The sequence below is a fragment of the Dipteris shenzhenensis genome, chromosome 16 (assembly GCF_047967505.1).
Source record: "Dipteris shenzhenensis isolate YYH24624 ecotype China chromosome 16, Dip_SZ_1.0, whole genome shotgun sequence".
NCBI lineage: Eukaryota > Viridiplantae > Streptophyta > Polypodiopsida > Gleicheniales > Dipteridaceae > Dipteris > Dipteris shenzhenensis.
Genome location: NC_141611.1, coordinates 25,512,705 through 25,584,793, shown reverse-complemented (window position 1 = coordinate 25,584,793; position 72,089 = coordinate 25,512,705).

Sequence of the window (72,089 nt, the reverse complement as noted above, 5' to 3'; positions counted from 1 at the left end):
CTTTTTAAGGTGTTTATTAACACCATTAAATATTAAGAGAGTTTACAACTGCTGAATCTTATTTTTTCATGCAACTTATCTAGGCTGCGTTAAATTTTATAATTTTAGTTTCATCTCCTTTAAAAATATATAAAAAAATGCTTATTTTTATGTTTTTATATGTGATTTGAAGATTGGATTTTTCTTAAATTTTATCTAAAAACTAGTCCAAAAGTATATGTAAAAATGAATTTGTACATTCACAAGTCCAAAATTAATGAAATAAGTGTTAAATGCAGATTTGCTAGTCTGAGCTTAAACCCAATAAAATGTGCTTTTGCTGTCAGTAGAGGTATTCTATCGGGACATATTATCTCACAAGAAGGCATGGAGATTGACGCTAACAAGGTCTCACAATCCAGAATGCTAAAGCTCCAAAAAATATCTAGCAACTACAGAGATTCATTGGCCAAATAAGATGGCACTGCAGATTTCTGACATACCTTGCTGAAATCTATTATCCTCTTGTTAAACTCACAAGGGTAACTGAACCATTCATCTGGGACACTCCTCAAGAACAAACTTTCAACATTCTCAAGAAGATATTGATGGTTGCTCCTGTATTACATCCTCTTGATTGGTCTCTTCCTTTTCAAGTCTTTGTGGATGCATCAGGTACTGCAATGGGAGTAGTCCTCATGCAACAACAATCACCTAAGTGGTTCAGACCTATATATTATGCAAGTAGAATCCTAACAAAGCATGAAAAGAACTATGCAACAACAGAAAGAGAAGCACTTGGTATGGTGTATGCTTTGAATAAATTTAGACATTATCTTTTGGCTAACAAAGGACATTTTCATGTTGACCACCAGGCTTTAATTTACTTGGACAACAAACAGCATCTAACAGAAAGATTAGCAAGATGGATGCTATTGTTGCAAGCGTTTGACTACACAATTATCCATAGACTAGGGAAAAGCATGCAATTGTAGATTATCTAAGTAGCAGGAGAGCCTCTGACAGGTATACCAGATGAACTTCCTGATGCAAATTTGTTCATGGTACGAATTAATGAGCAGCCAAACTGGTATGACAAAATCCTATTTTTTCTCACTGATGGACTAATCCCAGAAACAATGAATCAAGATCAAAGAAAGAAGTTAGTGTTGCAAAGCAAGCCTTTTCTTATCATTGTTGGAGTGAAGGGGCATTGATTAGGTCATCAGGAGATGTGTCCAGGACCATGAGCAAAAATCTATATTAACAGAAGCACATGGAGGTACATGGTGGCCCACAGTGTTAAAGGATGCCCATAAATATGCAAAATCATGCCTACCTTGCCAACGAGATGATAGACCAATGGATAGTGATAGGATGCCACACCAACCCATCCTTCCATTGGGTCTATTTCAAAAGTGGGGATTGGACTTTATTGGACCAATCAAGCCTCCAGCAAAATATTCCAGTAATCAATATATACTTGGTGCTACTGATTATTGCACAAAATGGGTAGAGGCTGTTGCACTCAAAACATGTAAAGCTAGAACAATTGCACATTTTCTATACCATAATATTGTTACCAGATTTGGTGTTCCAATTGAGATTGTATCTGATAGAGGGACCCATTTCATAAGCAAAATAATAAAAAGTATGACAAAAATGCACATGATGTTGCACAAAAAGTCTACAGCATATTACCCACAAGCCAATGGTTTGGCTGAGAGTACAAACAAGTTAATGAAAAAGGTTTCAAGAAGAACCATTGCTAATCATCTAGAGGATTGGGATCAACATTTAGACTCAGCACTTTGGGCACTAAGGATAGGTCACACGGTAGCCATAGGATTGACAACTTTCAGGCTAGTCTATGGATGTGAGGAAGTAGTACTCATGGAATTTATTGTAGGAAGTCTCAGAGTAGCAATTGACAACAAACTTTCCCTAGAATACTCCATCAATGCAAGATTGGAGCAACTTTTACAATTGGATGAGGATAGATTGACAAGCTCTCACATAGTTGACATTATTCAAAGAAGAAGAGCAACATGGATAAATAGAAACATAAAGTTTAAGCTTTTCAAAAAGGGAGATTTAGTGTTGATGTTCAACACCAAACTGGGAAAAATGCCAAGAAAATTCAAGCTCAGATATGATGGTCCATTCAGGGTACTTGAGGCATATGAACAAGGGACATTTCTTCTCTTAGATCTCCATGGTAATACATTTGACAAACTAGTAAATGTCTTCAGACTAAAACCATACATTCAAGATCCTCCAACAGAGGCAAAAATAAATACAGTTTCTCTGCATGATTCTATATATACAACAAAATATTTTCACTCTGTTTCAACATTTCAGGTTACCAAAGTACCAAGCATCTCCAAAGTACAAACTCTATGTATATCACATAGCCAAGGACCTATAGAAGAATGTCACAAGGATTTAAGAGATTACAACTATTCAGTCTACAGAAAATCAAAGCAGAACTATCTCTAGTGACGAATGAAGAAAATAATGCAATATCAGAATTATTTTACACACCGACAGATGGAAGAAATCAATAGTAGCAACTAAAGAGCACTGTCCAAGGCAACAACAACAAAGATTACTACAAAAGCAATAGCAACAATAGACATCTCTCCGCCACCCTGACAAAATAGCTCCAACATCAAGTGGTAGCCCGCCCGACAGGACACTTAAACCAACTACAAAGCATCAAAATATCTAATCAGGTAATTTTATTTTATCTTGGCAAACAAGGGGTTAATTATAATGTCATCACAGGAGAGTTGGAACATACAAAAAAGCTATATGTGATTGAAGCAGCAATCCAACAGGAGTTCGACTCCCTAGACAATGCAGACTCATATCTGACACACCTCCAACTAGGATAGGCACAGTCTGACTGGCATCCGCCGATAGCATAACCATCTTAGTTGGATATATCCAACTCGCATCCTCCCCTCTTTCGACCAAAGGTGCACACACCGCCCAGCATCCTGGGATGATCAGTATGGATCCGATCGGTGTGATAGATGGATGGCACCAATCAAAGGGATAGCAGGCTATAGCACCAGGTCAACCCTCATGTCAAACCATAAATCTGGTAGGTGCATTAGGCGGGATAGTTGGGCCTATGGCCCGACCCAATAGGTTAGAGACTCGTAGTTCTGTCGACTAGTTTTTAATGATTTTGAAGTTTGTTTTCAGGTTTTTTTGTAATAGGGGGATTCTAAACTACCTAATCTACCTACTCAATGAAAAAAGAAACAAAAAAGAAGAACATTTGAATGGCAAATGGGGTGTTTTGCAAAAAGTGATAGTTTCCCCTTCCAAAACTACTTCCAGCATCACTTTTGTGTGTTCTTGTTGGAGTTTGCTATCACACACACACAGTAATCCTCTAAAATATCTTCATATCAATTCAAAACACTAAAAAACATCAACAAAGATCTCTAAATGATCCAAAATGCTTTCCAATAGAAAATGACTACTCCTTTTTTTTTTGAATTGGAAACCCTTGGGCACTCCATGGAATCTACCCTTATGTTAGTATCAACAACCATGCACCTAGAAGATTCTGAGAACTCCATGTTGTCCTTCACCTTCACAAAGGTCTCTAACTCCTTGTCGTCCCATGTATCAATGTTAAACATCTTCGTTGTGACTTCTAGGTTAGCACATCTGACCTCTTCATCATCTAAATTTGAGTTGGACTCCTTCTTCTTGTTCTTCTAATCTGCCTTCGCTGTTCTACAATCGTTCGTAAAATGGAATAGCTCGTCACAATATAAGCACTTCTTCTTTTGCTTACTCTTCTTGGAAGTGTTTTCATCATCTCCAGAATCATCCTTCTTGGCTTGCAATTGCTAGGTTTGCCCTATCCCTTGCTGGCTTTGGCCTTTGCCAGCAATGCATGGTCATTGCTATCTTTGTTTAATAGAGCTTATTCCTATCTTCTTCTTGTAGTAGTAATGAACCTAACTCCAAAAAAGTTAGAGGTTTGGTCTTCTGTCCCACTGTCATAGTTGTAAAAAAGATCTTGAAACCCAAGGGTAGCATCCCAAGTACCATCAATGCCAACTGGCATGAGTCTACCTATAACCAATCAATGCTACTTGATCCCTCACCACCTTGACCTTCATCATGTGGTCATGCGACTTTGCCTCTGCTCTCATTGTCAGCTTCCACAATTTTTGGGCCACTAAATGAATCCAAACCTTCACATTCTAGATAGGATAGTTAGTCCCATCCAATTTCTTGGACTCTCCAAAGTTAGGGATTGTGAAAGAAGGAACTGAATTGGAGGAGAAGGAAGAGAGAGCAGTGGTTGAAGAGGATTCTACTTCTAAACTCGACATATCTACTACTGCTATACCACACAAGAAAATACAAAATCAAACACCACCATCCATAGACATCCTCTTTGTTGCAAGGGCATAATCCTCCAGTCAGCATGAAAGTTGATTCCCAAGATCCTTCGATCAGGGTCGTCCTTTAGCAATATATCTTCCTTCAAGATCCCACACTTGTGAGCCTCCTACTTGGTCTCTAATACCATGTTAGAAATTGACCAATAGAGGGTATGCACAGTAAAAGACTGACAGAATAGCCTAGGAGCTCACACAATATGTAAGTGAGTAAAATCACAAATTTCTTAACCTAATGTGCTTCACATAGATGTGTTATGCAGACTAGCAAATAGACAGTGATCCAAGTCAAGTCTCAATAATAAGAGACAACAAAGATATTTATGGACTTTGTGATCATGATTTATTTAGAATGGAAAGAAGCTTGTGAATAGTCTTGATAATGCTAGTCGGAATTCGGCCATTGAAGATGTTTGAATTACTTTGAATCATGTTGCATTGGTGTACACTATCTTTCCCATTGATAAGCATGGGCTTAAAGATGGTGACTTGGCAAGGGATGATCGGCAAAATTTTTTGCAACATAAAGGCTTGCGAGTAGAAAAGTTCAATCTTTCTAGAAAAGTTTTACAAGGGTGGTCCTCTTATTCAGTGAACAGAAAGAGGTGCTTCTGGAGCACGTGCTTACTTGCAAATTATGGCTGATTATATTGATATTTTCTAATTGCCATATCATGGGTTAAGAGATCGAATAGTGATAGCATCCAAAGTAACATCCTTTTTCAAAATTTGGAGACTATGGATTGAGAAACTTACAAGTATGTACAAATTTCCTACCATTTTGTGGTCTTTCTTGTGAAGATGCTTCATGATTTATTTCCACAATTGGAATGTCCATTACATCTCATGGGGTCAGATGCAACTAAAACATTTTTAGTAAGGTGGGGGGATGATTGGGATGGAAAGGGAATTTGATCTATCAGATTTGTTGCATTGTATAGGTAATATCCATAAGCTAGCAAGGTATGAATGTAATGAAGGTGGCCTGGTCTTCTCTTGATCACATACAGAATAGGAATGTATTTGGAAGGACTTGAACAGGCCATTAATTGTGAAGCATTCTAACATTGATTTGTTGGGTTGTAGAAAGGATACTTGCATACTAAAACAAAAAAAAACAAACAATGGGATCTTTTGAAAAGCAAGTGCTCTATCTATTCCGTGTATTATTAAATTCATTTTTTGATAGAGGTGCTCTATCTATTCCATGTATTTTGAAATTCATGATATTCATTGTTATGTTGAAAACATAATATGGAAGATGAAATAGGTAGCTTTGGATTTGCGTAGGAATGAGCTGATTTGGAATTTTTTGCATGATTATGCCAAGGTCTCATGTCTTTGATGATCTAGCAGTAGATATTGAAGATTATCCTACCCAAAATTCTAAGATCAATAGTTTTGTTAAGGCACAAGCATTGATATTCCTAGCCACAAGTGTTGCAAAGGTAGCTATGCAAGACACAAAGGACACTAGAGAAGTTGAATTATCTCAGGCTAAAAAAGTACAATGTACTTACAGTGACCATACGGATGGAAACGGATGATGGCGATGAGGATGGAGAGGGGATATCTTTTGAGGGTGATGGCCATTAAAGTGACCCTCACCTCTCAACATACTTTCACCCTGATTCCACTCCTTTTCACTTGCATATGACAAATCATTTTCTAGATTGTGACTGAAGTTCCTAGTGCCATGCGAGAAAAGATGGATCTTTCTCATCTGCACCCCTTCAACGAGTTTGAGACTTTGGATGAGAGGAATTTCCCCTCTTTGCATGCGAATGTACACTTCCTAGTCTTGCCTTGAAATAGATCCTTGGCTAGCATCCAAGGAGGTAGAGTGCTTTGACCTTCTTATGCCCATGCAACTTAGAAGCCACAGGGGGGCTTCTTTAGCCTCCCCTCGAGATTGCATTCTCCTATTGGCATTACTAATACACATGGGACCTTGGCCCCAGGATATGTATACAAAGGCTCAACCTTTGCTTCTCCCCAGCTCATAAATGACTTTGCAAGCCTTGGTGAAAGTGGAGGACTTAGCATCCAACAACAAAGCAGTTGATTTGCACAAAGCAGGTGAAAGGCAGGCAATGGCAAATGGAGCATAGCAGCCAATGACTTCCCTCACAATCATAAAGATAGAATTAGTGGAGGATCCCCTAACCATAAAGATGGAACTAGTGGAGGAGCCCTCGATCAGAGCCGGACCTACCTCAGTAAGCAGAGAAACTCCTTGATAAGAATGCACACCAGGAAGAAGACCAAATTACGAAGATCTTGAGCCACATTCAAGTGAGTAGAGGCTCCCCCCAATCAACCAGGAGAAATCTAAAGCCATGCACCCTAGGCAAACACTAAATCCAGAGCTTCTCCACAACAAAATGCTAGAGGAGCACAACCACCTAATGGAGAGGGTGAAGCTGCTAGCCTAGGTGAGTCAATTATGGCTTTTTTGGATGATACCCTCTTGCATGACTCAGTCCTATGGCTATGCTCATGCACTGGTAGGTTTCTCCCTGGTGTTAAGGATTACCAAAAAGTGAGCAACAAAAAGCGAGCAATCCCAAATAAGCGAGCATGATTAAAAAACATGCAAGTGATCAAGCCCTTTATCAACTATATGATTAATCACAATCTCATTTGCAGGCCTAAAATATTGTTGCAGGATTGCCTAAATTCAAGGTTGCAGAAATGCATAAGGTATGTGAAGCCTGTCAATTTGGAAAACAGGCAAGGAAACCATTTCCTAGACATGTTCAAGAGAGTAAGAAGCCATTGGAATTAATCCACTCTGATGTGTGGACTACTAAAGCTGCATCTATTGGAGGCTGTCATTATTTTGTCACTTTTATTGATGACTATAGCAGAAACGTTTGGGTGTATTTTATGAAAAAGAAAAGTGAAGTGTTTGGGCATTTCAAAGATTTTAAAGCTATGGTTGAAAAAGAAATAGGCCTGTAAATAAAATGCCTCAGGTCAGATGGAGGGGGAGAGTACCTCTCAAATGAGTTCGCAAGGTTCCTGCAAGAGCATGGCATAAAGCAGCAATATTCATGCAGTCATACCCCACAGCAAAATGGACTTGCAGAATGGAAAAACAGGCATATTGGAGAGGTATCTCGGGCCATGCTAAATGAAAAAGACCTACCAGATTATTATTGGGTTGAAGCAGTTGCTACAGCAGTTTACATAATGAATAGGACTCCCACTACAGCAAGACATGGCATGACGCCAGAGGAGATGTATACTGGTAGGAAACCAGATATTTCTCATTTGAAAATTTTTTGTTGCATTGCCTATGTTCATGTGCCAAATGAGTTGAGGTCCATGTTGGATCCAAAAGCTGAGAAGTGCATCTTTATCAGTTATTCTCTGCAGCAAAAAGGGTATAGATGCTATAACCCTTCTAGTCGTAAGTTTACAGTGAGTAGAGATGTTGTTTTTGATGAGATGAGTAGTTGGAATAAACCAGTAAATGTGATTGATGATGAGATGAGTAGTTGGAATAAACCAGTAAATGTGATTGATGATGTAGTTGGACTTGCAGTGTCCTCTAGCAGTGGTTCACATACTTCGCCATGGACAAGCAGATTGAGATCAGGAGAATCTTCTCAAAGCAATGCAGATAGTGTATGCAGGTATCACAAAAAGGAAAAGAGAAGGTAGATCAGCCCATGTTTGATGTGAATACAGGTCACTCTTATGTGGATGGTGAATATAGTGGCTCAAAACAAAGCATTGATGATAAGTTGGGTATTCCTTCTGTTGTTACACTTGGAGTAAGGAAGACCAGGGATGTTTTGAGAGCACCTGGAAGTGAGCCTATTTTGCACAAGTCTACCAGAGCTAGGTATCCTATGAATAGGTTGAGATATGATGGATTTATAGCCATTCACTATGCCTATATAGTCAAAGTGATACAGGAACCAGAACCCACTTCTTTTGAGCAAGCCATGGGAAAAGAAAAATGGGAGAAAGCCATGGATGAAGAAATGGATGCCTTGGAAGCAAATGCTACATGGGAATTGGTGCCTTTGCCTAAAGACAAGAATGCAATTGCCTGTAAGTGGGTTTATAAGGTCAAGCACAATGCAGATGGTTCTGTAAACAGATACAAGGCAAGATTAGTTGTCAATGGGTATGCACAGACATATGGCATTGATTATGAAGAAACATTCAGTCCAGTTGCAAGGATGGCAACCATAAGAGCAGTCATTGCTATGGCTACATCAAAGGGATGGTCTTTACATCAGATGGATGTAAAGAATGCCTTCTTGCATGGTGATTTGCAAGAAGAAGTCTTTATGGAGCAGCCATCAGGTTATGTTCATGCTGTTCATCCTAAGTTTGTTTGCAGAATGAAGAAAGCCTTGTATGGCTTGAAGTAAGCACCTAGAGCATGGTCTGACAAGATAGGACAATATCTTGTCACTATTGGCTTTCAGATTTCCAAGGTAGATTTCTCACTTTATGTGAGAAAAACAGAGAAAGGTATTACGCTGCTTGTCATTTATGTTGATGATTTGATCATCACAGGTGATAGTGACAAATATATCCTTCATGTGAAAGTCGTATTTATGATAGATGATCTACCAGTGGATATGTGTTCTCTTTTGGGAGTGTTGCAGTCACTTGGAGCAGTAAGAAACACCCTACAGTTGCCTTGTCGAGCACAGAGGCTGAGTACAGGGGTGCAACAATGGCTGCATGTGAGGTAGCTTGGTTGCATAAGCTACTTTATGATATGCATCAGTCTATAGATGGGGCAGTTGTCATTTATTGTGACAACATGAGCAATATTCACTTGGCAAATAACCCAGTCTATCATGCTAGAACAAAGCACATTGAGGTGCATTACCACTATGTGCAGAAGAAGGTTTTACTAGGTCTTATTGATCTAGTTTATGTCAGCACAGAGGATCAGGTAGCTGACATATTCATGAAGGCATTGGGCGCAGAGAAGCTGATCAAGTTCAGAGTCCTGCTTGGTGTGCAGGAATTGGGATTGAGCTCAAGGGGGAGTGTTGAGATATCGAGCTCCACTCGTGATATGCCAGGGTGACCATTGTGCATTTATGTCACCGACTTGTTAGTTGCAGATGCAGTTGGTACACCACCCATGAATAATAGATGGATTACAGCTATCCTTATGTACTCTAGTTCGTGGCTCAGCTAGTATGCCACCTTAGTTATTTGAGTTTGGTTTGAGACCCACATATAGGGTTCTTCTATTTCTTTATACTAGAGTTCTTTTGGCTTTCACAACTAAGAAGAGGAAAACTGTTTTCAGCCTCCACCTTTGTGTGTATTCCCCCATTGTGTATGTGAGAAAGCCGCAAGTGAGACTCCTTCCTTCTCTCCCACTATCTTCACAACCCCATTTTGTCCCACAAATTTTTTTTTTGCTTCTATTAGAATGTCGGTATATACCAACATGCATATCGACACTGTAGTGTCGGTATATATCGACAATAATAACAATGCCCATATTGACACTAGTAGCTATCACTTGCTAAGGCCAATACCGACACTCATATCGATGCTTTCTTTATGGCATACATGCCGATGCACATTTTGACACTTTTCACTTGCTAAGGCTGATACCGACACTCATATCAATGCCTTCTTTACAACATACATGCCGATCCACATTTCGACACTTTTCACTTGTAAAGGCCTTTTTGCTGATTACTATGCTAAAATAAATTCAAAGATCGAGCCAAAACGAGTACTCAATCTCAAAATCAAAATACATAGTAGGTGCCATGGTGTCCCTCTTGTGAGCTGCAAAAACATCTTGTATATGTGTCTATCGGGTTGTCTCTCTCTATGGCATGGGGCATGATATCTCTGTATCTAGTGGGAAGATGCCTCTAGTCGAGTGATCCCCTCTATGTGGATCTCTGATGGGATAATCCTCCATTGTACGTGCCCTAGTCCATCTTCACCTCATGTGTGGCCCCTACATCTCTGGCTACGTTTCTCCTCATCGTTGTCTCATCCCAATGACCCACATAGCCCTCATATCATCTATCTCCTCCTCAATGACCCACGCAGCCCTCATATCATCTATCTCCTCCTCCTCTCCTCTGTCATGTCCAAGGGCAAACTCAAATGTGTTAAATTTTGTGACATGGTACTGGGCTTGATCTATCTCAATCTCATGTGTCACTGTCTCCTCTGCTCTCTCATCTGGTGCAACAAGGTCTCTCTATGTTGTTGCATCTCCATCAAATAAAGACTAATGCAAACATAGTCCTCAAAGTGGATCAATTGGGAGTGAGGCCCAAAACCATGCCCCTCATGAAACATGCATTGGTATTGTCCTCAAATCTCATAGTAAATGTGGCAAGTACGTAGGAATGTTACAAGAGGGATATGGCTCTATCTTGAGGTAGTAGTCTATTAGCACCGGCCTCATGAAACGATTCTTTATACCCAGGTGATTCCACGACCCTCCCATCCACCTTTGCATCAACTTGGCCATATCTGAGAGCTGCAATCGTTTTGGTTGTTTTATTGGTTCTTTAATGCTAACTGTTTCCATGGACAATTACATTGTGCCTTGCAAGTTTTTTGTAACTCCTGTAGATACCTTAACGAAAGAGTTGATTCTTTGTAAATTTTGGATGCAAGACACAAAGCGTTATTTGGTGATGAGTCAACCCAACAAGATGTGCTAAGAACTGCTAATAGGCCCAACATTCAAGCATCAACATCAACATCCACTTCCACTTCTCAACCTCAGCAAGCACCTCACCAACAATGAAAACAAAGAAGAACAACAACCAAGAAAATGTAGGTCTGAAAGAATCTACTAGAGGCCCAAGGGTACTTTGAAGGCAAAACATATATTTTGGTTCAAACAAAACCTCAACATCAAAAGCCACCCCTGTGGGAATTCCTCAGGGGGTCACTCATCATATGTAACCCTATCACATGAGTTCAACAGAAGGATTTTTTTAATTTCCAAAATTTACAGAAATAAATATACATAAGGGACTATTTAAAATAGTTTTGAAAAAAATTTACAGATTTGTATAGAAAAGGGGTACATTTTATTAATGAAAAATTTACAGATAAGGGATTTTAGAAATAGGCCTTGAATGCACGTGATATAGAGGGTTTATACATAGTGACCCCCCCGAGGGGAATTCAAAAATTATAGTATGATTTTCCACCAAAGAACCTCCCCGATAATAGAGGAACAACCATGGCATCAATCTATGGGATCTTAGCCTTACCATAAATCGCTCGTCAGCTACAACCTCCTCAAGGTACAAACCCACCTCTAGCTAAGGTAGTTCTATGTAACACCTGCAAGTAGGCCTATGGTCAATTTTGGTTTTTAATAACCCCTAGGAACTTTTACACCCCCCCCCAAAAAAAAAAAGTACCTCACAAAATTAAATTCAACTCAAAATCAATTACAGCCTGTTTTTCTCTATGAGGCTAACACCCTCATGGAGAACTCTTTTTCCCCACCTTATGCATTCGGTGCCACCTCAAGTGTGGACTCCCTACTCCATAACTAACCGGAGAGCGGAGAAGATACCAAGATGCTAATAGACCAAAGCATGCTTGGAACCCAAAGGCCCTTAGCTCACCATGCTAAAACTCCACAAACTGCCATACCGTTTTCATTCAAAGTTCCTCCACGCAAGCCCTCAACCCGAGTACTGAACCAATCCAGTGGACTCATGGCCCTCCACCCGAGGAATGAACTCCGGTCGGTGAATTTTCCCGATGGGAAGAGATCCTCTCCTACACATTGCTCTCAAAGAATTTGGTCAAGGTGTTGTTCATGTGCAAGCATCCTCTCGCTCAACTTGGCTCAAAGAATCCTCTATGGATGCCAAAATGCATACGCTATTGTAGTGAGCACTGGGAACTTGACATGAAATTGGTATTTTGGGAATGATCGCTCCATGTTGGTTATCAAATTTTCTTTTCATGGTCGGAGCTTCAGTAATTCTAGTGTCAAATCAGTGGGCGGACCGAGGCACAGTTAAAGTATCGGGCTACGCATATGCAGACTTTAGCCGACTACAAGTGACAGCTAAGTCATGATTGGAGTGAGCCTCTCGGATTTTTTGTAATAATTGTGGGCGCTAGAATTTCAGGCTAGGGTTGTTTCTACCGAGCATGAATTTTCTTCGAAAATTTCTTTCCATCATGACAAATTGCTCTATGATTTTTGGCCTGCTCACTGGGAGGAAGACTATAGTGACAAGTCAATTTTGGGGAAGATGACAAATTGCTATTTTTTGGCTTGTTCGCATGTGAATATTTGATTGGTTTTGGATGCTACTGCGTATACAATATGATTGGTTGGATTTTGTTTGGTCCACGTGGGTAATCCTATTTGCACATGGCCTCTAGAGTCGGGACACACGTACACATGTTGCCAATGCATGTGCCAGCGGTGGTACATGCGGCACCCAGACCTTGGTTGGTGATGCGGCCCGTAGTTAGGAGTTGGAGAAGTAGGTCCCTTTCACGTGCATTAAACCCCCAACAAACCATGATGCAGTATCCACATACCCCTCCACATCAGCCGTGTGTGAATAATCACCACATGTCTCCATGTACACTCCTCGTCTGGTCTTTTCCTGTGTCTGAGAAGTTGGCGTTGTGGTTGGTATGGCGTGCCTCCATGGCTTTTGACCAATTAGAGATGAAGCTACATGCATGCAGATTCAAAGATCGACAAAACACCTTCAAACGTAATTTGTAGGCCTTTTGGTTATCGAGAGAGGACGGGAAAGAGCGAATGAGTCAAAAATGTCCTCCATGGCAGTCGTTCTGCGTAGAGCTTGAGAGTGCTTCATGTATCCGAGGCTTCATGGAGCCGATCACTGCATAAGGGGTTGTCGATCGTTGGTTGGAGGTGCCAGCCGTCTTCCATGCACTTGCGTGTGTTTTGTTCATCGTTTGGACAGTTTGGACAATGCAAGTGATGCAAATATAGGTGTTGAGAGATGTTTTGAGTTGCCAGCATCTGTCAAGGTATGTAGGTGTCTCTTTGAACTCCAGATGGTGGATGGCATTCACAAGGAACTTTGAGACGTTCTCTATATAGGAAAAGAAGAGGATTCTCTATATCATTTACTAGTTTGAAATGAACATAACTAGTAAGTGTGCAAACCAGAAAATGGAACACTTACTAGTTACCTTGTCTAGGGAATCAATCAAAAAATTCCCTATGCAAGTCAATACAAGGAATCATTAGAGAATTTCACCATATAGGAAAATTTTCCTAGATAGCGAAATTCATTAGTAATTCCCTACATAGTCTAACTAGGAAATGTTCCATTTTCCCTAGTTTGCACACTTCCTAGTTATAGTCTAGTAAATGATATAGAGAATCCTCTTTTTCTTTGTAAGGCAAACTAGGAGATGCCCCATTTTTCATAGTTTGCAAACTTCCTGGTTATGAACTAGTAAACAATATTGAGAATCTTCTATTTCCCTATATAGGGAGAATGTGAAATAAGTGATATTATCTAAGTTCTATCATTTAAGAAATGAAGCACTCATGTTTCACATTTTTATATGTAGCAATTTGAACTTTTAAAGTACCTAGAGCAATAAGCAATTGTTACTATAATTGCCTTAACTCACATTATCTACACTTAAGATTCAACAAAACCATCAAAAAGATTATGGAGTTCTCTTTAATATTTCTACAAATAATAAGAAGGTAAAAAGTCCATTCGTTATTACAATATTCAAAAGAAAAAGCAAAAAACTTCTACTATAAGAAATATAAGACAACCAAAGAGAGCTAAAAGAGATCTACATAACATCTTTGAAGACTTATTTGAATCAAGCTAAATGTCATATCAAAATCTCTATATCAAATAAGCACATCAAATTTTTCCATGAATCTAACTTTTTGACTTTCAATAAGCCAATGCACAATGTCCCTTATCATAATGTTACTGGCTGGTTTCTTGATGTCTATAGAGTACTGTTTGAAGCTACTCTCCATCTTTTTAAGCTTCACATATGTACTTTTTAAGGAAAAGTACATATCATGAATTGTGTCGACTCCCATGTATTTCAAAAGTATCGTCTCCATATTTTCTTCTAAAATGTCATCCACCTGAGGGCATAATAACAAAACAAGTGACAATATATTAACAAATTCAAACCGAATGATTTAAATAATCAAGCCTAATGTAAAAGGCTGTTACATACTCTTTTATACTCGCTTGAAATCGTAGTCACCTCCATGTCTGTACCTTGAATATCTTTTAATTTCTAATTCAAATAAAAGATTGACATTAAAATCAAGGTATAAAGACTTCAAATCATAGAAAATAAATTCTAAATATAAGAATACCTTGCATCTCTTTCCTTGGGGTTTATCACTTCTTTGCACGGTCTTCTGTTCTAAGTGATCTCTCATTTTTTCACTCACCTATGAATGATAAACAACAAGTAGTGTTAATGCCATCGGAAAGAATTATGTAAAGAATACAAGCATACAAAGTACTTTCTTTACTTTTAAAGGGTATTGCATAAACGGAAACTTTTACCTTTCTCTTTCGTTCACTTTTTCTAGACATTTCATTCGTAGAATCAATCACATTTGATATTGGATCCTAAAAATATGACAAAATTAAATTAAAACTTGTCTAAAAAGAAGATGCTGATAGATGTGACATTATAAATACACAATTGAATCAAAGAAAATAGCTTCAATCATAAGCATATCTAAAAGATAAAGGCAATTCATACCTTATCTTCATTTGTAGTGATGTCACCATGAAGCATCTTAGAAAATGTCATCTCATTCATATCAGCATTCGCTTCACCATAAGAATCCTGATATAAAATATTCAAGATAGATGAATTGTGAATAACTGAATGGTTAATAATACTTTTTCAAAATAGAAGACAACTCATGGTTGAAACTTACACACCTAATCAGAGTGATAATACTCAAACCCTTCGAATCTCTTCGCCATGAACTTATCTATCTACACAAAAGAACATATGATTTTATTAAAGAAAACATTTTATATTCTTTATAAAATAAAAAACATATCTTTTATTGGAAATGCTTCAACAACCTCAGATGTTGGACATCCTTGTCCATAAAATTCTCCTCCAATAGAAACTGAATTTCCAATAGACTACCAATGAATTAAATAATCCAAGTAAGATGTCACATAAATTACACGAATAAGTATAATTTTTTACTAAAAGTAGAGAACCATTCAAGGTATTGATATAAACATACCTTCTCTAAAATTGGATTACGCGGAGACTCGTTAATACAAGGAGTAGTTGCTTGAGGCTCCATATTTCTCTAAAAAGTTTCAAATAGACATACAAAATTTTATTAAACTCTTATATATCATTTTGAAATCTAAAGGAATGAGAACTTAGTTCAATTGGTATACGATATTCTTAATTTTTCTTGAAAAAACATATCTTTCAAATGCATCAACAACCTAACATGTTGAATATCCTTGTTCATGAAATTCCCCTCAAATAGAAATAGAATCTCCAATAGATTGCTAAAGAGTTAAATAATCCAAGTAAGAAGTGACACAAATTATGCAAATAAATACAAATTTTTACTTCATGCTAGAGAACCATTAAATGGATTAAACATACCTTCTTTGAAATTGAATTATGTGGAGACTTGTCAATACAAGGACTAGTTGCTTCAAGTTCCAGATTTCTCTGAACTTTGCTCATTTTGTCCTTTGAAACACAATAGAATACATTGACTAGATCATATCTATATAACAAATATATAGTTTTATAAAATATCACATAATTAAAAGGCCAACTCATATTATTTACAAGGGTCCTCTTCTTCGAGTATTTCCTGTTAGACTACTTTGAGGAGATCCACCACCTATATATATCTTCCTCTCTCCAGCTACATTCAACTCCACTAAACTTTAGAGGCACTATCTCATGATGACTCTCATGGATGATGCCTTTAATATGCTGTTGTTCTTCCTTTTTATGCTGTAGATCTATAACAGTCTCTATTCCCTTGAACCACCTTCGTACACGATGGTAGTTTTCTAACAATAGAGAATGCTGGTCTCTAAAGCACTTTTCTAGGAGCTCTTTCCCATATAGCTTGTTCTTATCCCTACTATTTATTTTGGGTGGTTTAAACAACTCATCATATGTAGGTGTAAAACTTGCCCCTGAGATCAGAGGAGCAGAAACTTGAGATTTATTTTGCAAAGAGAGACGCTCCTTGTTCTCTTTGAAGGACACATCCTTTGATGCATCTCCAATAGGCATTTTCCCTATATAAAAAACATACCTGCCATAAATTCAGCCCCCTCTCTCATATCCAAATGCAAAAAATACATGCCATAAATTCAGCCCCCCCTCTTACATCCAAATGGAAAAACATAAATGCCAAAAATTCAGCCACCTTCTTTCTCTAAGTGCATAACATACGTGCCATAAAGTCAGCCACATGCATTCTCCAAATGGAAAACACACATGCCATAAATTAAACCCCCTTCTCCCATAAATTCAGCACCCTCCCTTAATGCATAAACATACATGCCATAAATTCAGCCTCTTGCTCCCATAAATTCAGCCCCCTCCCTTACATCCAAAGGCAAAAACATACATGATATAAATTCAGCCACCTAGATTCTCCAAGTGCATAACATACATGCTTACAAATCAGCCCCTTCTTTCTCTAAATGCAATGAATACATGCCATAAATTCATAAACTAGTTCTCTTCACCCAAAAATTCATCCTTCTCCCTTCAATCCAAACCTTCAATCCAAATGCGTAAATTCAGCCTTCTCCCTTAAATCGAAAAATGCATCAATTCAGCCCCCTCCCTTACATCCAAAAGCATAAACATACATGCCATAAATTCAGCCCCCTTCTCCCATATATTCAACCCCGTCCCTTACATCCAAAGGCAAAAACATACATGCTATAAATTCACCTTTTTTCTCCAAATGCATAACATACATGCTTACAAAATCAGCCCGTTCTTTCTCTAAATGCAGTGAATACATGCCATGCATTCATCAACCCAAGTACCATCAAACAAAACCCTTCAAAGATCTTACTCAATGGTATATTGGTTCACATTGGCATATAGACATATAGAAGCATTGACATAGGCATACATAAACATAGATGCATAGACATATATAAACTTAAATCATAGGCATTAAGATAAAGAAGGCATCCATAAACATTTAAAGAGTAGATCCATAAAGCATAAAGCATAAAACATGCATATAGAATTAGGCATATAGGCATTCACATAGGCATATAGACATATAGAAGCATAGACATAGGCATACATAAACATAGATGCATAAACATAGACATTCACATAAAGCATTCATTAAATAGGCATAGAAGCATAGACTAAAGAAGCATAGGCAAATAGGCATTCACATAAAGCATAAACTTAATAGGCATTCACATAAAGCATGTAGAGACATAAGCAAGCGTAGACTAGCACATATAGAAACATAGGCAAGCATAGGCAAGTATAGAAGTATAGGCATAGGCACGCATAGAAGCATAAGGCGTAAACATCAAGCATAAAATAAGGCACGCAATGGCATTCATTAAATAGAATAAAGAAGCATAGGCAAATAGGCATTCACATAAAGCATAAACTTAATAGGCATAGGCAAATAGGCATTCACATAAAGCATATATATATATAGAAGCATAGGCAAATAGGCATAAAGCATAAAGTAGGCATTCACATAAGCATATAGACATATAGAAGCATACACATAGGCATACATAAACTTAAAGAATAGGCATAAAGCAAATATGCATAGGCAAATAGGCATAGGCATCCACACAGGCGTATAGAAGGATAGACATTCATTAAATAAGCATAAAGCATATACTAGCATTCACATAAAGCATGTAGAGACATAAGCAAGCGTAGACTAGCGCATATAGAAACATAGGCAAGCATAGGCAAGTGTAGAAGTGTAGGCGTAGGCACGCATAGAAGCATAAGGCATAAACATCAAGCATAAAGTAATGCACGCAATGGCATTCATTAAATAGAAACATAAAGATATAGAAGCCTATAGAAATATAGAAACATAAAGCAAAGATATAGAAGCATATATAATTATATAAATATAGAAGAATAAAAATGTACAAGCATATTATACAAATATAGAAGCATAAACATAGGCAAAACATGCGTAGGCATATACAAATTTATGGCAACATCTTTGACAGGATTTGTGGCATGAAGAGATAGGATTACTTTAGGATAGAAAATGGGGATTAATGCTGGAACATTCCTTGGTAAATGGATCGAATTAGGACCTAGAAATTACTGCCCAAGGTGAGATGACCGCGTCGCAATCGATCTGTTGGGAGTTGACCTGAGAATGTACCGTAATGCCTCCTCACGGAGTCATGGCCCGCACGCTGCTTCGATATATATTTTACTGCGCTAGTACACATGTACAGATGGCCCTTTTATTGCATGTAGTTGCAGGGCGAACGGAACTAGCCTAGGCGTGGTGTAGTATAGCTGTTGGCCGACCAGACAAAAAGACACCAGATAGAAATTCAGAGCTATTGGGCCATGATGCAGATTATATACGAGCTGATATGGTGCAGCGCCTGCAGCAGGAGCGATCACGGGCTACTGATACACACTAGCTAGGGAAGGACCGGATCACAAACAGGTACAAAGCAAGGTGCAGGCTGCAAGATGTACAAGGCACAAGTATTGCAAGCCTGCACGGTTTCTAGTAGTGAGAATCGTGATACAAGGTCTCCACTGCGTACGACTTTGGCGTGCTCTGTTTCATTGAGGAGACATTTGAAGGAAGGAGGAAATATTTTGGGGGGATTTTTTCCCCCAAAATGCAACTTTGGCGCCTTCCCCTTTAACCCAAGCACCATTTATCTAAACCCTTTAACCCAAGTACCATTAAACAAACCCTTTAACCCTTCCCCTTTACCCCTTTAAGCCTTCCCCTTTAACCCAAGTACCATTAAACAAACCCTTTAACCCTTCGCCTTTACCCCTTTAACCCAAGTACCATCAAACAAAACCCTTCTAAGATCTTACTCAATGGTATATCGGTTCAATGGTTTGAGCCTTCAAAATTCCCATGGAATAGTTTTGCCATGGAACCTTAACCCCTCATCCCTTCCCTTAGCCTAGTCCTCAATAATAAGTCCTAAATCTAACCAAGGCTTGAGAAGGCTCATAATTAATCAAACTTCTACATCGTAGGCCTAAAAAAAGCTTTGACACATTTTGGGACATTTTAAATGGGAATTAAAATGCAAAATTTTAACTATGCATAAGCATGTCATGCTTTGTCAATCCAATGGAGCCATCCTCCATCCTCTGTCTTCTCTCCATCCTCTATTCCTCCCCTTGCTCTACTCCCCATGAAAATTTGGTTGCCCTTGAGAGATCATTGTTGCCTTGGGACCTCCTTCCTTGTCTTTTCAAGTATGGGACATATTCATCTTCATCCATCAGCTTAACACATATGTAAGACCTCTAATAATGAAATCTCATTAGCGATTTTGCAATGGTTTGATTCCCTTATGTCAATTGGCAATTTATGTTCCATGATAGGACTTGAGGTTGTTAAAACTATTAGTTCAAGGTTGCATTACTCAATTGTTGTAGAAGCATTTGTTGATATCATGGCCATGCATTGAGCATACTTGAAAAGTCCTAAAGCTAAGCTTAGGGAATACAAATGAAAAGTAATACTTAGGGACCCTAAGCTTGAGTGGTGTCCCTATCCTTTCAACCACTTTGAATCCCAATTCTATTAGAACTACGCCCTATCATAAATGATGCATATCAAAACACCATTTCATCAAAAGGAATTTGTCCTTTTGGGTCATGTGAAGAAGTGCAACCAAAAATCACCATTGAGCAACTCCTTCTTGCTCCTACTATTCGTTTCTTCTAAGCAATTAGTTTCATTATTTTATAGAAACATAGGCATTCACATAATGCATAAAGCATAATATACTAGCATACAGCTTAAAGCATTTATATAAAACATAAATCATATACTAGCATAGATAGGCATACATAGACATAGGCATAATCGAGAAGCAAAAGATTATAATTTAATCTTTATAGATGAGAGCTGCTTTAAGATATACATCCTTTAGTGTGCTCTTGAGTGTTACAAGAATGAGCATTTACATAAAGCATAAGTCACATGCTAGCATAGATAGGCATAAATAGACATAGGCATAGGCATACATAGATGGAAAAGAGCAAATGGAGTGGGTTGTTGGTAGTGTGCATAAGCTATATATGTATGTCCTAGATTTAGAGTTATAACAAAGAGCAAATGTAGAATCAATGAGTCATGACATGGTTGATAGTAGATACAAGACATGTTTTAGTATTTAACTCACAAATTATAATTTAAGCTTTACCGATGAGAGATGAAAAAGATATATATGTGAAGACTCGGATCATTTGATGAGTTCATGTGTGTGCCTTGTGTGCAATGCAAAGGGTGGGATCATTTAATAAGTTCATGTATAGTGGCTTATGTGCAAACCCAAGAGTCAGATCATTTGATGAGTTCATGTTAGTGTGATGGTATGCCTTCCACACACCAAATAGTGGGATCATTTACTAAGTTCATGTACCCCATCTTCCTTGCATGAATCCACCATAGTGGGATCATTCGATAAGTTCATGCAAGACTTACCTTTAGGTCATCGAACCATACACCCAGATGTAACTTGAATAGACCACCAAAATTAGAATACCTAAACATAACTTGCATAGACCATCATTTGAGTAAGTTCATGCAGCACTTACCATAGGGTCAATGATCCATACACCCAATTCATGTGCATAGACCCACCAAAATGTGGGATTTTTTGATAAGTTCATGTATCCATCTTCCTTGCATGCATCCACCATAGTGGGATCATTTGAGTAAGTTCGTGTAGGACTTATCTTAGGGTCAATGATCCATACACCCAGATTTCCCATGCATAGACCGAACAAAATGTGGGATCATTTGATAAATCTATGTATCCATCTGCCTTGCATGCATCCACCATAGTGGGATCATTTTATAAGTTCATGCAAGACTTATCTTAGGGCTAACAATCCATACACCTAGATTTCCCATGCATAGACCCACCAGAATGTGGAATCATCCCATAAGTTCATGAATCCCAACTTTCTTGCATGCATCCATCATACTGGGATCATTTGATGAGTTTATGCATCCCCAAAACATTGTAAAGTATCTCGAAGTGGCATTACAAGTTTCGAATGTAGTACCATAACATATCGAGCAAAAGCATCTCATTGTGCACTTGCCCAAGCTACTACTACAGCCCTGTGAGAATGACCAATAGGTTCAACTAATCGATGTGATACATCCTCATCATGTGGTCTGTCAAAGCAATCTTCATGTTATGGCACATTCCCATCTACGAGTAGCATATTGTGCAAAATGCAACATGCCACTATACTCCTTGCGACCAACTTGGGCTTTGAATTTAGGAACTTCTTATTGAGATACTGCCAATCAACCAAATGCATGCTCCACAACAACGTACGTGGAGGATAGATAGAAGTTAAACTTGCATTGGAGGTCCATGCTAGGGGTCTCTTACAGACTGATGAACCATGGTGTAAGTGCATATACACCATCTCCAAGGATGTACTCTCGAATGCGAAAAGCACCATCAACAAAAACAGAACTTTGTAGGGATATGTCAACTACTCAAGACCTATGAAAAGTTTATTACCAATAATATAATTGGTGGATGATGGGAGGTATCATTGTTGATGATTGTTACATAATTTTTGTTCACTTAATAGGATTCACATGAAAATTTGGGATATTCTTCCTTCCTAGCCACACATTCGGTGTCTGATTTGGAACTTTGCAAGGAGATGGAACTTACAAAATGGAGAAACCTTCATTTCAAATTCTCATGAAATTTTTTGGAAGAAAAATAAGCGCATGTACTTCTCATTGTTACTTTTATATGGACTACATATAGAAGAAATATAATGTTCTAATATTAAAGAAAATATAATTAGCCTACAACATATATCTTATTAAAATTACAATGATACACACTTGTTAAGTATATGCTCATTTTTTATATAAAAATATTTTTTTATATGGAATATTTAACATTCTTGCTTAGTACATAAAAAACTCCTCCTATGTAGGTAATTGCAATCACCATATACAAAAGATACATTCTTTCTAATTTCTAATATAGGAAACACTTAATTTTTCATATTAAAATACATATTTCCTAGAAGAGACCATATTTCCTATATAGAAAATAGAAAATTCATTTGAGTCTCCATATAGGATGTCAAATTTCCTAGATAGCATTGAGTGATCGATATAGGAAATATAATTTGCTATGAAAAAAAGACGTCATTTCCTAGATAGAAAACATAGAATCCACTTGATTCTCCACATTACAAGTCAAATTTCCTAGATAGCATTGGTTGTCTATATAGGAAAAAGAATTTCCTAGATTAAGAGGAGAAAATCCATCTTTCTACCTAGGAAATATGCTCAAATTTCCTAGTTAACACCAAATTCCTATATAGACATTAGTCAAAAGTTCCTTGTGATTCAAATTCCTCTGTTGGATTTCGCAAGGGGTAATTCACGATGCTCCCCACGAGAAAACGTATAAGAGTCACTCACTGCTTCACGAATTCATAGTCTTTGCTCCCTGTGCACTCCGCCTGAGAACACCTTTATCATCTTCTTCAATCTATTCCCTAACCTTGCAATGGCCTTCGATTCACCTGCAGAATCTGTGGAGAGTAACGGCCTGAAATTCGAACAGGGTATTCCTTCTGCTTCATCTTCAGCTACCTTCCTTCCTTCACATATATCTCTGTGTGTCTAGTTTGATAAACGTTTCCGTTTGTTGGTTCAAGAGTTCGAAAAGTTTCTGGAGTGTAGTAACGTAGCACTTGGTGAAGAAAAATCCGAACAGACCATCGGTACTATTCGCTATAATTGTATTATTGCACAGAGCTCAGTTTACGAAATTTTATGCAATGTTGTTGCTGGCACTTAATTCACAAATGCGTTTGTGATTGTGCAGATGCTGAAAATTTTGTTGAAGTAAAGGAGGAAGTAAATGATTCCAACTTTCGTATGACAGAATTGCCAGACGAAGGAAGCTTAGTGGCTTTGAAGGAGGAAGTTGATGAAAGTTTGTTGGAAGCGAAGGAGGAAGTTGAGAGCTCCGACTTCGGGATCCTTGACTGTGAAGACTCTAATAAGAACAAAGTAAACGATATGATGCAGCAGACGTATGACAGTGGTGCACAATTTTTTAGCTCCTCACCATCTGCCTCAGTTAATCCTTTTTTTTCCAATTGAAAACGTGACTTACCTTGATTTGATGCAACACCGTTTTGCGATGCTGTTCGAACGGCCCAGCAGATTGACGTCTGGTTGGAAAAACGTCCCATGAAGGAGAAGGGTGCCTCGTTCTGTGGCAAGCAAACTCTTGAAGGTCTGTATTTCTGCTACGCACTGTTTATTTGAGTCACTTTTATCTCCTGGAGGCTGGTCGTGTTTTGGTTGTTTGTGGTCACTTTGCTGCGGTAGCTTCCCCTACCCATTTTCATCCCCTGCACTCTATGAATGTGATCGTAGGTCGCGAAAGTGCAGTTGGTTCTTCTAGACATGTCAAAGTAGACCACGAAAAACTTGTGGAAAGAAGAAAGATAGGAAGACACTGAAGAGGTCATTTCAGAGTGCTGTGAAGTTTGCCTACGAAGAAGGTATATCCTTTTTCTTGCACTTTATCTTAGTTTATGTGCTTTGAAAATTTCTCTCCTTCTAGTTCTGTCAAATTTTTTTTTTTTTCTAAAACTGCATTTAGGCAGTCACTCTTGGTCTTGGACTTGCAGGCTCTCTTAAAAAATCCTCGCCTATTTGGTTATTGTAGCAAGTACAATGGATGTTGTCATGTACTGAAAATATTGTAGTTGGTTGTTGATGTGCATGATCTTGATGAGAATTTAGTACAGTTTCTTGCTTTTGTCATATCTTATAGCCATGATTCCAATTAATGAGAAATAATAGAAGGATTTGGAGCAATTCAAATATTTTTCATTGCACTTGCTTCTTTAATACATTACTTAGACAATTTTTTTATCATTAATGGTTATCTCACATAAATTTATCTTCTAAGACCACAATCGAGCGCTTTAATTTTTTAGTTACTTATTGCATCATATATTTTCTAAACATTTATTTTTGTAATAGAATTTTGCGACAACTTCTTACTTTAATTTTTTATGCTCAATTTCAGCTCGAAAAGGTCATGCATGAAAATAGATGCAAGCAATGATGTAACTTTAAACCCCCCAATCAGAGATAGGCTATCCAATAGTCATCCTTGACATAGTACCCAACATAGTGTTGGTCCCATTGTTCCTTTGGGCAACATCTTTGTTTTGCTGAAGGAAACTCCCTCCCCGTACTATGTATAGACCTAGTATCTGAGTTCATACAACATCGTTTTGCCTTTGAGTGCAAGCTGCTGGCCAATGCAATCCAAATTACCTAATATGCATCCGTGCCGACCTCACTGATCGCCGCAATTGCGATACCATAACTCTCGTTGTTCCTCATGCATTTGTCGAACAATATAGGGAGCGCTTAGAGCTTGATTGTTTCTATCACATTGAGGGAGCGACCCTGCTACCAAAGGCAACTGAGGAGGGTGGGACAGCAAGCTAGTCTTTGCATATTAACTTCCACCACTGCACTGATCCGTGGGGAGCCATTTGAGGATACTCTTTCCTTTCTTCCAGAGACCACCATTGCATTATATTTCCCTTGGGCTTCAATAGCTACTATAAAGTCTGGTTCAGGCAACACATCTAGTGTTGTTGGCACGATTGCCTTTGTTGTAATCAAGGTGGATACAAAGGGCAGCTTGAATGATCAAATTATTATTGCATATGGACCTCGCAACAAGGATAGAGTCGTTGTAAGTTGATTGAATTACCTGGAGTTTTTCGATGTGTTACTTACTCCTTCTTTCTTAGTATCTTCTTCCTAAACATCTAAATGCCATCTCTAAATTTGGATTGAGCAGAAGAGTGTCCAAGCACTAATCCAAGAATTCCATGACAATGGAATAGCTATGCACACTCTCAGAAACATATCGTACTTGCATGCCTATGATTCTTTGTGTGTCTTTGACTTCACAATCTTGGGAGATTTCCTCGAGAACAATCAAAGGAAGGAGCTACAACATGTTTTCATCAACCAAGTCTCTAGTCTAGGATATGATCAAAGGGTAAGTTGTATTTCTTTCTCATGCATACTGTAATAATATTATCCCTCACACCATAATTCACAATCGCCATTTTGCAGTTCCACGGTATTTTATATTTCATTGGTGTGAATGGACAACTACTAGATTACATCTGATCTGTTTACTCCGGAAATCGTGTTAATAGGGACGACCTTTCTGCTTCACATGTGATGCTCCCCACACAGTTGTATGCACAACATCTTTGAAGGGTAGAATTATTACAGATGATGGCTCAGATATTGCAAAACAAATTAGGGGGTCACATGTGGACGATGTGTTATGCTTGGAGCTTCCATTCATAGCACTATACGATGACAACATTCCATGTGTCTATTCGATGCTTCTAGAGCTAAAGCCAACTGGTTATTTTACCATAAATAGCTCTGGGCACATCATAGCCTTTGATGCAGAGTGACAGTACTTAAAACAACTTTCTAGTTTTGGTTTGTTGCTTGTAAATGTGTGAGAGAGGCGTTTATGCGCTCATTTTGGATTGCCCTACTTGTAAGGTTTTTGTTCTATCTTTAGTTGCCTTGGTATTGCAATAAAGAAGTTTTGAGTGCCACAGCTTGATCTCCCAAAGAAATTGCATTTGCAAGATTCTTTCATTTGCTCAAGTATTTGTCGTGTTATTTTCATATATTTTGAAATTGCAAGCATAAAATAAACTTTACTATCACAATGCAATTTGTGAAGGAACTACATAAATTTGATCTTGATAAAACAAAAGAGTTTAATGATCACAATCAATTTAACACAAACATCATCAAGTGTGTGCAACAATTTGTTCCAAACAATACATATGCACAATTGCTCAAATTGTTATGCACATCTATCGAAACAACAATGACCTTAAAAAAAATCCTTGGTTCCTTCTCAACAAAGTTATACATGAAGCACAACCCACCTCAATTACACGGCATGATATTGCATTATTCGTTCGTATAGCATCATCTTCTCGATTCTTACTTCATGATTCGCTTCTTCATTTTTCACAACAACTTCAACTTCACTTTGAAGTACTACTAGCTCATGATCAGAAAGTAGTCAACCTTTTTGAGGTCGAAATGTCGCCAACAATGCAATCTCATGTAATCTTAGTTGATGAGACAATCCATCCTACAATCATCTATCCTCTTTTTACAAGAACCAAGAAGAGGAAGTATATCTTATGGATGACTCACGACCAATGAGAACTAAAGCTACTAGTGCATACTTTCACACAAAATTCCGCAAGAGACATAGCGATCAAGTTCTTATCGATGTCTCAGTCACCAAGCCATACACTTATGGCAGTAATGAATAAAGTTAATAGGCTTAAAGGCAATGTCACAATTACATACTCAAATGATGTGGAAATGGGATATAACCCCACTAAAAAGAAAAGACATGTTGCAGTACCAGCTCAAAAGAAGGGGGAAATGGAGCAGTTGCTTATGCAGGGTAGACAAAGTCCAAAGAAAAGGAGGAAAATATATTCTCCCAATGAAGTATACAAAATTAAAGTTGTAGATAGGCTTTAGTACAAATGTGTGTGTTGTGGAACACTAAGTTTCAAAAGGAAATTAATAGCATTAACAAATCAATAAAATGCAATTCCTACAATCACAACAAATCATATCATCTGAATTCCAAAAAAGCAAAGATTACTTATGTCAATTTTGTTCGAGGCTAATTAGGAGACAAAGGGTTCCAACATTTAATAATAAAAGCATTCATGACAATGTCTACAAAAACACATTATGTGTCATTGCCTTATAGTAGCAATCAGAATTCCATTCTCTCAAATATGGGAGCTATCATATGAAGGGCAATATGGATTGCGAGGTAGCATTGTAAACGTGTTCGGAAATGTGGACAGGGCACAAATAGTATTGCCTCGTATCATTGACGATAGTGCCTTAAAGCAAAAGTTAGAGTACAGCCACAGCTATCTGTGTAGTCTTGTATGTCCATCGTTAACAATGCATGCATTGAAGGAATTGTTGCATTGCCCACTGTACAAGGAAAACAACATAAAGCTAAACTCAATTTGGTTGCACCACACCATTGACCTACAAGAAAATTTTTGAAGCGACATCGATCATGACATTAACAACATTACCAAATGAAGCAGACGCTGATTTAGAAACAGACATGTTGGTACATGGAATTTACACCAGCCAACAGGTAATTGATTTTGAAGACATAGTGATTAATGTTGCACCTTCGGAGGGGTTCTCACCACTGGGGTTCTTTAAAGACAAGCACTCTGAGGAGCTTGGCTTTCCCAATTTGTTTTACGGACACCCAAGAACATACAAAATACTAGCAACCACATCATATCAAAGTATTGCACAATGGGAATTAAAAAATAAAGATTGAATATTCGCACTATCAATTGAGAACTTGTTCTTCAAAAGAATGAAAGTAATGAAAAAGCAAGTACTATCATCCACATGGGTGAGAATGCGTAAATTAGGAAAGTTAAAAGGAAAAAGTATATGTGTTAAAGATGCAATCTCCGACATAAATATTGAGAAAATGTTACAATCAAACATTGGGTACAAAAATTTTGTGTGCTTACAAAATTCTATGAGCTACAAAAACAAGTTAAAGAAGAACCTCTTTCCAATGATATGGAAATTAGGTGCACCAACCTTCTTTATCACAGTATCAGCAACAGCTAAAAGGCTTTGGGACCCTAAAGCAACTCCTCCAAAGGGATAACAATATCATTAGCGAAGTAACGGACTACTTCGAATTCATAGACCAATATATAATAATAGAAATTGCACTACTGCATCTACCCGAAAGAGAAATCCAAATAGACAAGCATAGAAAAGGTTGTCAAAGAAGAAACAACCATTGTCGATTTGGCTTTCCTAAACCCCCCATGAGGAAAAGCTAAATCTTAATGCCACCCAACAACAAAAATGATGATGATCAACATAAAGCAAACTTTAAAAAATTAAGAAAGACACTACAAGATCCTAATACAATGAATTTAAACTTTGAAACATTTCTACAAGAGCTTGAACTCACTGAAAGCGAGTACATAAACACACTACGATACAAGACTACCCAACCAACAGTGTACTTGCACCGACATTCAAAAGATATATACACAAACAACTTCAACCCAACCATATCGACACTATGGCAAGCAAATACCGACTTACAATTCATACTCAACCCACACAGAGCTGCAGCTTATTGCATGGCAAAAGTTGACAAAGCGACATCAACTACAATGAATAACGCTTTAACGCAAGTGACGACATGTCTAATTTAAGGGGATTGGACAAACACAAACACAAACAATAAAACAAACACAAACACAAAATCAAATAAGAGCAAAAAGAGAGAAAGAAGAGGAGGGAAATAAGAGAAGAAATAAAGAGAGGAAAAGGGAGGAAGGAAAGAGAGAGAAAAGAGAGAAAGAGAGGAAAAGACAAAAGAGAAAAGAAAATAACAGAGGAGAGACAAAAGAGGAAAAGAGAGAATGAGGAAGAGGAAAGAGAGACTCGTGAGAAAGAGAGGAGAGAAAGAAAATAAGTGGGGAGAAAATAGAGGGGAGAAAGAGGAGAGAAAGAAGAGTAGGAGAGAAAGATAGAAAGAAGAGGAGGGAAATAAGAGAGGAAAGAAAGAGAGGAAAAGAGAGGAGAGAAAGAGAGGAAAAAAGAGGAAAGAAAGAAGAGTAGGAGAGAAAGAAGAGTACGAGAGAAAGAGAGAAAGAAAGAGGATCGAAATAAGAGAAGAAAGAAAGAGAGGAAAAAAGAGAAGACAAGGAAAGAAAAAAAGAGAGTTCAAAGATAGACCCTCGGCCTAGTGTGGTCCCAATGAGATGTTCTCTTGCTTTCTTCCATTCTTTCCGTGCATCCTCTGAGAGAAAAGAGAGGAGAGAAAGAGAGAAGAGAGGAGAGAAAGAGGGGAAAAGAGAGGAGAGAAAGAAAATAAGAGGGGAGAAAAGAGAGAAGGGAAAGAGGAGAGAGAGAGAGAGAGAGAGAGAGAGAGAGAGAGAGAGAGAGAGAGAGAGAGAGAGAGAGAGGAAAAGAGAGGAGACAAAGAAAATAAGAGATGAGTGAAAAGAGAGGAGAGCAAGAGGGAAAAGAGAGAGCGAGGAAGGAGGAGAGAAAGAGAGAAAAAAAGAGAGAAAGAGAGGAAAAGAGAGAAGAGAAAAGAAAATAAGTGAGGAGAGAAAAAAGAGGAATAGAGAGGAGGGAAAGAGGAGAGAAAGAAGAGTAGGACAAAAAGAGATAAAGAAGAGGAGGGAAATAAGAGAGGAAAAAAAGAGAGGGGAGGGGGAGAGAGAGAGAGAGAGAGAGAGAGAGAGAAGAGGAGGGAAATAAGAGAAGAAAGAAAGAGAGGAAAATAGAGAAAGAGAGGAAAAGAGAGAAAATAAAAGAAAATAAGAGAGGAGCGAGAGAATAAGAGAGGAGAGAAAAGAGAGGAGGGAAAGAGGAGAGAAAGAGAGAAAGAAGCGAGGAAAAGAGAGAAGACAAAGAGAGAAAAAAATGGAGAAAGAGAGGAGAGAAAGAAAGAGGAGGGAAATAAGAGGAAAGAAAGAGAGGAAAAGAGAGGAGAGAAAGAGAGAGAAAAAGAGAGAAGAGAGAAAAAGAGAGAAGAGAGAAAAGAGAGGAGGGAAAGAGAGGAGAGAGGAGAGAAAGAGAGAAGAGAGAAAAAAGAGGAGAGAAAGAGAGGAGAGGAGAGAAGAGAGGAAAAGAGAGGAAAGAAAAAAGTAGAAGAAGAAAGGAGAGGAGTGAAGAGTTCCTACGCACATCACTGCAACTAACACTTAAGGCGCTTCCTGCAACATACAAGCCAATGTATGCATGAAAAGAAAAAAAAGAGAGAGGGGGAGAGAGAGCACGTTCTTACTAGAAAGTACGTGTCTTAGGCATGACACTGGATGATCGTGCTCAAAGTTTTGTGTTTCGTGTTTTTTGCCCTATAAAAGAGAGGAAACATACCATTTTAAGAAAACTAGTTAGTGAAAGGAGGAGTTTGGAGAAGCAACATACCAAAGGAACGGAGAGAGGAGACAAAGAGAAGCCTACAAACATGGACAAAGCACAAAAGCAAGAGGTAGAGCTTTCATACTCCTCTCTTTCATGATTTTTTTTCATGTATTGTTCTTTCCTTAAAAACAAAAATGCAAATGACATAGCGGGAGGGAAAGCGTGGGTTTTGTCCCCAATGCCATCGGTATGAGAGTGGATATAGGCATCGTTATATACCAACACTCATACCCATGAAACAGGGGTTTGAGTTCTGGCGGTTTAGGGTTTTTGGGGGGGTTTAGGAGGCTTGGGAGATTTTGGGAAGTTTGAGGTGTAATTTGAGGGGATTTAGGGGGGATCTAAGGGGTGTTCAGACCTTAGGGTGCTCGAGGTTTAAGGGGATTTAGGGTTTGGGAGGTTTAGGGAATTTGGACGGGTTTAAGGAGGTTAGGAAGGTTTAAGGGGGTTTGAGGAAATTTAGGTGGGGTTTAACGGGGGTTGGGGGTGTTGGGGTTTAAGGGGGTTTGAGTGGATTTAAGGGGGGTTTAGGGGGATTTAGGGGGTGTTTAGGATTTAAGGGGGTTTAGGGTTCAGAGTTGGGGGGTTGGGGGATTTATGAAATTTGGACGGTTTTAAGGGTTTTGGGGGGGGGTTTAGGGGGTGTTTGGGGTTTAAAGGAGCTTAGGATTTAGAATTTGGGGGGGTTTAGGGAATGTGGATGGGTTTAAGCAGCTTTGTGTATTAGAGAAGGGGTTTGGGGGTTTTTGGGGAATTGGGGTGTTTGACTTGACTGGGAGGGATGGATTTGGATGTGTTCAGGTGGAGAGGATGAGTATTGACAGCTCATCAAATGGGATGCCACCTCCTAGGAGTGTGGAGTGGCTTCATGAGACATTGCCTTGTCCTTGCACACATTGTAGGTGAGGGGTTTATCATTAGCACTGTGTTGTCATGCGCCACTTGTAGATATATGGAGAGATGCCACTAGAAGAGAATATTGGTCGGCATGCTAGTGCATCATCGGTAACCCAATGATATTTGAGTGATTCATGGATATTTATATTGCTTGCATATTGCATGCACTAACCTTGGGTCATTATACAGGATGAGGAGAGCAACAAGGGAGCACATGCACCACCACCACAGTTCGAGCCAGATGATCCTCAAAATGAAGCTCTAGAGGAGGACGAGGGTATGGTAGGCATGATGGATTCTAATTTTGGAGGCACCACAGGAGATGGGGTTGAGATATCTGAGCATGAGACGTGATGCAAGATTTGGCATCAACACACTTGTATGATTGTGTGAGGATGACAAAACTATGAGCTTGCCTCTTGATGTTGAATTTGTAGGCAAATTATGGTTGCTTGTGCTAGGGAAGTACAAGGCCAAAAATTTGAAAATGTGCATGGCACCCTTGATCGAGGAGCTGCAGACCCTATGGAGGGGCATACATGTCTTTGATATTTCTAGATCCCCAGGGCAGCAGGCCGTAGACATTTTCATCAAGGGAATTTTGATGTGGACCATGCATGACTATTGAGGATATGGGGAGTGCATAGGTACGTGCTTGTGCATGCCTATTGATACCTTAATGCTTTATTGTGGTGTGATCTATGCATGTCTAATGACCTATTTGTGCATGTATATATGTAGGAATTAAAACACAAGGTACTGTGCTTGTCCTATTTGTGGCCCTAGTCTGAATGCATGACAAGTGCATGACACTTCGAACATATGAGGAAGATGGTTTATGAAGGTCGTGCTCAATACCTTTCGCTTGATCATCCTACACATGACTCGTCATCTTGATCCACCACCGTATGAAGGCAAGTGATTGGTTTTTGGATTGAAGGACTAATAGTGAGAAGCCTTCTCCTATTATGAAATAGCTGCTATCAATCTTTCATCATCATGAGCTTCCAAATTGGGGTAAGTTATAGATCAATCATCTCATGGATCCCATGTATATCTTCAAGAATGTGGGGGCTTCTATTTGGACACACTTGATTGGTGACAAAGACACAAGGGGAGTTCGAGAAGACTTGCATGAGATGGGTGTGATGCCTCACTTGTGGTCCCAAGAGCTTGTGTGTAGAACCCAAGAGCATGGTTCTACAACTCAAGAGGGTGGCTCAGGAACCCAAGAGCATCCTCTTAGAATTGTTCTCTCGAAGGCAGCATGGATCCTTTCCAAGTAAAGGAGGCACAGGTGAAGTCAAACATTGCATCTTTTCGAACACCCATAGGACACATGCGTTGCCTTAGAGGAGCATTTAAAAAGGACAATACGCTTAGTGGCCTCAAGTCCCATGATTGGCACAAGGTCTTACATGTATTCTACATGTTAGTTTGAATGCTTAGCAGAACTAAGATTGTGATGCTTTCATGTAACTTATATGATTGTGATACGTTGTTGTAACTCCTTTGTTTCTTGGGTAGTTTATCCTCCCAATTACAGTGAGAGGATGCTTATCAAAAGATGTTAGAAAAGCTATCTACAAGATCAGTGGCATTGTCATGTATGCTTTCTATCATATCAACTTCATTATATTTCATACAATTTTAAATGATCAGTAGAAAATATTGAATCTTACGGGTGCATGTGGAATAGGTAGATTTCACAAAAAGAGATCTCTGTATCAAGCATTAAGAGGGCTAAGGTGGACTCCATTGAAGCGGTGTGCTTGCTTGAGAAGCACTTTTCCTCAACCCCTACTCCCCTCTATGCCCAAAGATTCCATCGATATCAGAGTAGACTTGACCCCAATAAGCATATTTATCTCTTGTGGGTGGAACTTAGAGACATAAAGATCTAAATTTCTTCCTTGGAGAAGCAAGTCCTATAAATGAACAACAAGGGAAAGCAAGAGGTTTTGCAACAATGTACTACAGTAGCACCTGCACCACAACTTGTGATTAAGATACATGAAATAGTTACCACCCAACTCAAGTCCATGAAGCAACAACTCACAACATAGTGAGTTTTAATATTGATAAATGCAATGTCTACTAGGAGCTAAAAGAGCAAGAAACTAGGGATGCTAATGATTGGATTCAATTTAGGTGCACTTGCTCGTACACATAGTTGATGATGTCGCCTTTGTGGGAACCATTCATAGTTGTTGGATATTTTTCCTTGAACAGTTTATGAAAAATTTGAAGGCATTTGTTAGGCAAAGAGCTAGACCCAAACCAAGCATGGCAGAGGGATGGATTGTGCAAGATTAATTAGTATACATGGCAGAATTTCTTACATCCATGGATCCCAATATGCCACATGCTTGGAATATCACGGATGATGATTGTGTCATTGCGGAGGCTCCCCAAGGTAAAGGGGTTGAAAGAAAGATGAGTGAAGAGCAAAGAGAGAAATTCAATAAGTTTTGTGTCCTCAATAGTCTTGAGATGCAAAGAGGGTGGAGATATATGAAGAGGCCAAAGCAAAAGAATAAATGAAAGGATGAGATTTAGAGTCCTCAATCATGCACAGGCGAAGGGTGCCATATCCACCAAACCTTGTTTTTCTCCCCAGACACATGTCACATGATTGGCTACAAGAAGCTTTTCGTGAAGCCAAAGATGATGGAGATGGCATAACCGATCGAGAGTAGGAGCTTGCAGTCATATGTATGCCACATGTGAGTTTCTTACCTTTCTACTTAATTTGGGTATTTATGATCACAATAGGCTAGAAAATGCATCCTCATTGTTTTAATCATGTTCTTTTGTAGTACAAAAAGTACAGTGCATTATGGTCACATGGATGACATTTTCATGTGGAACGCATCGATTCAAGGAGAGTCACATATGATTGTGGAGTCATGGCTAACTTTGTACACGATAGTTAGCAAGTGCTTTTGATACCAATCTTCTCTCCTTGCAGTTAGATTATTTTGGGATCATACGTGACATCTATGAAGTTGGTTTTATATGATTTAGTATTTTCATTATTGATGTCAAATGGTTTAGAACTATCTACAATGGTCCCAATGCTATAGTTAGGACAAACAATGGCGATTTCTTTGCCATTGACTCCACAGACCATGGACTGATGAAAGTGATACTTTTGTTCGTCTAGAGCATTGTGAATAGGTACATACTAATGAATTGATTAAAAGCTAATATTTTCATTTTCAAACAAATATTGGTAGATGTTCATATATATATATATACATATACATATATATATACATACATATTTATACTTATATACTTACGCATAAATTAATATAATTATTAGCATCTAATTTGTATCTTCAACGTAGGTAGTCTTTGATCCAGATCGTTTGGATCCAAGATGGTGGTACGTGGTCCAAGTTGCTCCTAAAAGCACACATATTTTTGAAGATAGGAATGTGGATATAGAGATGCCGGCAGAAGTTTCGAATAATGATAATGATGGATCTAGGGAAGAGGATGAAGATGATGATATGGGCCATGAAGAAGGTGATAATAATGACACTATAATGGAGGAAGGTGGAGATCACGACCAAAGGGAAGAATAGGGAGAACTAGAGGGTGAACTAGGAAAATTAGTGTGATTTGATCACTTGTAGAACATAACAAAGATGTGAGTTGATCACTTAGTAGAACATATCTAAAACATTAATATAGAACATAACAAAGATCACTTGTATCTAAGTGTGAGTTGATCAAAGCTGCAAAAAGCCAACTACATGATATTTTTTGAAAGGACAAAATAAAACTCACATTTTTTATGAAGCTTTATTAAATCTAAACAAGCTTTTTGCCTGGATATTCTTTTTTGTTTTGTCCTTTTTATTATTTTTGAGAATCATGCAACCTCAATTGCATTCACAAAAATAGCAAAAAGTACTATGACAATGTATGACATAAATGTGTGTGTGTGTGTCTACCTACACACACACACACACACACATGGTGCAGTAGCATGACAATACCACATAGTGTTGTCATGTTACTATGCAGTATTTGTAAAATACTGTATGGTATATTAAAATATCATACGATTTAATCTAATAACCACACGATAACTAGTCATACCTAGTGGTTGGAAAAAGTCACTACATGGAAACACAAATTTTTTATTACAAAAAATTTTCAAAACATTTTAAATTACCGATTTAAACTTAACACTTTTAAGTGCCTACTTGAATCCTATGACCTCATTTTATATTGTGAACTTGACATTGAGATCAAGCGGTGTACGAAGTGTGTTGCATTTAGTCATTTAGTATCTTTCCAACGTATAATGTATGTAACACTCTTAACAGAGCCAAGTCTTATCAGAAGATTATACTTGATGTATTGGGTTGCCAAGTAGTAATGCAACTCTCCGGACTTGGTCACCGAAAATATAATTTAGAGATCTCTCTTAAATAGCTCTAGGCATCCAAAGTCATTGCAAGTATAATCAAATCATTCACATAATGTATGACTACCAAAAATAGTGTGGAATAAGTGAAAGCGTACAAGCTAAGTGAGTACTTGTATGGCCACCCATAGTTGATTTAGGTAAAGGGGCTAGTAACGAAAGAGGTGTCTTTAAAATGTTAGCAGTCCCCCTAAAAGGGAGGCTGATATCACCTAATACTCCTCATGGAAAAAGATGATGTAAAGCTCTCCTATTACCATTTTTTGGATGAATAGTGCCCTTAGAACTGGCAACTTTCATAGTTTTTTATATTCCACAAACTTTTCAAAATTTTTTAAATAAAATAGCTTCCTATTAGTATGTGATGATGACAATAGCTTCAAATTTGAATTCCAAATTCATGAAGACTATTGCATGGATCAGTGCTAAAAAGTTAGGGGCCTCGGCCCCTTAGCTATATAGCAATAGACAAGGCTGGTCTAAGAGTCTTAATAGATGAGAGGAAATACAATGGGAATAGGAAAAACTGGTCCCAAATATATGCAAATGTATTTCTATCCCCTTCCGTTCCAACCATGTGCTAACAATCACAAGAACTAGGGATGGATTAGGTGGGAGAGGATGCATGGCATCATCTCATGTGTTTAGGAGGTGGGGACTAGGACACATGTCTTCATTCCATGCATTCAAATCCCTAAAAAGGGGGATCCCATGTTGAGGCCATAGAGTCTACGATGGGAGAAAACATCCTAAACACTTAATTTGGCTTCTCCTCCAAATCCGATTAACTGATTTGTGTCACTCTCTGCCTCCCTCCAATTAAGGTAAGGTACATTGATTAATTTGTGTCAACCTCGCTACTTGATTTTCCTGCTTGCCTGCCTCACAGGCTCGCTCCACATATTTGCCTCTCTCCCTCTCTTCCCCTCCCCTCCCTTCTCTCCCTCCTCCTTCTTCACAGGCTGTCACTACCCCCATCTTTGCCTACAATGCCACCCTCCCCTCCTTTTATACTAGCGGCGTGGAGCCTTCTGGAAGTGAAGGCTTCTTCTCCCCTTACATTAATCACCACATAATATTTTTTGCAGCCCTTCTTGTCCCACGCTTAGGTTAATCGAGCAATCACTCTCCTCAGTCGCGATCCATAAATTACCACAAATTAACTAATCGGGAAATGTTAACTGGGGTCCCTATTCGGCTATTCCTATCCTAAACCCATCCTAGACCATTTGGTCTAAACCCATGCTAGCCCCATCCAAGAGTGTAGCCCCTGAGTAAAAGTTAGTGCACAAGGGGTGTTTTGTGCACCTTTGGTGCGAGTTTGATGCCCAAACTCCATTTCTCTCATGAACCAAAAGCTTCTACTGTTTAATGCATCTTTAATGAGCTCTGAGACCATCTGACATACCCCCAAGAAGCTCTGTGTGATCTGCAATGCTGCAAAGCTCAAAGCTGGCCAGTTTTCATTAGTTAAATAGAGCTTATTGTTAGCTCTGGATTGCTGGAAGAGAATTCATGGCAATGTTGAGAGACACATGTCAAGCATTGATTGGTTGGAGTTCAAAAGCTCTTCAAAAGGAGCACCAATGCACAAATCTACAACCTCCAAAATGGAGCTGCCGATTTGAGCACCAACGGTGGTGCATTGGTCAGCCTGGGGAGCAACTAGTGGCGCACTCGCTCACTCGTGTGCACTAAGGGCCTGCGCACATGAAGTACAATGCGTAGCTGGTGACACAACAAGATTTTGTTCACACACATAAATTGCTCAAGGAGTCTTTGGCATTTAATAGAGGTTGGTGGAGCATTTAAATAGGCTTGGACAGAGGTCTGAGTACTTGCAAGGAGATCTGCACTTGAGAGGTGGGAAGTTCCCATTGGCCTACCCATCCAAATCTATACCTTTCTGGGGGCATTGAAGGCACTTTAACCCACTCTCAATTTGAAATGTTGGCCTCCTATTGGGTGGAGGTGAAATAGAGTACTGGTGCTCAAAATGGCACCTTCAAAAAATGAGTTACACTTCTTCTTGGAACGCTCTGTCACAACATCAGCTGAACGCTCTGTCGCATGCCATAGCTCCCTCAAGCTCCCGACTGCCAAAAGGCGGTTCTGGGGCAAGCCTCATGATTCCCATGTCCCCTTCTGCATCCCCCACTACGAAGAGGCTGTTGAGATATCGAGCTCCACTCGTGCTATGCCAGGGTGACCGTTGTGCATTTATGTCACCGACTTGTTAGCTGCAGATGCGGTTGGTACACCGCCCATGAATAATAGGTGGATCACAACTATCTTTATGTACTCTAGTTAGTGGCTCAGTCAGTATGTCACCTTAGTTAGCTGAGTTTGGTTTGAGACCCACATATAGGGTTCACCCCCATTGTGTATGTGAGAAAGCTGCAAGTGAGACTCCTTCCTTCTCTCCCACTCTCTTCACATGGTATCAGAGCTCGGTTCGTGGTAAGGAGCTCAAGAAAGCAAACCAAGTTCGCGGTGTCCTAGCAAGCAGATTAGTGTTGCTTTTCTTTTTTTTCGAGTTTGGGAGCAAATCTCTATAGGTAGCACAGTCGGAAAGTGCAAGAGTGCACTGTCTCAGATTGGGATGCCCTTCGTGGTGTGGCAAGAGGGCAGTACATGCTTCAGGACCAGGCGAATCCCTTGGTGATATTATTTTTTTGATTTGAGGTCATTTTGAGGCCCGTTTTGGTGGTAGAAGTTTTTCGCAGGCACTCAAGGAAGTGCCCTATTTTTGCTATGCGACCACTATTCTGCAGGTCGGTGAAAAGTTATCGCAAAAATTACATTGTATGCCTGTGCGCAGAGATATTGGGAGTGACAGAATCATTCTTATTGCTGTTGATGCATAATCATCACTAAGAAGTGACTGTTGGTCAAATACCACTCTCGTTAGCTTTGCAGATTTGCCCTTGAGGCAAAAGTTGTGTTTTCTTGCATTGACAGAATATTTTGCAGTGTTTTGTAATGGCGTATGATGCTCTTACAGAGATTGTCACTGAAAAGCTTGACAAGAACAACTTCCAAGCATGGAAGTTTAGAATGACGAATTTCCTTAAGGGAAAAGGCTATTGGGAGTTCGTTACTGGAGCTGAACAAGAACCAGTTATTCCTAATGTTCCCAATCAACAGGAGTTGCAGGCATTTAAAGGCTTGCATGAGAGAGCCAGAAAAGTTATGTACTGGCTGTCTATCAGTATTTTAGATTCTATGATTGTGCCTATTTAGGATGCAAGCATGCCAAAGGAGGCATGGGATACTTTGACAAAAATGTATAGCAGAAATACACAAGCCAGGAGAATGCAGCTCAAGCAAGAGTTACATAATGTGCAGAGAGAAAATATGAGCATCAATAACTACCACATGAAGGTGAAGAAGATTGTAGATGCACTTGCTTCTATTGGGTCACCAGTGGAAGGTGATGATTTGGTTTCTATGACCTTGAATGGTCTAGGAAAGGATTATGCACAATTCTGAACATCCATTGCCGTCCGTGAGAATTTTCCTGATTTTGAGGAGTTGATTGCTCTTCTAATTTTTAAAGAGCAGAGAAATGGTGGTGCATCTTCTTCAAGAGGAACTTCAAAAGAAGCTGTCTTCTACTCAAATGCTGGGAGAGATAGAGGCAGAGGTAGAGCAAGCCGATTTGGAGGCCGTGGCCAAAATCAAAATTTGTAGCAAATTTAAGAAAACCAGTCCTATGGAGGAGGACATGGCAAATTTAGAGGCAGGGGGAGCCAAAGAGATCTTAGTGATGGCAGAGAGGCCAAAATGCAAACAACAATGTTAAATGCTACTACTATGGTAAAATGGTTCATATGGTTAAAGACTGCTATAAAAAGAAGAATGACATCATGACTGGAAAATTGCAGCAAGGCAATTATGCATCCTCTAGTAGACAGGGTGATGACATAAATGAGCATCTGTTTATGGTGTAGCACATGACCAATTCTATGACAAGTGCAGAAGAAAGCAATGATGTGTGCTATGTTGACTCAGGTGCATCAAACCACATGACACGTCATGCAGAATGGCTACAGGATGCAAGGAAAATGGAAGGACTAGGATTTGTAGAGATTGATGATGATACTGCACATCCTATTGTGTAGATTTGTAAAATTCCTTTGTCTATGCAGGATGGAAAAAAGAAATACCTGTCTGATGTATTTCATATCTCGAATATCACCAAGAACCTGGTTTCTATTGGTCAAATGGTTGAGCAAGGCTTGCAGGTCAGATTTAATCCTTATGGATGCTTTGTTGAGCATATGAAAAATAAAGGTCACTTGATAGCAAAAGGGAAGAATAAGGGCACAATGTTTACATTGGATGTGGACATGCCTGAATTGAGTGCAGCAATGTTTGCACATGGAACCACTATAGTTGTAGATATTGATATCTGACATAAACGCATTGGTCATGTTAATGTACAACGACTTAAATTAATGCAGGCCCAAAATATTGTTGCAGGATTGCCTAAGTTCAAGGTTGCAGAAATGCATAACGTATGTGAAGCCTATCAATTTGGAAAATAGGCAAGGAAACCATTTCCTAGACATGTTCAAGAGAGTAAGAGGCTATTGGAATTAATCCACTCTGATGTGTGGACTACTAAAGCTACATCTATTGGAGGCTGTCATTATTTTGTCACTTTTATTGATGACTACAGCAGAAAAGTTTGGGTGTATTTTATGAAAAAGAAAAGTGAATGTTTGGGCATTTCAAAGCTTTTAAAGCTATGGTTGAAAAAGAAACAGGCCTACAAATAAAATGCCTAAGGTCAGATGGAGGAGGAGCGTACTTCTCAAATGAGTTTGCAAGTTTACTACAGGAGCATGGCATAGTAGCAATATTCATGCAGTCATACCCCACAACAAAATGGACTTGCAAAAAGGAAAAACAGGCATATTGGAGAGGTATTTCGTGCCATGCTTAACGAAAAAGGCCTACCACATTATTATTGGGCTGAAGCAGTTGCTACAACAGTCTACATAATGAACAGGACTCCCACTGCAACAATATGGGGCATGATGCCAGAGGAGAGGTATACTGTAAGGAAACAAGATATTTCTCATTTGAAAGTTTTTGGTTGCATTGCCTATGTTCATGTGCCAGATGAGTTGAGATCCAAGTTGGATCCAAAAGCTGAGAAGTGCATCTTTATTGGTTATTCTCTGTAGCAGAAAGGGTATAGATGCTCTAACCCTTCTACTCGTAAATTTACAGTGAGCAAAGATGTTTTTTATGAGATGAGCAACTGGTATAAACCACTAAATGTGATTGATGATGTAGTGCACAAAATGGCAATGCTGCATAGAATTCACAGCAACAATCACAAAATATTAGTGGACCTGTAGTGTCTTCTAGCAGTGGTTCACATACTTCACCATGGACAGGTAGATTGAGATCAGGAGGATCTCCTCAAAGCAATGTAGATAGTGGTATGCAAGTATCACGAAAAGGAAAAGAGAAAGTAGATCAGCCCATGGTTGATGTGAATGCATGTCACTCTTATGTGGATGTTGAATCCAGTGGCTCAGAACAGAGCCTTGATGATGAGTTGGGTATTCCTTCTGTTGTTACACCTGGAGTAAGGAAGACAAGGGATGTTTTGAGAGCACCTGGTAGTGAGCCTATTTTGCGTAGGTCTACCAGAGCTAGGTATCCTATGGATAGGCTGAAATATGATGGATTTACAACCATTCACTATGCCTATATGGTCAAAGTGATACATAAACCAGAACCCACTTCTTTTGAGTAAGCCATGGGAAAAGAAAAATGGGAGAAAGCCATGGATGAAGAAATGGATGCCTTGGAAGCAAATGCTACATGGGAATTGGTGCCTTTGCCTAAAGACAAGAATGCAATTGGCTACAAGTGGGTTTATAAGGTGAAGCACAATGCAGATGGTTCTGTGAACATATACAAGGCAAGATTAGTTGTCAAGGGGTATGCACAGACATATGGCATTGATTATGAAGAAACATTTGGTCCGGTTGTAAAGATGGCAACCGTAAGAGTAGTCATTGCTACGGTGCATCAAAGGGATGGTCTTTACATCAGATGGATGTAAAGAATGCCTTCTTGCATGGTGATTTGCAAGAAGAGGTCTATATGGAGCAGCCACCAGGTTATGTTCGTGCTATTCATCCTGAGTTTGTTTGCAGGTTGAAGAAAGCCTTGTATGGCTTGAAGCAAGCACCCAGAGCATGGTCTGACAAGATAGGACAGTATCTTGTCACTATTGGCTTTTAGATTTCCAAGGTATATTTCTCACTTTATGTGAGAAAAACAGAGAAAGGTATTATGCTGCTTGTCATTTATGTTGATGATTTGATCATCACAGGTGATAGTGACGAATATATCCTTCATGTGAAAATGCTATTAAAGTAGAAGTTTGAGATGAAGGATTTGGGAGAGCTACGCTCGAGCTACGTTACTTCCTAGGCATTGAGGTGATTAGATCCACAAGTGGGATATGGCTCTTGTAGAGGCAGTATGGATTGGACATGCTATCCCAATATGGGATGATAGGCTGTAAGCCTATTTCAGTTCCTTTGGAGCAGAATGTGAAGTTGAGTGTAGATGCAAGTGAGCTTCTAGAAGACCCTGCTAGAACAAAGCACATTGAGGTGCATCATCACTATGTGTGGGAGAAGGTTCTAATAGGTTTTATTGATCTAGTTTATGTTAGCACAAAGGATCAGGTAGCTGATATATTCACAAAGGCATTGGGTGCAGAGAAGCTACGTAAGTTCAGAGACCTACTTGGTGTGCAAGAATTGGGATTGAGCTTAAGGGGGAGTGTTGAGATATCGAGCTCCACTCATGATATGCCAGGGTGACCGTTGTGCATTTATGTCACCGACTTGTTAGTTGCAGATGCGGTTGGTACACCACCCATGAATAATAGCTGGATGACAGCTATCTTTATATGCTCTAGTTAGTGGCTCAGTTAGTATGTCACCTTAGTTAGCGAACTTCTACGATGTCTTGGTTAGTTCTAATTTACCTATCACTCATGCAGATTAAGTTAGTCTCTTGGAACATGCACGACCTTGGGCTCAAGGCCAAGAGGTGGGTACTTGCTGAGAAGATCCAACAATGGAAGGTCAATGTCATTTGTCTGCAGAAGATCAAGCTTGGGGAGGAGGATGCCAAGTTTTTGGTAGCCCTTTTCAAAGGGTTTGACGTTTTTTATGCATGCAAGAAAAGGGGTGCTGGAGGCTCTACAATAACGTGTAGTGAGGAGCTTCAAGCTCGGCTATTGGTGTCCGTTTTGATATAGAGGGGGACCCTGTTACAGTTACTTCCGTGTATGCCCCGACGGGGGATCCTACCGAATGTGAGGAGATGTGGGACTGGATGAGTGGGCTGGAATTGGATGCTAGGCTGGTGGTGGTTAGTGACTTCAATCACTCTGAGGATCGCAACAAGGCTTGGGCTGTGTTGGAGGAACAACACGCACTAGTTGAAGCCAGGAGGTTGAATTTGCTTGTTTATAGACCGACGTGGTATCGGAGAAGGGGCAGCTCCATACAATCGGTGATCTTGGACCTGAGCTGGTTCAGTGGTGGTGCATCTTGGATCTGCCGGCCATGGGAGGGCTATGTCAACCATTCTCAGATGGTATCAGATCATATGCCTTGCCTTATCTTGTTCATTGTGGGTAGCCATCCATTGAGGAAGGGCACGCAGGTATTCAAATTTAACTCCTCACTCCTCAACGAGACAAACTGCAAGTTGCTTGAGGAGGCTTGGAGATTGAGGCTTTTGATAAAGGTGTGGAGGCAGTGGTCAAGACTACACAAGAACTCGGGAAAACAAGGGCAATCAACCAAAGGGCGTTGGATGCTCAAGCAAGGGAGAAGGTAAACTTGCTATGACAGAAGGGGTCTCTATCAGACTCTAAATTGAAGGAATTAATACAAAGTGAGGTTTTCCTGAGACAAGCAGAGCTACATAAGGCAGAAGGTGCCAAAATTCGATCTTCAATAAAATGGATGACACTTAGGGATGCACCTTCAGCCTTCTTCTTTAGAACTCTAAAGTTGGCACACGGTTAAAGACAATATATATTGCATTCGAGACCAGGCTAGAAACTGGATCACTGAGCCGGATTGCATAAACAAACACATCACTTCCTCTCTGGAGTCGATTTTGGGGGAGTCTAAGCTTAAGATAGTTTGCAAGGCAGATGCTCGACAGCTGCTGCTTGAATGTGTGGATGAAAAAATTACTGAAGAGGACAAGCTAGCGCTAGGCTCCCCCTTCACTATTGAGGAGGTTGATGATACTCTTTTGTGCATGAAAAATAACAAGTCCCCTGGGCCGGATGATCTTACTATCGAGCTGTACTTGGCAATCTGGGGAGTAGTCAGGGGCTCTTTCGTGAGGATGGCTAATGGTGCATGGGAAAGGGAGATCCTCTCCCCCAAAGTAAATAGAGGCCTAATTAGGCTGATCCCCAAGCAGTTCCCGACAGAGAAAATGGGGGACTAGCACCCTTTATCTATTTTGAATGTGTCATATAAGCTGCTAACTAAAATGGTGGCAAACCGAATTGCTAGCCTCGTCCCTAAGGTGGTGTCAGGATAGCAATATGGCTTTGTTAAAGGAAGAGAGATCCAAGACAATGTGCAGAATGTCATCTTAGCAATGGAACATGCATGGGTGAACAAGGAAGAAATCATCGTCCTCAACATTGACTTTGACAAGGCTTATGATCGGGTCGAGTGGGGATACATCACTGAGGTTTTGCAAGCGATGGGCTTTGGCCACAGATTTCTGTCTATAATCAGGACTTTGATGTCTAATGCAAAAGCCACAGTTTCGGTGAACGACTCAGAAGTAGGGGGCTTTGTGCTCAGAAGGTCCATAAGGCAAGGGTGTCCCTTGGCCCCACTGCTGTTCGCAATAATTACTGATCCGCTACTTGCAATGTTTCATAAGCTAATTACAAGAGGATCGATCGACCCAATGCGAATCCCAAGATCAAATGCCCCTCTCTTTGACCAACTTTTTGCAGACGACTCGAACTGGACTTGCAAGGTATATCCAAAACAGCTTTAGATAGTTCTAGGCCTGTTTGAGGTCCATTGTGAAGCTTCAGGCTCTAAAATACAATGGGAAAAATCCAAAGCTATGTATGTATCCAGGAAGGGCCCCCCTGAGTGGATGAAGGAAACGGATCTATAGTGGGTGCCCAAGGGACACGTCATCAGGCATCTCGGAGTCCCCATTGGGGTCAGGATTACTATTCGCCAGAGATTCATGTGGTGAAGGACAAGATAGAGGCTTGGTCGAAGGTGCCACTAACCATGCTTGGCAGATGCATGATAGTGAAACACATTTTGGCTCCGGCCTCATTCTATATCCTGTCAATTTGTGCCTTTTTCAAATTCCACCTGTTGTTGATTGAGAAAGAGTTGAGAGCTTTTATCTGGAAGAAAACTAAATGGAAGTGGCTCTCTTGGTCAATTCTGTGTGCACCTAAGGCGAAGGGAGGTTTTGGGATCCAAGACCTTAGGAGACGGTGGTCTACCTCCTTTCTGATGAAGCTCCTTGAGTCTAAAGAGCCTTGGGCAGGTTTCCTGGAGGACGCGATTCATAAGGCATTTGTCAAACACTTTACGGGACTCGATATGTGGACCAAACTATTTTCGGTTGCCCTGCTCACTCTAAAGTCTAATTTTCTTAACAGGCTGGTGGTTGGGTGGAAGGAAGGAGTTAGCAAGCTAAGGTGGAAAGGGCTACCTGTAGCAAATGCAGACTTTTCACTCAAATTATCGTTGTGGTGGCAAGTGGCCTGGCTAGGAGGCAGCTGCTTTGCAGTTGGAAATGAAGCCATGGCAGGGAAAATAGATGCCAAGGGCATACACTGTTGGGAAGACCTGTGGAACTCACACATGGAAGGGTGGATGTCCCTAGCTCAAATTGAGGACACGTTTCAGCTGTCCCTAGCTGAGCTTATCTTCTTGGTTGGGATTATGAGCCAAATACCATCTATGTGGCCGTCTAATGTATTCTCCTCAACGGCCTCGATTGCAGAGGAATGGGAATGGGACTCAAGGATCCCACTAAACAAATTGACAACAAAGCAAATGGATACAATGTGTGCAGCCAAGGAGAGCTGGCATCAAAGATATAATGACAGATGGATGAGGGAGGACGTGGAGACAACATGGAGGGGCAGATTTGGCCGGGCATGGAAAGCCACTCCTTATAGCCGGGTTAATTTTTTCTTGTGGAGGATAAAAGGGGGACACTTCCCAGTAGGCAGCCTAGTCCCCTAGCTACAAGTAGATGACCGATGCAAAATTTGCAAAGCTGGAGCGAAGACTCTTACCCATCTATTCTGGGGATGCCTGTGGGTGTGGAAGCTTTGGGGAGCTATCTGAGCATGGTGTGCCAAGGACCTAGGGTTGCAGTATATCTCCAAGGGTGTCGCCATATTCGGAGCAGATCTCGAGACAGATAAGTCCATTATGTGGGATGTTATTAGATATTCAACGCTTCATAGAATATGGTTAGCTAGATGTGAGGCCTCTATGAACAAGACTGATGTGTTTTCACTTACATGTAAGAAGGCTGTTATGGATATAGTGAACCAAACCAGATGGTTGGTAGCTAGGTGGCCTGATGAGTCCGTAAGAGCTCGTCTTGAGAGCTTTTTGTTTTAGTTGTAATCTGGTCGTTTTGATTAATATATAAGTAGACCTATTTCAATTTATTTATTTTTTAATGAGTTACACAAAGAAGCACCACTGGCACTCCAACTGTGCCTCGAAATTTGAGCCAACCTTCAAACTATGTCTCGAAATTTGAGCCAACCTTCAAAACTCACCACCGCTGGTGCATTTTAAGGAATCAGGATCCCTCCATTGATCTTCTCACACTAGCGTCATGAAGGCTAAGCGCATGAAGATGATAAATCACATGAACCTGCAAAAATTGATCCGCAAGGACACTCGAGAGATAGCGGAAGCAGTGAGATCTTGCGTGAATAATCACTTAGTAATGATGGCTGTCATACAACGTAACGAAGCACTGCTTCGGCTTGCACTGGCAGTTCTGCCTGGACTCTGAGTCTGGAGGCTATTCAGAGTCTTCACTGTCTTCAGTGTTTGCGCCACCTGCTTATAGACTGATTCCTTGTAGGTCTGTAGACACGGCAACAAATGGAGCCTGGAGGAGTGGATTATCTTCAGTATACAGGCGCGTCGACAATATATTCCTTGTCATGCATCGGTACTCCTGTTCCTGATATCGAGCTGTAATGACAATGCGCATCCTGATTCCTTACCTTTGAAGTTTGCGGCCGGCAGCCGGCTACCCAATTACAATGACAGTGCCCATCCCTATACAAAAGTACTTCTCAAGTTCCCCGACACGCAATCTTTTTTTAGCTAGGCAGTAGGCACCACCCCCGGGAACAAGTGATACTGTGATACCACTGCCAGTTTCTGTCAACATCTGCCGCCTGCGTCTTTTGTTCACGTCGACTCAAGACTCAATCCTGAACGGAGCTCACAGTTCTATACCCAATCCAAACCGCAGATTTTAAGGTTCATAATATATATTGTACCAAGTTCCAACTTGGAGATTTCAACAGCTCGATCAAATTGCTTCCAAACTTATTGAATTTCTAATTTTGTATCATGTAAGATTCGTTCGAATACGCCTGCAGTACCATAACGTGACCCTTCTCCTTTCAAAAGTACTCTACATTCAGACTTTATGTTGCTTGTGCAGTTGTGCTGTGACCTGTCGAGTGTGATTGCTGGCGCCCGTTGGGCCATTCCCCCTAGTGTTGTGGAGCTTGTTTGATTCGTTGTTACAAAGCATAGCTAGTTACAATAGTGCGGCCACCCTTACGCTTTGCCCCTATAGGGGTTGAAGAAGACACTCGACGTAGGAGTCGTAGCAACACTGACGGTAAGCTAATATGTCAGACTGAGATGGCTCAGTTCTCCTGGGAAATCCTTCGGTAGCCATCGAAATGGCCCCATATGATCGGATTCAGAGAAGAATCGCGAACCAGCCTCGGCAAACATAGGCTTAGGTAACAGGGACTTCTTCTTACCCTACCTTCAGACGGATTAAAGGAAAATGTAACACGTTCATTCGGAGAGCTGCAGCCCATCGAGGCCGGCGATCGATCAGCTGACTCGCACTCGACCGTCTTGTTTTGCTACGACGTCCTACATCAGATACTCAAAACAATGTACAGAGCATCTTGTGTGACACCTGCAATCAGCGCCACATTCGTGTGCAGTTTGCAGATACTCATCTTTCTTGCAGGAGTCCAACAGATCTTCGGCATCCGCACTTTCCGAACAACGCCATCAGGTGATATTTATTATAGATCAGAGATAAGCCATACAGAAATTATCGTTTTATTTTGACACAAACAAGTGAACGGTCAAGCCATATATAAACTGTCGTTTGGTTTTGACCCAAACAAGTTAACGGTGATTCCTGTGCTTGTTAGGGCGTACAGCTTTGAATATTAGTCCATATGGAGGCTCAGTAATCCTCGCGGAAACATTTTCCAGTCATAAGTTCGAAAGTCCTAGTAAACTACAGGTTAGGCTGGCAATTCTGTCTATCCAGTGTGCATCTGATGGTTCTCAAATTTGGAAATTTGCAATCATAATGCTACATGAAAATTGTTTGCAGGAAACTAGAACGGTAGAAGCGAAGCGAAGGCGGGGATTACGACTTAGTTCCTGCTCACAATCTACCTCGTGGGCCGGGATTGAGTGCAAGGAGCATGCCTCTCGCTTCTTGCATGATGTTCCAAGCGGACCAAATCCCATCAGTAATTCGCTGCATTCCTCCGAAATTTCAGAGAAATCTGCTCCACAGCCCTAGATGGACTTTTGCTTGACGCAGAACGACGTGTTTTTTCACGTGAGCTTTTATACGAGTACCAACAGGCAAAAAGCAACGTCTGAATATAATCTGAGTTGAGTTGTCAGGCTTCAATCCTTGTAGAGTTGCTTATAAAAGGCATGGGATATGTTAAAGCTATTCACATTTACATTCGATTTGTTATTTCATTGCAATGTCTTCGGATTTACCTGCATATATTACTCCATACAAACTGTCCTCTGAATACATTGATCTTATTAACTTGTGAGGATACACAGATACACACCCCTGCGCGCGTCATTTTTGCTCTCATGTTGAAACACAGAGTTTGATTACAACTTTCTTTAAGAAATAGAAAATCGTAAAAGTGGCTTAATAGGATGCATCCTATTAACTTGTGAGGAGACACAAATACACGAGAACTTTCTCTAAGGAAATAAGAAATCGTAAAAGTGGCTTAATGGTAAGCACATACACATTTCCTCTTAATGTTAAATACAGGTTGTCTAAGCAATGGAGATGACTTCTATACTTACTTATTTTGAAGAATCCACTTGCTCTTCAAAGGCTACACCACATGCCCCTCAAAGGGGACTCCTCTTCTATGCTTACCAGGGTGGCTCGGGGAGCTTGCAGAGGCTTGGGGCAGGCTCGGGGAGTTTCAGGGGGTTTGGACATTGCACACCGTTCGATTACGATCCCGACCCAAGGCAGATGATGGCACAGATGACACGTGGCAGGCATGGAGGGCATGGTGATACATGCGGCAGATAGCATGGTGCAAGCGACGGCGGCTTGCCACATGGCACGATCAGGACTACAAAGTCGCCAGTGGACTCTGCAAGCACATAGTCTCCAGTGGATTGCGTGTCGCGTCAGATGATGTGGCATGCGCAGGGAGCCGATGACGTGGTGTGGACGTAGGGATCGATGATGTGGCACGTGCGGATAGGACAGCAAACAGCGGGAGGCACCAAACAGACCGATGTGTCAGATAGGCATTTGCTAGACAGACTCCACGTGGGGCTACAAACTATGCATAGAAAGATAGAGAGAGAGAGAGAGAGAGAGAGAGAGAGAGAGAGAAGGGAAGGGAGAGGGGGAAAGAGAGAGAGAGAGTTAGAGAGGGAGCAGAGAGAGAGAGAGAGAGAGAGAGAGAGAGAGAAGGGGGGGGAGATGGGGAAAGGTAGAGAGAGTTAGAGAGCGAAGAGAGAGAGAGAGAGTACATATTATATATTACTTGATATATATTATATAGATATTTTCTAATATTATATTACATTATGATTAAATATAATATATTAATCTACACAGTATAGTATATATATAGATAGATAGATAGATCCCATCATGTTTTACAACAAAGTCTATGGCCATCAAAATTAAATTTTCGCATTGCTTACAATGTCTCTCACTTGATCACAATGACGTCATAACGATTGCTTTCGCAAACTTATACACACACACACAAATGGATAAGTGTAGAGAGAGAGAGAGAGAGAGAGAGAGAGAGAGAGTTTGATTAGCCTGATGGGGCCACTGGCCGACGGACCAAGGATTATGGGTATGGCTACTTGGCTCCTCTTGTGATTCTATGGTTATCATATGCTGAGAATTGATTATGTCTATTGCATTTTTTTGTTAGGATCAAGGATGAGAGTGTTAGATATGCTCAATGCCCCACCCTCCTAGTAACCACCAGTGGTCCAAGGTGCTCAAGTTGTAAGACCCCCATATGAGGAGAAGCCATGTGTGAGCCTGGGACACTGGATGGATCCTGACTTGCATGTCAGATGAGGTCTATTAATGAGACCGTTGATAGTAGAAAGGTGATTGTGTGGGAGCCCCTTATTCTTGCTAGGGCTTGGGGGCCAGCCGGCCCCCAGCTGGGGGGTCCTAAGTGGGCCAGCAACCCCCCTGGTGGGGGTTCAGGGGCGGGAGCCCTTGAGGCGACGGTATAGGAAATATTTACTAAATATTCCATGGATGACTAGTCGGTTCCACCAACTAGGTTGACTGGTCGACTTCACCGACTAGGTTAACTGGTCAGTTCCACCGACTACGTTGATCTGACTACCGCCCTCATAGCTATAAAGAGGCGACCTCCCCAGTCCATTGTACCAGATCAGATCAGATCTTCCAGCTAGTAGCTCTTCACCTAGTATCTATCTAGATTGCCATCTAAGCTCCACTCTGGGAGCACACGGGTGGACGGAGCCATCATCTATACTACATCAGTATTGAAGGAAAATTATGTTTCTCTCCAGCTTGCTGTGTACTCTCTATTCTTTGTTCAGTTTCTGTTCCGTTGCACTGTGTAATTTAACATGGTATCAGAGCCCAAGCAGCTCTAAGGATCAAAGAATAGAAGAGAGCAAGGGCTTCAATAGCATATGGAGTGATGGCAATAGGATGCGGCTCAACAGGAAGGGGCTCAAGTTCAGCAGCTGCTGCTGCACCAACAATCCAGGCGTTGAGGATTCGCCCACTAGCCTTCACTGAAGGCAAGCTAGATGGTACGAACTACACTCTGTGGAAGTTTAAAATTATTACTATTCTAGATTCATATGAGCTTCTGGAGATAGTACTAGGGACTCTGACCCAGAACCACAAGGAACCCTCGACCCAGCAAATCTAGGGAGTATGATACCTCCTAATGCTGATCTTCTACGAGCTTGGAAATGCATGAACGTAGATGCTTTGTGTGCCCTGGTTACAAGTACTACTGATAGTGTTTTGACATTGATCTAGCATACATCTAAGGCAACTATGGCCTGGAACATATTGAAGAGTCAGTATGAGATGTGGAATCAGACAAGGATCCACAACCTAGAGAATCATCTCACAACTGAGAAGTTTAATGAAGGAGAGAAAGCAGAGGCGTTCATAACCCGAATCAAAAATCTACGTGACCAGATGGCTGGTGCTGGGATACAAAAGACTATCGAAGAGCTAGCTCGGCGGTGTCTCCGAATGTGTCCACCAAGGTTTGATGCACAAGTAACAGCGCTTAACACTCAGGTGAGACCCCAATCATTGTCATTTGAGGAGTTATGTGCTTTACTTATGGAGGAGGAATTAAGGCTTAAGGCTCGATATGGAGGCAACAATGGGGATGTTGCGTTCTCTACCACTGCGAAAGGCAAAGGTGGTTCCTCCACCAAAGGTGAGTCCTCTACTAGTGGTGACAAAAAGAAGAAGGGTAGCAAGAAGAAGTTTCAGGGAGAATGCTTCTACTACAAGAAGAAGGGCCATGTGATTACAGATTGTCGGGTCAAGAAAGCAGATGAAAAGAATAGTACCCTGAAGAAAATAGATAAGGGGAAAGAGACAGCTAACACAGCGGAAGCAAAGTTGGATCTATTTCTGGCCATTGAGGAAGAGTGTTCCTCAGTTCAAGAAGCCATAACAAATGCATTCCTCTTATAATAATAGAAGCAAACCACCACGCTGGTGGTTTTCATATTCTAGTGCAACCAACCACTGCACTGGCAATAACTTATCCTGCACTACTATTGTGCTATCCCTACACTACTGCCGTGCTATCCTAAAATTTGTTGCACAGTGCTAGTGCCCTTTAGACTGGTTATAGTAGTTAACCATCAGATTTCAACCACCGGGCTACTTAAAACATTTAAGTACTAACATGGAAGTAGGTCGATACAAAATCAAGTATTATGAGCATCATAAGAATATCCACAAGTTCAAGAAATGTCTACAATATTTTTATTATTTCAAAACACGACGACATTTTGCTTTTTCAAGGAAATTCCACACTCCCAACTATCTTATCAATCTCTCTATAGCAAACATCTCCCAGCTCTTGAGGGCAGTCTACTGCACAATGGCAGACCTCTTCACACACTTGGATTACACACTGCTTGCTTGACTCTATCGACTTATACACCCATAGTAACTCCTCCTTTCGTTGGGTATCCTCTTCATCCTGGTCTTTTCAGTCTATACATCTTCACACCTCTATCATGTCATCCTGCCAAAAGAAGCCTACATCATGAGCTTGACAAGTACCTTAAAGGAGCAAGAAAAACAATAGCCAGGGAAATCAATATTCACCATCTGTGCCGACTCCAAGTAATAAACCCATCACCAAAGCATGTCCTCCTTCTCCAGGTTTGTTTCTACGAGGATTTCATCCAACATCATTTTCAAAATCGAACAAAAGCATTCCAAAGTCTTTTGGGTATGCCATAGATTTGTAGTAGGTGGATCGGTATATAGAGTTTGGATCTGTGTATAGAGTTTTGGGGCTACATTTTGTAATGGGCTCTTAGTTGTGTCTACACATCACTTAAATAGGGAGTTCATTGAGCCTGACCAAGTCTCATTCTTCAGTCTCATGTTAGTTGTTTAATCTAAATCTTTTGTCTCACATTAGTTGTCTAATCAAAATCTTTTGTCTCACATTAGTTGTCTAATCAAAATCTTTCGTCTCACATTAGTTTACTAATCAAAATCTTTCAGTCTCACATTAGTGATCTAACCGAAATCTTGTGTCTCACATTACTTGTCAAATCGAAATCTTTCGTCTCATTATTATCACCGTGCTGGCATGGATCAAAGGACACTATCTAGGCACATAGCTGAGAAAACATTGCCCAAGTAAACTCTAGAGAAGATTAACAATTCAATAGATTACACAAATATCACATAGATTAAAATCTCAAAGACTCCTTTACTTCAGATAACATCTCAAGGACTCCTTGTTGAGCTCCCTGATTGCAAGATCGGCCCTCCTTGCTCCTTTCCAGAATGGGGCTGGTTCCTTCCTCCAAGGGCCCATCCCTTCCCTTCATGCCACTTCCTATTTCCTTGATTTGAGCTTCCTAGTTGTAGGCTCGGCCCTTCTTGCTTCTTTCCTAAAGGGGCAGTGGCTCCTCCCTTCAGGCCCCTTTTCCTCGCAGTCAAGTTTGGTCTTGGCCTTCTTCAATTTGAGCTTCTTGCCTATAAGATCTTTTGCCCAAATGGCAAATTGAGCTACAGCATCTACTTTCTCATTGTAGATAGCTATAGCAGGTAGGCACATTTGATCTATCCATGAATTGGGCAATGGCAAATGGCATTCTCTACAACTAGATTTTGTATGCACAAACACTCCAAAGCAAAAAACGTGCACAGGGTGGTAGCAGGCAGGCCATCGAATACAACAGTGATCTATGATGGGGGTATGGCAAACCATGCACTTCGACCCTACTGCATAGTAGGATAGGCATCCGATTTAACTATTGCGGCCATTAATACCACAATCTTGCTCTGTACATGGCAAATTTTCTTCTTGATTCCTTTCTCCCTCATCCTAAGGCTGCGGATATTCTCCTTCATCTCCTCCACTTTTTGCTCACTCTGTGCAATAGCTTCATCTGAATCCCTCGGCATCTGTTGAACCTACGTAAATTGCTGAAAAAGATCTTCATGGCTGGTTTCCAAGACTTCCACTCTAGTTTGGAAATCTCGCAAGACGACAGACTGCTTTTCATAACTATCAAAAGTCACGGCAAGCTTGTGCACACATCTATCGTGATCTTCTTGTAGGGTATTGTAGCTTGCTCTTTGGACTTCCAACAGTGTTTCAAAAAAAGAACCCTCACCATGGCTGCTACAAATTTCTCCACCATGGTGGTTGGAACTTTCTCCACCATGGCTGCTCTCTGCATCCTTCTTGGCCTAGGGAGTTGCCTCGTTGTCTTCTCCACCCCAGCTACTCTCTGTCCCATCCTTTTGGCCTTGAAGCTCTCTCACTGTTCCTGCATCACCTTTCTGCTTTCTGTATTCTCCCTTTTCAACTCCTACATCATCTGGTCTTTTTCAATGTTCAATGCGTTTTGCATGTTGCAAAGCCATTTGTAAAGACCCTCCTTTTTGGCTCTCTGATCTTCAAGGTCCTTTTGCATCTTTTCTAGCTCCTTGTCTGCCATGTCCCTGTGATTTCTCACTAGGCTTTGAGCTTATCTTGGAGCTCCTTCATGTGCTTCTCTACTTCTTCTCTTCTATGCCTTTTCATGTCGACCAATTTTATAGCAGCCTTAGCTTGCTCTTGTGCCTATAAGGCCCTCACTTGTGCCTCCTCTACCTTGGCTTTTGCACCTTCCCTGAGACTTTTCTCAAGTTGCACTACCTTTGTTGCATCGGTGGCTTTCTCTTGTAGAAAAGTCACCTTCTAACACATCTGCTTCTCGTATTGCTCAAAAATACCTTTTATTAAGGGTAGATGCCATCAGGTGCATTGCAACTCCAGCGAACTAAGATGACAATTGGGATTTGCCATCCATGTAATTCTTTAGGTTGATTAACACGCTCTTGGATATCACCCTTGAGAAAGATACATCACGTCCTTTCAGTTGCTCTTCTGCTACTTGAACCTGCTAGAACTTGCAGGTTCCTCTTGTATCAAGAAAGAAGTGAATGGTCTTCTTCAGCACATCCTGGAGGTCTATTGGCAAGGTTGAAATCTTGACTCCACCATTTTTACTAATCTGAGTGTTGGGGTATACATCTAGAATATCCTATCTCTTCCACTGCTTCTCGAAAAAGTGTGCTTGCATTCCTAGAGCATTTTCAGTCACGCTTTCATTGATGGTAATTTTCTGACCTTGACAGGCTAGTTGCCCCTCCTTCATGTTCACCTCCTACACCATCCTGGTGAAGTTTTGGAGAGCATCCAAATTGGGCTTTTGAATAGCGAGAGAGGAGCTCCCATATGTCACGATTTCAAGATCAGGGGAGGAGGGGCTCTCGCATTGTGCTGCACAGGGGGAGGAAAGATTATGTGAGGAGCTCTCAAACTGTGCAGGGTCCATTACGAGAAGGGATAGAAGTTGCAGGAAGAGTGCAAGGAAGAAAGAAATGGTCGAGAGGGATAGAAGATGAAGCAATGAAGGAAATGAAATAGTGGAGGCTTGAGATTGCAAGGGAGAACAAAACGTTCGAGAGGGACAGAAGAGGAAACGGTTAAGGGAATTGAATAGCGGTTTGTAGCCAGACTACACCATCAAGGTGAGAGTCACCACGGTGGTTGTAGCTTGATTATTGTCAAGGTGAGAGCCACCACAGTGGTTGGTCCGAATTATGAATAATTCAAGGCGGCAATACTGACTTGCATGGTAATTAATGATTAGAGCTGGTGGCATCTAAGATTCTCAGCCATGTCTGTGGTGGTAGCTAAGATCCACCGGGTTGGCAATTAATTACCAGCCATCGCAGTGGCCCATAATTACTTAGCTTCCAGTTACCACCACCGGGCTTGCATGCATGATTACTACGAGTGCAGTAAATTATGGTAATGATAGATTAGAGGTGATTAGGCTTCATGATCATTAGGGAAAAAGGGAACTCATTTTGGGGCCCTGTAAGAAATTCACTATTTTTTGATTTATTTCTCTCCTAAAAGACCTCAAAAATAGTAAAATACGGAAACGTGGCTCAGAATTGTCAGTAAGGACTACAGAACTGTCAATTCAAAAAGGAATAAGATAATCTTTTGTCTGACTAACACGATTTTGTATTAAATATCCTCTTAGATTTTTTTTTGTTTACCAAAGATTCCGCATCTCTTTGGCCGACGTGTGCAGGCCTTTCATAAAGAGTCCATCACTGAACTTAGTGATTGCAAGTTTTCAAAATATTCACATGGATACTGCCACACTTCCACGATTCATGTTACAAAACGACTATGAGATTGAAAAACAAACTTTGCGACTTGAGAAGCACAAAAAATGGCCGATACTAGTGAGTCACTATCTGAGAAGAAGCGATTACACCATCTTCACATCGACTTAGAAGAATAATATGCTCCAACACAAAAAAGATGAAAGGATACGGTGCTGAATGCTCAACAGTGGGAAAATATGAGAAGAGAAGGGCTTCAACATATTGACTTATGGTGCGATGGAAGCATATATCCAAAATGTCAAGTAAAAAACTCTACACCTCCATTTGTCAATCCCACCACATTACTGAGGTTTGCCGGCGATGGACAAAATGGACTTCTTGGTTATATTTCAGTGCAGTCTGCATTTGCAGAAACGTATAAAATGATGTACCTACAAGAAAAGGGGGCCAAGATGGAGGAGATAGCCATTCGTGCAAAATTGGAGCAGCAGTTGCAGAATGAAATTGAGGAGCATTCAAAGAGTAAAAAAGAGTTGACAAGAGCAAGAAAGAAGAGAACCGTGCTTGGAGACAGACTACGTAGCAGGAAGATTAAAAACATTGCAAATTTGAAGGCTGGGACTGGTGGATGCAAGCGACGAATTCAGCAAGCAAGGTTAGATTGAAATTTATCATTTTGTATACTCAAAAAGGCTCTCTTCCAGACTATATCTATTTCGTTGATTGTCGCAAAATAGCAATGGAGGTGCTGAATAATATAGTCATATTGTGTTGTTACTACAGGAAATTATTGGAGCCTGCAAAAGAAAATATGGACCCGAACCTTCTTCCTGTTAAACAAATGAAAGGATTGCTTTCTTGCGGTGTAGCAAAAGGTTTGATTGAGGAAGAAAAATACAAAACAGTCAAACACAATGTTGTAGAGGACTTTGTATCCAATAATCAAGTTGATGGCACTATAATCCAAGAGGCTCTTGATGTTAGTGGAGTTAGCAGGAAGGGATATAGTTCGATTTTCCATGCGATATCCTCAACTTTGAAAGATCAAAGGATTAAACGAGTTTTACTGCCAAATCCAGCAACCGTGTGGAGGATAAGAGGTCATTTGAATGAAAGTATAGATGAATTTATTAGGCAATATATCCATATTGAAGAAATATTTCATGGTGTTAAAGGAACCACTGTGTATGATCCTTGGAACAATATATTTTTAGATCAACAACAACTTCAAAAAAGAATGGTCGAGTTTTATGGAATAACATTTGAGGAGTGCAAAGGCATTTTGAAATTTGTTATCAAACTGGATGAGTGTGAGGTTGTAAAGGAAAAGAAAATGGAAAGAGTTACTATTACATTGATGAATGGAGCAATTGATACATCATTGACTGAAGCGAGTTCGAAGTATTTTAGTGTGCAGTCAGAGAAACACATATGGTGGTTAGGCTCGTTCCAGGTATGATCATGGATTGTTTTATACTTGATTTTGGTCATTGTTTTCAAATCTGATATAGTAATACTTTTGTTTTCTATAATCTCGCAGGTGAAGACCGAAGACCATGAAACACTAGATTGGGTGTTTCACCACACGGAAATACCAAGAATAATCAAAAGACAAATGCAAGGCGAGAATCTCCATGTTGTAGGAAAAGGTGATTTTCAAGTAGAGTGGCACATGGCCGGGGATCTTAAAACAAGTGCATGTATAACATTAGTAAAGGAGGCAACTCAAAGTCTCCTTGTCTTTACTGCAAAGAATCAGCTCAAGTAATGGATTCAAAATGGTGGAAGAGAGCACCTAATAGAGATAAAGTTGACCCTGACTTCAAGGCCATTCTGGACATTCCACTATGTAATGTTCACATCTGCACATTGCATGGTCTATGTCGAATTATTGAGAAATTGGTATTTTTATATATTGGATTTGCTTGGAAACTCCGTCCCGAAAAAAATAGAAAGGATGCTCTTCAAGCATTGGAAAAAGTGTTATCCGATATAGGTCTGCATGGAGGAGATGTTCAAATCACAAAGGATTTTAAAAAGTCTACCAATGGCAAGGAGGTACCAATCAAGCCCTCTATTGGTGGTGTTAAGGCAAGAAGATTCTTGTCTCGACCCAAACACAGTAAGCAAGTAAGGCAAGGTAGAGCAGTTTCAAAGATTAATTATGGATTGTGGAAGCAAGTCCATAATGCTGTGAAAGATCATGAGGCAGATGGGGAAGCACGAAATAGGAAGGCAGAGGTGTGGAGGTCTCTTGATCAACTCTTCATGTTCTGTGACAAAGTAACATGGACAAAGAGTGATTACAAGAACTTTGAGGAGGCAATTAAACATTTTGGAAAGTCAATGAAAGACGCGTGGACAGCCTGCAATATAACTCACTACATGGTAAGGTTATGTCTTTTTCTTTTACTTAAGTGTGATCCTCTTTTTTCTTATTACTTACTATGCATTCTTATGTCTTACAGCATATCATATACAACCACCTTTCCTATTTTGTCAAAAAGTATGGATGCCCAGCTATTTGGTCTACCCAAGGCATGGAGAAGTCTCACTACATGGCACGTAATGCATTTTTTAGACACACACAACACTATGGAGGGAGTCAGAAGGCGAATAGTCTGAAGGAAGTCTTCCAATGGTTTTACCGAGGCATACTACAGAGGCTGCATGCTAAAAGAAAAGTTGCTAGCTCCAAAATCAAGCTTGCTTTTCTTCTAGCCCAAAAGCAAAGACGAAGACAAGCTCTAGACAATTCAATTGCAGCAGAGAGACATAGACAATGGAGGGAATCGAAGATATTTAGAAACCATAAATGGACAAGTAAACATTAATAGGACTCATTTGTAACTTATTGGTGTTATGTCCACATGTTTTCAAACTCATTCAATAGAAATTTTTTTAGTGGAACAAGTGACTCTTGGTGTTATGCATGAAAAGTATTTCAATGTGAAACATATGATCTGAACTTAATACAATTTGTTTACAATTTCAATATATTGTTCATTTAATATTTAACGACACCACTCTATGTAAATGTACAAATCATTTCATCATCAACTTATTAATCATTTATACAAGATCATACCAGATATCAAAGACTTTATACAAATCAGTTCAAATTTAATATAATGTTTGTGCTATATTCGATGACTAAATCCTATTTCTCCCAGGGCCTGCCGATCGGAACTCTCTTTTTGATCTTGATTGGAGTCTTTTTCTTCTTTATTGGCTTGATGTCGACTGTCTCTTTATCCTTTTCTTCAGCTCTCTCCACCTGTTCCTCTTCTTGGACTGTGTGGCCTGATGCAATCATGGGTGGCTCTCGAAACCTTACGAGCTGGTGTTTTCCATAGCCCTCTAGATATGTGGGCTCCTTAACACCACATGCTAATGCATAAGAAGTGTAAGACAAAAAGTAAGTGGCCCTAGAGGCCTGCTTATTCACATAATCTCCAAATATATCTATGGCAGACAACCTCTCTATCAAAATGATCTTTTCCTTTTGCCATGAAAGAACATGTCCACCTAAAGCCCTGGACAAACATTTTAGGAAGTAAACAATGGCTTCTCCATTGTTGCTCAACTGCCTATGGTAAATCAAGATCTTGGCACTGCCTAGATCATGAATATAATGAGCTAGGCCTGACATTTTGCGAAACCCAACCTGCCTGCTTCCACTTGATCTCTGGAGGAATGTGTCATCCTCAATTTCTGGCTGCAACATATCAAAGGATTGGAGTGAAACAATACACAACCTACAAAACCAAAGTTAAGCAGAAGTCAAAGTATATGATTTGAAGTACCTTCTCATTTTCATCAGCAACAAGCAGTTCATCTTTCCAAAGATTTATCCCTCTCCCTTCTTGTCCAGCCTCTTCTTTAGTCTTTTCTGTGTATAGTGCTGAGAGATTCATAGCTTCCTGTGTGAGCTGGAAGGCAGCTTCATCTGGCTCTTGGAACTTTTCAGCCTCTTTGAAACAAAATGAAAGGGCCTCTACAGGATCAAACATTGTTTCCAAAGCCAATAGTGAATGGTCATCCTCTATGCCAACCTCCTTGTCAAGCCTTGAAGCCTGGGCAATAAGGGAAATGGCATAGTCCTCCCTCAAATCAAACATACACTCTATATCATGGAGGAAAACATAATCCTTTCCACCAATCAACACACCTGGAAGCATGGGCACTGCATAGTTGCTGCTCTGAACATCAAAATCTTCAACTGGCTCTGCTCCCCTCAGAGTTTTTGTCCTCAGTTGAACAAGGTCAAGAGCAGCCACTTGCAGGCCCTCATCCTGAAGGTTGATATCCTCTTCTTGCTCTGCCATTTCTGTGACCAAAGAAACATCCTCCTTTTCAGAAGCTTCAGATGTGTCTTCTTCTTCTATTTCCTGCCCTTGTTCATCCAAAGACTCCTGACTGAAGACAATGTACATAAGAAATGCCATGCTCTCCTCCAGCACTCTGCACTTTCTGGTGTGCAAAGTACAGTTGAGTTTATAGTGATCAGGCAGGCTGTCAAATCTTCTGTTCACATGGTACCTCAGCCTGTCATTGGAGACAATATGATTTAGGTGCACAAAAACCTTTTCTCCTCCCACAATTCTTCCTGCCTCTGTCAATTCTTTGAAGGCATCCCAATAGTCTGAAAGAAAATCTTTGTGCTGCTCCAGTACAGAGCTCATTGTGAACTCCATGTTGAAAATACTGTGGTATATATGAAAGTTACTCTGAGCCTTGTATTTGTGAAGAAACTCAAATAAGAACAAATCTAGAGAACTGTCCTCTTCTGGTTCCATTTGTTTTTTGATGGAAGAATCAGCACTCTGCTCAGGCCTCTTCTTTTTGCCTGTTCAAAAACTTATATACTATGAATTCTATATGCTGACATATGCAATCAGTGAATGCATTGTATATCACCAGATAATTCTTCATGACATCTCATGACTCACCTGGTGATTGCTGTGGTCTAATAATAGTAGCAGAAAAGTCCAGCTTCCTCTTGAAAGGTGGGGCGTGGGAGCCAGCTGTTCCAAAACAAAAACATTTCTCATCATCAAGGAAGATTTCCACAGGGCTAAAGATAGCAAATTAATGAGGTAGAAGTGAGAAACAAATAATACACAGGAATTTGCAGCAAAATGTGATATGGGCTGTTTAGAGAATTATAAACCACTCTCCTCGCATTTTGTTGCAAATTCTCAAATTCTGTTCATGTGCATGTCAAATCAAGCACTTGGTTCATCTCAGTGATTCCTGGACACTATGATCTCATATGCAAGAGAAATAATGGAATGAGTGAAACTATTCATGAGGAATGTGTCAACAACAGGAATTTGCAGCAAAATGCGATATGGGCTGTTTAGAGAACTATAAACCACTCTCCTCGCATTTTGTTGCAAATTCTCAAGTTCTGTTCATGTGCATGTCAAATCAAGCACTTGGTTCATCTCAGTGATTCCTGGACACTATGATCTCATATGCAAGAGAAATAATGGAATGAGTGAAACTTTTCATGAGGAAGGAGTCAACAACAGGAATTTGCAGCAAAATGCGATATGGGTTGTTTAGAGAATTATAAACCACTCTCCTCGCATTTTGTTGCAAATTTCTTGTTTCTATTCATATCAACCTACAATCTAATTTTTGGGTGATTTACCACATTCTTGAACAGTATTAATTGAAAATGTAAGAAGAAGGATGGAGCTAAGTGAAGACATTGGGACATCAAAAATCCAATGGATGGAAGAAATAAATGTTGAAAAACATTGAAACCAAACTAGAATTCTGACCTTTTTTTTCCTTTTCCATGCTGATTGAGTTGCACTGGTAAATCTCCTGCTCTTTCTCTAGCTTGAACTTTGCACTCTAGGTAACCTGGAGATCTGGCAGTACTGTCTTCAGGCAGGTTGCAGTCTGGATGGAGTGTGCTGGGTAGGAAAGGATCAGAGAGAAGGAAATGGAAGATGCGAGGGTCGTGGCAGGGATGAAAGATTGGGATCCAGGGGAGGGAAAAGTGGTTGTGGTATTGATGATGAAATCATGATTGGCACAAGTTCCAAGGAATAAAGTGTACTTTCACATGTGCCAAATTTCAAACTCCAAGAGATCTGGGTCCCATCCACACGTGTGAAAAACGACTAGATTCCACACATGTGGGATTTAGTGATTCTTTAATTCTATTTGCACTTATTTGTGGTATCCTGTTTTAGACCTCTTGCCCTCTAGTCTCTGCTCTCTTGCCTCCCTACCTCCATACTCTGCAGCATCAACATCTTGTCCAGCAGCACAGGTTCATCCTCAGCACAGGTTACTCCTCAGCAGCACAGCACATCCACAGATAGATTCCAGGTCAGTAACAATGGGTTCTCCCCTTAGTCTCTGCAATCTTCTTGCCTAAAATAGAAAAAATACATCCTGCATGGAAATGCATAGACTCAAACCAAGACTGAGAAATCACTGTAGGAATGCAGATCTTCAAGTGTGATATTTGCATGTGATCTTCTTGCATAAACTCCATTCATACTGTATTTGGTTGGAGAAACATAGAAATCACCGTAGGAGTGCACCAGCATGTCATTTCAAAAATTTGCAGCAAAATGTGATGTGGACCTGTTTGAAATTCCAAACTGCTCATATCGCATTTTATTGCAAATTTCTCTATTTGGCTTCTTCCACCCCTGTGATTGCCTTTTCTTTGTTAGAACATGTTCTGGTTTTGTGACTTCCATAGCTGTAATCTTCTTGCATAAACTCCATTCATATTGTATTTGGTTGGAGAGACAAAGAAATCACTGTAGGAGTGCACCAGCATGTCATTTCAAAAATTTGCAGCAAAATGCGATGTGGACCTGTTTGAAATTCCAAACTGCTCATATCGCATTTTATTGCAAATTTCTCTATTTGGCTTCTTCCACCCCTGTGATTGCCTTTTCTTTGTTAGAACATGTTCTGGTTTTGTGACTTCCATAGCTGTAATCTTCTTGCATAAACTCCATTCATATTGTATTTGGTTGGAGAAACATAGAAATCACTGTAGGAGTGCACCAGCATGTCATTTCAAAAATTTGCAGCAAAATGCGATGTGGACCTGTTTGAAATTCCAAACTGCTCATATCGCATTTTATTGCAAATTTCTCTATTTGGCTTCTTCCACCCCTGTGATTGCCTTTTCTTTGTTAGAACATGTTCTTCATGTCTGTGATCTCTTTCCAATCCTTTGTATGCAGTTTTTCAGAGTGATGGCAAGAACCAAGTCAACTATGTCTTTGAACTTATTGAATAATTTTGTTTTGTGCTGATGCTCACAGTTTCTAACATTTTTTTCTAACTGTACAGACACCACAACAAAATGATTCAAGTAGCTGTGGATGGAGGGTGCTGATCAATGCAAAATATATACTTTCAAGCTACTTTGAGAAGGAACAGTCAGATCTGGTAAGGAAAAATACTTTTCATTTAGCTTGAAGATAATTCATAATGATACAAAGTGTTCTAAATTATCCTCTGCCATTGCAGATGAAAGAGGATAGCTTCAGCCCCAACTATGTACATAATTTTAGAGCTCATACAATTTGGAGGTTTTTGAGCTATGCCTCCCCCAAACCTATTGTACCAGCTACTGTGGAGCTGGGTGAAAGCTCTAAAGTACAAGAAGGTGTCATACACCTTGATCCCACAGATGAAGCACCTAATGCTAAGGACCAGAAGCCACAGGAGCAATCACAGAGTGCTGAGGAGGAGTAGACACAGGAGCAAAGACCTGCTGCTGATGTTGAGGAGAAGGTGGAGAAGCAGCAAAGAGAGGCTTCTGGGGCAGTGGAGGAGACAGGATGGAGCATGGACAGGATGGAGCAGCAAAGAGAAGATCCTCCAGAAAATGTAGAGCAGCCTCTGGATGAAACTGTACATAAATAGAAAATGGATGTTAGAAATATGTTCTCCAGATTCAGCTAAACAGTTCTGTACAAAATCTTACTTGATTGAATACAAAACCTTTCTTTATGGAGTCTGCGTTATCTCAATTTTAAAATTTTCTATGTCTTTGCATTTAACTGAGCTCTCTCTTCTTTTGAGTAACTGCAAAAAAGCAATATGAATTAGAGTGGTAAATTAAACTAATAGCAATGCTTAATGAGACTAGGATAAATCAGATGGTGTACCTTTCTGTTGTTGTAGATAAATAAAAAGTTGTTTGAGATAGAACCTTCAGTCTCAAACAGAATGTCACTGTGCAATTGAGCTAGGGAGCAACATTCTCTTAATGAGATATTGGCTACCACATCACCATTCTCAACAACATCAATATCAATAAGTTTATTTTCTGCACCAAAAGACTCTTCATCTTGATCCATTGGGACAAGCTTTGTGCCTAGCATTCGACTGCACTTGTAATAAAAAGAGAAAATAAAATTTTGTGATGCAACCATGTACTTCAGTTGCATAGAAGGTTGGACCACCTCACAAAACACTGAACTACATGTCTTCTTATCCCAACCTTTATCCAAAAATTGTGGCATGCATGCCGAATTTGTTGCTTTAACTGTGAACATTGTTTTTGAAACCTTTACTGGAAAGGTATTAAACAAGTCTACAAAAACTGTGAGAGGCATGCACAAAGAAATTTTTACTATCTTAGTGGCAATATTGGGCCTCAGAGCTTTCTGTACTTCTATAAAAAGCTTCGCCCTATATGCCTTTGTAACACTAGAATGTGGGTGAGGCCAATCCACCGAATTCCACGCCGGAAGGTCTTGTTTTATTAATACACCATGTGTGTTAGCTTTGTCCAGCAACTGATAAAAATGATCAGTAAAAAATATACGTGATTGAGCTAGCTCTGTTGCACATCGACCTTGGTATTGTTGTTCTCCTATCGATCCATGCAGAACATCTATAAATCCCAGAATACAATCGATGTTTTGCCATGTCTCATACGATGAAGGATATAAATCTGAAATAAAACAACACAAGAATGTCAATAAGCTAAGAGAGAAAGCTTCATCTTAAAAATCCATACACCTCATGAAGAAAAAAACCACAATAGAAAAATATACAATTAGGCCTGTGTTGCGGAAGATTTTTTTGGATAGTCTCGCAAGACAAGTTCTTTATGCATGTACACGTGCTGAATCAAAACTTCTTTCACGGATATCTTCCCTTTGGTGATTTTAAAATCTCGTACTCTTCCCTTCCACGATGCCAAGAAAATGTTTTTTGTCTGGGGTCTTTTTCTTTTGCTAGGTTGCATGAGCACCCATGCTCCTTTCAAAACACTAAACCTTTCCCAAGTTCCTTCCGTTTTGACTGTACTTGAATTCTCTACCGATGAAATAGAAGAAGCAGGTCGACGGGGTAAAGATGTTTGGTATAATTCTGCCTTCGTAGCATTATCATCCACAGAGCGTCTTCCACAAGAACGGCCGTGGTTTTGGTTCACCATAGAGATTTTCTGAATCTGTAACAATAGCAAAGTAATGTAACTAAGATAACAATTTGAAGTTTCAAGAAAGAGAAAGTGGGCAAACAAACAGTTGACGAGAAACATCTTACTCTACGCCAAACAGGATCAAGGGAGCAGTTTTGGAAAAGAAAGGCTGTTGCACAATGAGGCAATGGTGTAGAATGGTAGACCTTTCGCACGAAAGGCGGCACAACATTTGAAAATTCAAAGGAAGGTGGAAGCGGGAAGGGTCTTGTCAGATAAAATGTCAATTTAGATTCTATCTTCTTGTCCAAAGATCTTCTGAGAATAAAAAACCAATCTCCTCATTAATGTAGCACGCTTGTACTTACATAAAGTATTGTTTCTTTTTTCTATTTTCTCTTATTTTCGTGAATTTTCAACGTTACGTTGGCCTTCTATTGATTGGTTGAGAGCTTATTTTTCCAAACCGTAAAAGGCCCCAAAATGAGCTCCCTTTTTTCCTAATGTTACTTTTGTGGGAATTACTGCCCGATGGTGGTGGCTGTCATCAGCCACATCTATCGTGGCTACGATTCCACCGTGCCACTACTCACCCACCACCGTGCTTTAGCATGCATGATCACTACAAGTGTAGTAAAAGTTACCAGTCATCGGGCTTGCATGCTCTAAAGAACTAGAGTGCATGGTAATGAGTGATTAGACATGGTAATGAGAATTACTGCCCGGTGGTGGTGGCTCTCATCAACCACGTCTATCATGGCTAAGATTCCACCAGGCTAGCAGGTAATTACCAGCTACCAGAGTGGCACCACATGGCATCTTCTTCATCATTACCAGCCCATCTAGGGGATTCCATCACAGAGGCCTGCAATTAATATGGATGGAACCCCGACAAGCTCCAGCCGTCACGGTGGCTCGAACTTTATAATATATATAAGATCCGTGGCATTTGGCATTTTACTACGTTGCTCTGATCCACCCATGCTTTGTTACTTTGCTCCACACCCGTCCTCTAGCTCTTTTTTGCCCCTACTCTACTTTGCTCCATGCTCCCTCCTCGAACTCGTCACTGTACATCTGCTCCCCTGCTCATCTTCTGCTCACCCACTCATCTTCAGCATGCCTAGTACCACCCCCCCTCAATGCTCTTTGATCCCAATAATATCTGCCTTCTCATATAAGGTGATTGCATTGCACTCACTTGGAGTAGAAATGCTAGCACTAGTGGAGACCCTTCGTATCCTCTGTTCAATTTTTGCTTAGTATAAATTGATAATTTTTATATAACGTGTTATTGGACGTAGATGTACATTGTAATCTCTTTTTCTCAATTTTCACTCGATAAATTGTACTTTTGTCCTCATTTATATTTACTGCAACAAGGACTAAAATACCAGGAAAGAAGGAATACAATTTCCTTGGTTTATGACCAAAATAGAACCAAAATAACTCCAACGACCCCACCATTGTGGTTGCATGGAGATACATCTAGAAAATTACAATTAAATATTCAAAAAATGGAATTGACGATATGGCCCTTGAGGGCTCCCCTCTAGGAGCAAGGGCCATATCGACGCGCATTATACAATATCCAGGATGCCACTAGATAGAAATGGCATCTCGATATGGCTCTTGCCCCTAGAGGGGACCCCTCAAGGGCCATATCGTCAATTGCATTTTACTTGGTTGCACAACGGAATACATTTTCCTTGGTACACAAATATATAACTCCAAGAACCAACGTGGTGGCTTTCATAGATCTCCTTCTATTTGCTACCGCGCTGGTCGTCATAGACCTCCTCCTATAATACGTAAAAATAGATAACGGAGCTATAACTCCAAGAACCAGCGCGGTGGTCTCTACAAGACAACCTTGAATTCTGGGCGATGACAGGTGGTCAGGCCAGAGACTACGCTGAGGCGATGCTCTGAATGAGATTGTGTCTCATTATTATGCCAAAAATCAGCGTGGTGGTCTCTCTAAGCCAACCTATGAGTTGCATGGGTTGCGGGCAAAGAAGCGACAAAAAGCTGCATGATGACAGGTGGTCAGGCTAGAGACTGCGCTGTGGTGGTGTTCAAAATGATAGATTGCATCTAATTATTATGGCAAGAACCAGCGCGGTGGTCTCTCCAAGCCAACCTTCAATTTTAATGATTTGCATGGGTGCGTGCCCAGTGACAGGTGGAAAAGCTATAGCAAAAGGCTGTGCAATTGTAAGTGATCAGGCGACGTAGGCCAGAGACTGCGCTGTGCAAAGCAATGCAAAGATGCCATGTGTTGAGCTATGTGGTGTTCTGAACAAATAGATTGTGTCTCATTATTATGCCAGTGTGCCTTCATGACGTCGAAAAAATTTCGATGAGAGCATGGGTCCGTGCAAAATTCAAATTTTCACCCAGAAGCGCATTGCGTCACGGCCCCAAAGTAGCCCCAAAAATAGTTCTGTGATTGGCTACACCCAAGCAAACGTTGACCCATCATGTCCTTCGCAAGGGAAGACAAGAACGAGGTGGAATTCCTTTTGTCAATCCTCAATAAGTTCTACCAAGCCTCGAGATCTCAGTGTAGCTGGTAGAAGACCTTTACATTGAGAACCAATCGAGATCCCCCTTCTGATTTGGCTATGGAACATGCAGGTTCAAGTCATTAACTGAGATGAGGTGGTCAAGTACCTGGCGGCTCCACTAGGGCTTGACCTTATAGTTAGATATAGGTTCTCTTGGTTTAAAGAACACATCAAAAACAAGTTGAAGGCTTGGAGCAGGATCTGTCTTGGATGGAAGGCCCTTTTAGTAGTGATCTAGCACATTCTTGTAGCCAAACCACATACGTCACCTCCATATGGTGCTACAAAAAGACCCACTAGTAGGAAATAGAACGACTCCTTCGGGCATTCCTCTTGGCCGAAGAGGATGGCCAACATGAAGATGCATACATCCCCTGGAACCCCATCAAAGCCACAAAACAACAAGGCGATCTTGGGTTGTGGGATATAGGCCTCAGAAACACAGCCCTGGTCATCATATGGTTGCCGAGACTCTTCAAGTGGGAGGTTCTATGGACAGAAGTCATAAAGCACTTCATAGCCAATTGAAAAAGTAAGGGAGTGGGCAAGTGGCTGGATCTGAATTGGTATGATCGGCTATTCTCAAGCTTCCCCCTCAAAATTTCAAGCTCCGGATCTTGTCGCTAGGTTAGAAAAGGCCTCAAAGGTGAACCAGCTTAAGTGAAGGAATTTGGTACAGCTTGGCAATAGGGAGAGTAGGTGGAGCACCCCATGCATCAAACACGACCAGATTTAAGCTCGAAATATGAGCAACAAGGTTTGACATAGATGGTCCCTGACTCGTGGGATGCCCACTAAGCTAACTAGGTGCCGATTGAGGATATAATCGCTCAAGAGACTAATTAGGCTCGAGTCATCATCTTAAACTGATACATACCAAGCCAGGTCTCCCAACTTGGATACGACAAGAAGGTACAATGGTAAAATGAGTCCTCAAAACTCAAGGACTCGACATGAGTTAACTTCCTTTATTTCAAACTGCAGGTGAACGGTGTCCTTCACTTCATCGGCCTAAACAACCCACTGGTGGAGCACCAATGCAATGCATGTGGGGGAGCACGTGTCCAGCAAGGACCCCAACCAACCTTTTTTCTATGGTTGTGACAGCCCGCAGACCATTTCACGTGTCCCATCCTTGAAAGGTTTTGTTGTCCATCGGGACAGTTCACAAGTTGCCATTCAGATACACGGATCACATGTCGATGAGGTGCTACACCTGCACTATTCGTTCATTGAGTACCACTCGCACAGCATTGTAGCAACGAGGAACATGCTGTATGAGAAGCAACCTTCTGGGAAGTTCATTATCAATAGTGCTGGCTTCAACACCGCATTTGCCCCTAGCATATAGTTTCTCCTTTGCCGCTTGCAACCATCTGTACAGCGCCGCCCGCCCAAAAAAAAAGTTTTCTCGTTACTCGTTTGGTTCTTGGCTTGTAAATACAAGCCAAACGCTAGTTGGCATATCGTTTTTAAATTGCAGCTTTTCTAGTTCCCCCCCACTGTACATCGCAACCTACCTAATAAAGTCATTTCCTTACCCCCTATTTTTGGAATACAAGCTTATATGTGGAAATACAAGCATAGGATGTGTAAGTTTAGAAATACGTTGCAGAAAGCATTGCCCACTATCTGCATTTCGAAGTGAAGAATCGATCTCGGATCGCCTTGCACATCAAGTGAATGTTAGCCGCCCAAAAACAAGGTTGTATTTTCCATCAATTTTTTAATCACAACTTCTGCCAGCGAATAAGGAGACACGAAGTTTTGGGTTCAGGGATTTGGTGGTGCACAAATTGACTACTTTTTGCAATTCAATGTAACAAATCATTCCACGATCGGTTTCCGCCACTTGATGCGAAAATTGCATAAACTAAATCAACAAAGCAATGCTGGGGCTTCCACAGCGTAATGGACATGCAGTCACTCCTCGCAAAGCACAAGCTACAGCGTCACCTTCAGTTCGCAGAGGACCATCCTGATAACACCAACGTTCTCGCAGCCCTTGCAGCATTCTTCCCACAGCATAGCTACGAGACACTCTTTGATATGTTCTTGCATGTTTAAGTGCCGAACCACCCGGAGCCAACAGCCATAATCTCCGAACAAAGCCTAGCCAGAATTGGTAGCCACCAAAATAGCGACCACCGAGCACAACTCACGTCTGCATTGTTACGCTCTACAAACGAATACACCCTCATCAACGATTGCTTGGTTGCTATGAAGAGAATCCTTGGCAAGCCTTTCACTATGCTGGCAAGCGACGATGTTACACTGCTGAATGCTTCATTGTGGGCATACCAACAATGTCACCCAAGCACGTCCTTTTGCTAGAACAATCCAAGCATCTAGCAACAATTGCGCCGCTAGCCCCGTCAAGTGCAAGACGCTACTACACACAATGGGCAAACGAAGATGAGGCAAACTTAGCAAAGGTTGTTGCAGAGAACCCAAATGCGCCAGCAAATGCTTTGGCTGCAGTGTTCAAGGAACAACATCCCGCCACACCATACAACACAAAAAAGATATGTGGTAAAATTTACAGGATGTGGTCAGCTTGCAGAAAAACAATGCCGCTCTCAATAAACGAACACGTAAACACATGCGACCAACCAAGCCAGCACAATCAAAGCTGCATTGCATTGTTGAGCGCAGCTCCACTGAAAAGAAAAAGGCAGCCCCAACCAACAACAACACGGCCCAACATGACCGAAGCCCAGAAATATTATTACAAAAAAATTGTGGACACGCCTAGCTACCTTGCTGCTGTTGTGGCTGCCTTTTGTTCAAGCAAAGCTGTTGCCACTGTCCAGTAGCGACGAGTTCCTCAACATACACACGCTTTGGGCATCGAGCATTGAATGCTCCGCACAATCTTTGTGTTCACTTTGCCATAGGCAAATACGACGACAATTGGTTCCTGTTGGAATATGAAGCCAAAGTGAGTCAAAAATGAGTGTACTAGGTGTCTAGGGGGTGTTTTATAGTCTAGTGAGTCCTAGACATGCCACGTGTCATATTGGGAGTTATCCCATATACACTATGGCTTTCTAGAGTCTAGTGTCACACTATATAATGTTGTACTTGTCTTGAGTCTTTTGATATCAGTCAACATCAAGCTATCTACATGTGAGTATTTTGGTTATCATTGCCTAGCACTCGTTCTTTCATTTTTCTTTCCATTTTTCTTTTCATTATGCTTTCCGCATTTCCATTCAGTTCCTAGCTAGCTACTAGATCTCTTCATATGGTATTAGAGCCATCTTCCTAGCCCTGCTCTCTCTTTCCCTTTCCCTTTCCCTTTCCCTTCCAAGAGGTTGAGGTGAGGGAGGCCAATGAAGCTACTCTAACTCCTCCTTGGAAGGCTGTCCTCTTCTCTCCTTCCTTCAGCTACATCTTTTTGTGACCTACGAACGATGTGACGCTTCTATCCGGAGCTAGAAGCAAAATCACAGCTTTGTGTCTTCAGCAAAGT